Source organism: Macaca nemestrina, chromosome 9 (genome assembly GCF_043159975.1).
Source record: "Macaca nemestrina isolate mMacNem1 chromosome 9, mMacNem.hap1, whole genome shotgun sequence".
Classification (NCBI taxonomy): Eukaryota; Metazoa; Chordata; class Mammalia; order Primates; family Cercopithecidae; genus Macaca; species Macaca nemestrina.
Genome location: NC_092133.1, coordinates 88,237,844 through 88,306,104, shown reverse-complemented (window position 1 = coordinate 88,306,104; position 68,261 = coordinate 88,237,844). Strand labels below are relative to the sequence as shown.

Here is a 68,261-nt window from a genome sequence, read left to right as displayed (position 1 = left end):
CAATAAATCTACATCCTAACTGACAGGAGTTACGTCTGAACATTTCTCTAACATGTGTGAAAATTTCTCTACTGCTACTACACCAACTAACATTCAGGACTTCTAACTATTGCTACTATAAAGGTGTATCCAAAAAGCTCAGCCTTTTCTCCCGAATAACTCGTTGGTAAAACTATTTATTTCTAAATCTCAGAGTGCCCCTGTCTCATAATTTAATGCAGAAGAATTGTATCCTGAATACCTGACTCATGCATGACTTACAACACTGTTATATGTCAAATCTAAGAGCACCCACATTCATTTAGATTTTTGTACCCTTAATCTTCCATGTGAATGATCTTCACATAATATATAAGATCCTGTAGTAGCTAACGGGTAGCACAAATCCACTTCACACTTTTACTTAAATGTTACAAATGAAGAAAAAGCATCAGATAACTCAAGAGTTTAATTATATTAATAAGATTTGCTCAAATAATTTCAAATACTGTCATTACCAAAAAAGTATACACTGAATATATCTATCACTCCATCAATCTCTGGTTTTTGAAACATACAATTAAATTATTTTATTGTTTGGACTTTGGATTATTCTTCATAATAAACACTCTGATTTAGAGTAATGTATGCCACTGTGAGTCTCCTAGTTGTTTCTAGGGTGATTAATCCAATTTTTATTTTTATTTATCAAATTTTCAGAGTTGATTTTTTAAAATTAATTTCCCACATTTATTGTACCTGTAAAGTTTCTTTCCAGTAGAAGCTCTCTGGTGTTTTTTAAGGTATACATTTTGAACAAAGGCTATTCTACAATTATTTCATTTGTAGAGGTTCTCACTCATAGGAATTATCTGTTGAGTAAGATTAAAGTATCAGTTAAAGGTTTTGCTAACTGCTTTATGTTTATAATTTTTTCCAGTGTAATTACTCTGGTGTCCTCTGTGGTGTACAGCATGTACAAAGGTCTTTTCAAAATAATTATGTGTATAAGATTTTTATCCAGTACTTATTTTCTAATGTTGAGGGAGGTGTGAACATGAGTTGAGGGTTTTGCCACATTTTTTCAATTTGCGGTTTTTTCTCTGCTGTGAATTCTTTTGTGTTGAGTAAGGTTTTAGCACCTTTTAAAGGGTTTGCCATATTCTTTATAGTTTTAGTTTTTCTCTGCTATGGATTCTGCAATGTTGTGTAAGGGTTGAGTACTGGTTGAAGGCTTTGCCACATTCATTAAATTTGAGTGGTTTCTCTCCAGTATGAATTAGCTGACGTTTAGTAAGGAATGAGCCCTAGTTAAAAGCTTTGCTACATTCTTTACATTTGTAGGGTTCCTCACCAGTATGGTCCAGGTGAAAGCTGATGGTGGCCTGACTTGGGGAGGCAGAAGGTGGGATTGGCTGACTTACTGACAGATTGGATGGGATGGGAATGAGGATGAAAATGGGGATGGGGATGGGGATGGGGATGGGGATGGGGATGGGGATTGGGTGGGGGCAAAAGACTCCTAGGTTCTGGAAGGATCATGAAATGTTTATTGAATGAAGGATAAATGGATGCTGTTGCTGTTGCCCGGGTACTGATATGTGTCTGAGGCTTTACACACTCTATTTCAGTTACTCCTCACCAGAAGTCTAAGGACTAAGCATGATCTCCACATTGGAGATGAGGATGCTGAGGCTCAGAGAGGTTCCGTGACTTGCCCAGGATAAAAGGAAAAAGGTAAAAGGAAGAGCAGGATTGAAACTCAGGCCTGTTTGACCCCAGGTGCGGGCTCTTCGGAACTCTATCCCACCCAGCCCAGCAGGCATGCACCTAGTGGGGGAGACAAAGCCACTGTAGGGTCACGGCCCAGGAGTATAAAAGGCATATATTTGTTTTTGGTTGAAACCCCACTGGTCTATAGCCCTGGTTTGGGCAAGACGGGAAAGTGGGAACCAGGAGGCAGACACTAGCTCTTAAGGCCTAGTTAAGTTATCAACTGGCCACGTGTGCGCGGAAACATCTCATCACGTTTTAGGGCTTCCATTTCTTTCTTTGGACTGGTTAATTGGCAATGGCATCTCTGAGAAGCTGAAACTCACCTAAAAAAATATAAAAATATTTTAATCTCACCTTAAAATCTATTAAATATTTTAAATCCTACCTAACATTGTTTTGTAACCAAGCGAGTTAGAGAGAAATGCCACACTTTGAGACAAATTAAGGAGTCCTTTATTAGCCGACGACTGAGAGACGGCTAACGCTCAAAATTCTCTCGGCCCCTAAGAAGGGGATAGATTTTCTTTTATAGTTTGTTTTAGCGAGGGGAGGGGGATTCTAGCTGTAGCAATCTTACAGAAGTAAAACAGGCAAAAAAGTTAAAAAGGCAAATGGTTACAGGAAAACAAACAGTTCCAGGTGCAGGGGCTTAAAATCATCACAAGGTGATAGGTGTGGGGCTCTGCGTGTTATCTGCCGGACACAAACGCAGGGGCTTTGTGGTACTATCTCCCGAGCCAATTCCTGGGAACTGCGGACATTGCTTGCCTCAGTACCTTATCAGTTAATTGGGCTCTTTGATATGTTGAGAGTCAGCTTACACGAGTGAAGTCCTTGAGGAAGGGGATGGGTAAGGAGCCCTTGATGTCTTGCAAATGAAGGAGCCAAAAGGAGTCCCTCTAGTTTCCTCAGCTAAGGGAGAGTGTATTTATGTTAAAACAAGGTGAGGTATTATAACATGGCATTTTAATTCAGACACTTCAAGATCCCTCTTGGAAAAACCATCCATAATTTCAGCATGTTTTGGGAGCTGGGGCCTTTGGTCAGAAAGGATGGGAGAATGGAAATTGAGTTGTGATTCAGGATAGGGGTGCCAGGGTGCACCTCAGTGAGCTGAATGAGGCTGGGTCTCAGAACTCTTGAGCCCAGGCCAGGTCTCCAAGGTTGGTGAGGGGAACTTCTTCCAGAACCCCTCCATCCAGCCCTGACTCCTGAGAAGGAGATAGTGTGCTTCAGGTGGCAGAACCCAAGTGCCCAGGTCATAGGCAGGTTTTCTCATGCCTCACTCACCAGAGATTACCCTTATCCTATATCCTGCTAAATCACAGAGGTTTGGGGAGTTTCTTTATGCTCCCAATATAACTTGTTTGTGGAGGTCGGGGGAGTTTCTTCAGACCCCCAATAAAACTTGTTCAATTCTAACCAGGTACTGTTAAGAATTTCTTTGTTATCTTATTATGCTTCAAGGCCAAGGAAAGCTCTAGGCACAACTCTTGGTGGGCTTTTGTTACATTCCAGGCTTTGTGTAAGGACACTGGCTCTATCAGCTTTTAGTATTTAACTTAACCACTCAGTCAGTGCTGGAACAGTTGTCATGGAACCCTGTCTGTTCAGCTGTTAGTGAGACCTGGGCTGCCACAATGAGGTTGTACAACTCCCCAAGAGGAACCAATATAGTGGCGGGTGTGGTGGGTCAGCTGGGGAGACAGACAGCAGGATGCAGGAGTGACAGGTGGTGCAGCTATGCTGAGCCTCCTGTAAAGGCAGCAAAGAAGGCCCTGGCAGGGCAGCATGGCCCAAAGCCTCCCAACCCCTCCCATAGGCCTCGACCCTTCCAGACTCACCAGACCCCAGGCCCAGCCCCCAGTTGAGACTGGGGAAGGCAGAGAAACCAGGGCTAGTCGGGAGAAGTGGATTTCCTGGGTTCTGGGTCTGAGGATGGGGCATCCAGGAGAAAGCCTTCTGCTCCCTAGAGAGCTTCCTCTTTGGTAGCCCTGCTCCTTCTAGGAAAAATGTCCTCTCTTATTCCAACCCCAGGAGACCATAGATTTGGGGTCTGGAGAGATCTTAAAGAGCCCTCCTTCGACAGAAAGGGCAGCAGAGGGGCTGAGAGTGAAATGGCTTGTCAAAGGTCATAGGGCAAATCTGAAGCAGAACCAAGAGGGGAGTCCCAGGGGGCTCTTTCCAGGATCCCATGGATGACAGGTCAAGTGGTGAGGGAAGGAGGGAGCCTCTGCAAATGGGAATGGATGCTAGGGCTCACAAAGGTCTAACAGTTGGGAGCGGGGTTGGAACTATGGCTGCAGCAGTACCTTTGGAGAGCCCAAATCGGCCAGGATTCGGCGGGGCCCAGCCCTGTTCCATGTTTAGAGAGGGATCTTTGAGCATCCCATCTTCATAAATTTGAGAACAGGGTCACTGAGAGGCAGCCTCTGAGGTGGCAGAGTGTATTAGTTTTCACACTGCTCTGAAGAAATACCTAAGTCTGGGTAATTTGTAAAGAAAAGAGGTTTAATTGATTGACAGTTCTGCATGGCTGAAGAGGCCTCAGGAAACTTATAATCATGGTGGAAGGGGAAGCAAACACGTCCTTCTTCACATAGCAACAGGAGAGATAAGTGCAGAACAAAGAGGAAAAGGCCCCTTATAAAACCATCAGATATTGTGAGAACTCACTCACTATCATGAGAATGGCATGGGGGAACCACTCCTATGATCTAATCACCTCCCAGGAGGTCCCTCCCCCAACACATGTGGATTAAAACCAAGATGAGATCTGGGTGGGGACACAGAGCCAGATCATATCACAGAGCCAGAAGAGCTGAGCAGTGGGATCTTAGTAAATGTTCATTAAATCAAACCCTTGCACAAGGCTGGCTTCAGAGGTGCCACCTGTACAGTGGCAGAGGTGCCACACTCAGAAGGGACCTGAACGTGGTTTAATGTTCTGCTATCACTGTCTTGAAATTCTTAACAATTTTTGAACAACGTACTCCACATTTTCAGTTCACACTGGGTCCCATAAATTATGTACCCAGTTTTGCCCCTGAAGCAAAGACATGGTTTGTTCATGAAGGGCCCTCCCTACTCCTCCCTGTCCATCCCACTCCAAGGTACCCTAAGTGAAGGGGAACACACAGCTAGGAGAAGGTGGTGTTTGATGATGATCTTGGAAGTCTCACCTGAGCATGGCTGGTGATGCACGTGTGTGGGTGGGAGAATTTGGCTGCTCTCTATTCTGGCAGCCTCCATCCCATGCACAAGGCCTGCACTTTGCCTCTCTGTCCCCCTGTGTCCCCCTACCTGACTCAGACCAGAAGTGTAGATGGGGGTTGGACACTGAGCCCCAGTGCTCCTGGGCCCAGCTGGAGTTCCCTGTTGATTGGGGAGATTTGGCCCCTCTGACTACTCCTACCCCATCCCCATTATGACAGGAGTTGGTGAAGGGACAGGGTGGGAGGCTTAATAACAGCCAGGCCAGACAGCAGGCAGTGAGGCAAAGCTCGGGCTAACTTTTCCTGCTACAGATCTGCTCTTCAGAGGAGGTATTCATGGACTGGCTTAGGCTGTGGCTTGTCTACTTTAGGAATATTCTTAACCCTTCCTGGGTCACTTGCCATCATCAGACTTCTCTCTTAGAGCACAGAGCACCAGACTGTTGCCCCTCCCTGTCCTCTCCTCCCCAGTCCCTGCTTTCCTCCCTGCAGCTGTGAAGGTTAGAGTTTTCTCAGGGATGGGGCAAGTTGACTTCTGCCAAGGAAAACTCCCAGGCCCGTGGGCCCCATTCTTTGTCCTGCCCTGTGCTTTCTCCCTCTTCACTTCATCACAGCTCTGGACTCAGCAAAGTGGCAGAAGGGGCCTCACCTCAGCCCTTCATCTTATAAAACTGGAACATTAGACTCCCTCATCTGAGAGAAAACAACTAACCTGCATCCTGAGAATAAGATGGGAAGCTGTGGTCCTGGCTTCCAAACTCTGGTAGAGAAGGAGCCCCTGCTTGCCTGGCTTTGAGGCCCCATTAGGGGCAAGTTTCCAGCAGGGTGTCCCATACAGCACCCAGAGCCCCTCAGTATCATGGGGTTCACTCTGCCTGGTTTTTCCTCCACTCCACGTCCTTCCCAGAGTCTGGATTCTTGCAAAAGCCTAGGCCAGGATATAGGCATTACCTGTGTAAGGCCAAGGAGAGTCCCACTGTGGGCCAGGAGGGCTCAACATTAATAAATCTGAAATTCAAGCCAGACAAGGGGATAGATCTTGGCTCGGTGTCAGGGGTTTCTGTGTCATGTTGGGCTTGCCTAAGGTGGGAGGCCCAGGACATCTGGGCCTTGTGGTGCCTTCTGACACAAGGAATTCGAGTTTGCCACCAAGAACTAATAGGAAAGTTTGACTTGGTGATCCAGGCATAAGGCTGATGATGCCACACAAATGCCCAAGGGCCTGTGGTGCACCTGACACTGTCCTGGGCAATGAACGGGTAAAGAGGACCAATAATCAATAATCATTCTCTTCCTGAGAAAGGAAGCTCTATTGGGCTGGTTAACCAGGCATCTGGCCACAAGCCTGGGCCAGTGTTGATGGCTCCAGCAAGTGAGTCATCCCAACTAATTCCCCCTCCTCCAGGTTATCACAATCAGCCCAGCTCCAGAAGTGAAAGAGCTGGCTGCAGATGGGGGTGAGGCCAGATGAAAATGCTTTCGCTCCCCTCAAGAGCTGCAGAGCAGACCCTTGCAAAGGGGTTCACCGAGCTGCAGTGTCTTCAGCCTCCAATCTAGTAAGAGCCTGATGGATTGATCAGGGTGTCCTGGGAAAGATTTTGAGTTCAAAGAGACAATCCCCTCCAGAAACTCCAGGAGAATTGTGTGTGTCATTTAAAGAGTAAGAAGCTGCTGGGTGTCTTGGCTCACACCTGTAATTGCTATGCTTTGGGAGCTCGAGACAGGAGGAGCACGGGAAGCCAGGAATTAGAGACCAGTCTGGGCAACATAGTGAGATGGCCCCTCTACAAAAAAAGGCAACAAGACCTCTCTCTTTACCCGTTTACTTGAAAGATGTGACTAGAAGACGGGAAGCTGGCTGTTGAGGGGGAGTGTCTCTCTTCATCAGGCAGAGGTAGGGGAGCTTCCTGAGGCAGAGGCGTGGACGGTATTTCTGGCTCTGCAGTTCCTGAAGAAATACTGGGGCACCCAGGCTAACCTTTGGCAAAACTACGAGCTGAACTCAGGAGTCCCTGATGCCAGCCTCTCCGATGGGGTCCCCTGCTTCCCTCCCCCATGTGTCTTGCTCTCTAGCTCCCTCCCCACCAACTTCCAGGCCAGGGGCCCCAGCTGGCTGGTGGAGGATGTCTTGCTCCTCAGCAGCTGGGATTTGTAAGTATTTACAGTAACATGTAACAGATTAGGGGCTGACAGGCCCAGTGAGTGGGCAGGCCCCTTCCCAGAGGTCAGCAGCTTCATTCCCCTTTCCCGCTACCATCCTGATTTGAGGGTGTACAGGATGACAAAGAGGGAGTAGTTCAACAAGGTATGGGGTGGCAGCCTCCACAGAACTCAAAGGATGCATTTGTCCATCTGTCCCCGGCTCAGTTTCCACACTCAGAGTCACTCACATTGCTCCACCCTTGCCACAGCTCACCTGTATGTCCACATGATCAAGGTCACACTGACCCCAAACACACACTCTCTCAACTCCCAACACTTCACCATCACACTCACATGTGTACACACATGCTTTTGAAATTCCACAGCCACGTGGATGCACACAGGCTCACATCTTTGCACACACAGAGGCTCACACTCACAGACCCACTGGGGGCCCAGATCCTGGTCATTCCACAGGTCTTAATAAAGGTTCTGGGAGAGAAACTTGTTTCCTGTCGAAGGCAGAGTGGGAGTGTGTTTGTGGGTGGGGCGGGGTGGGGAGGGAGAGTGTCAGAGTGCGTGTATGTTAGAGTGTGTGTGTGTGTGTGTAAGAGAGTATGTGTGTAAGGAGCAGGAGTGACTATGTCCTGAGTTTAGGGAGGGGGGAAGAAAAGGGAGAGATGGAGACAGGTGTGGACCAAGAGCCACTTAGAGCTGAAATCCTGGAAGGAAGCGAAGCTGAGATAATGGCAAGGCAAAGAAATAGACGCCAACAAGGATCAAGCTAGAGGAGGGCATGGACTGGGGACAGAGCCCACCCTCATGAGAAGCTGTCACATTGCTGCTCTGAAGGCCTCTGACACCAGCGCCACCTCCAGCTGGAGCTTCCTCTCTCTGGATCTTGTCACTGTGACTTTGCTTTGCTACTTGGGCAGCTAGGAGCGGTGACAGGCAGGGAAGACGGTGCCCACAGCAGCTGGCCATGCCACTCCAGCCCGGCTACCAACCCACCTGTCATTGCCAATCTTATCACCTGCGGAGTCCCAGATGAAACCAGCAATTGGTCTGGCTGCCTTTGCCTCCTAGTGTCACAGTGAAGGCCAGGGGAGCAACCGGCCTTCCTCCACAAAAGATGCGCAGGTTTAACCAGACCTTGCCCAGGTCCCTGAAGACTACAGCTGAGTCTGGGAAGAACGGGCCGAGTCTCTGCTCCCAGGCACACAGGACCTATTTATTATAAGAAAGAAATAGGAACCAGCATGAGACAGGGGCTTGAGGAGGAGGTTGGAGAAGACATGTTTTTGGCATAAACTTTGGGTCCCTGTCTATGCTCACTGCGCCGGGCTGAGCCTGCCTCTGGCCGCTTCCACCGGCAGCATCTGGTGCTGCGCCTGGGACAGCCCCTGAATGGTGGCCGATCCTGCCTGGACGTCCCGGGCCGGTTCCTAACCCACGTCCGCCGTCCGCCGTCCCCCGCCCCGGTGGGGAGAGGCTTGCGCTGCTCCTCGCCATGCTTGGCAGCGGCTGCTGCGGATCTCTGGGTCAGGGTCGCACACGCCCCGCCAACCCTGGCCACTGCTTAGGAGGGGACGCCCGGGGCTGCAGTTCTAGGCCCCGCAGGCTGTGGCTAGGGAGACGGCTGAGGGCCTGGAGCCAAGAGAAGCAGCAGGTCCCAGGGCCGACTCCGAAGTCGTTATCTCCAGCTTTGTTCCCGGGTCTGGGAACCAGCGGCCGCCGTCGGCCACTGTCGTGGGCGAGAACGCGGGCGCGGGGCGGTCGGGGATTCTGCCGGGCACCTCACGTGCGCGCAGGGCCCAGCTTCACCACCGCAGCTGCAGCCGGGCCGCCTGGGGCCTGCGAGTTTCCCGGGCTGCGGCGCGGTACCGCCGCGAGGAATGAGGGCGCGGCCCCGGTGGGGAAGGGGCAGGTCTGCGGCTCCGGCCACTGGGGGCAGAGAAAAGACCCCGGCGCAGTCTGGGCGCCCAGCTCCGTTCCCGCCGCGGCTAGGAGACTCCCGGGAGCGCCAGCGGCTCGGGGCCCACAGAGTCCTGGAACTCAAGGGCGGCCTTGCGGCGCAGAAGCGGGGGCAGCCTGAGACCGCACTCGGCTAGGCAGCCACGCTCCACCCACCACGCGGCCGCAGGGCTCGGATTTCGCCGCTAGTTTTAAAATTGTACTCGCGTAGCCCGGAACGCTGGGAGGGGGAGTATTCTGCGCCCCTCCGGTTGCGGTCTCCGCCTTAAACCGACTTCCAGAGCTGCCTCTGCTCCCCGTAGGGGCGGGCACCGGCGTCCCACGAGTTCGCCGGTCCTCAGCCTCCGGCCCGCCTGCCTCGCTCCGGATGCGCGAGGGACCCCCGCTTCGCTGCGCTCCCCACTGGCGGCTGAGGCGCGCTGCAGGCGGGAGCTGCGGCTCCGAGATTCTGGGCGTCCCCGCCGTGCCAGCGATGGAGAAGCGCCGAGAGCTTCCAGGTCGCGGCTTCCGGAAATTCGGTTATTGAGCGGAGTTGGGGGTCAGGTTGCAAAAGGAGAGCCCCCCTCCCCCAGGTTGTAATCACCACCCGGCCCGCCGCTTCCGCAGCCGCGAGTCTAGGGCGGAGCTGTTCGGTTGACAGAGCACAGAGCGGGTGGGGCACGGGCGAGCAGTTGCACAGCCTGGGAATCCGCCTCCAACCGGAGCCCAGGGGCCGGCCCCACCTTTCCCTGGGTCAACCCTCAGCCCCATTCCCTCGACCCTCAGCATCCTTCCAGGCCCAGTTCGCTTCAGAGGCGCGAGACCTGTAAGAAGGAAGAAGCGAGCTCAGCCTCAATCACCGTCCCCACCCCACTTTTGGGGCCGCTGAGCTGGAGAATTGAAGGGGGCCGGCGCCGAATTACAGCCGCTCCCTTCCCAGCCTCGCCCGGCTTTCCTTCTGTCCATGATGATTTTCTTATTGTCAGGCGACAGCCAGGCTTCCCGCGCTCCTGGGACGGGGCGGTTGGGAGGGGGCTCTGGAGCCCACGCCTACGGTCGGGCCTGGCAGGGATGACCCCAGCCCCCTGGCTGGTGCAGCGGGAACAGCTGGTTCCTGCCGGGGCGGGGAAGCGTGGACAGCTTGGGCCCGGGCGCCTGAGAGGCACTCGGGGCCTCTAAGGCTTGGCCACTGTCATGGGTCGTGTGGTTGTCGCTTCCGCCCCCGCCACGCCCTCCTCCTTGGACGCCGATTCACTGGCAGATGTCGGGGACCTGGCGCCTTTGCAGGGGAGGCCCCCAGGAGCCTAAGGCGGGGACTTGAGACGCTTGGGGGCCAGGATGGGAATAACTAGCGGAAAATGTAACTGAACTCTCAATGCCAGTCTGTTGTGGAAGCTCCTGGGACAAGCAGTGGAAAGTCCCCGCAGGAGGCTTCCCACGATGTCCTAGGCGGTTGCGGCGCCTCTTCGTGGGGAGCGTAGCCCGGAGCTGCGGGCAGGGCAGCGCTGGGGGTGGCCCGTCAGAGGCTGGGTCTGGGGACCCGAGACCAGGCCGGGACAGGAGGCGGGCTCAGGATTCTCGGGAGCATCCCCCTGAGCTGTCCTGGCGGGAGCAGCCACTGCAAACGCCGCGCTGGCCTCAAACACCGCGTCCTTTGAATGTTTTAATTAAGAATAATGAATAGAGAAGGGCTTGGAGGCTCACGACTGGATCCCAGTACTTGGCGAGGAGGGAGGATTGCTTGAGGCCGGAGGTTGGAGACCAGCCTGGGCAACACAGTCAGACTCCATGCCTACAAAACAAACGAAGGAAAACAAACAGAAAAGAACCAAATTAGCCAGGCATGGTGGTGCAGGCCTGTGGTCCCAGCTCTTCGGGAGGCTGAGGCAGGACGACTGCTTGTGACCGAACCACTGCACTCCAGCCTGGGCGACAGAGCAAGACCATGTCCCAAAAAATGTGTATGTCTGGGTGAATGTATAGATTTTACAACTATTTTGAAGGTGGCCTTTTTAACTTTAAACAGAGCATTCTGGAGGAGACGCCTGACCCAGAGCGCTTTCCCTGAAGTTCGGTGCCCGAAGTGCACCCTTCCCCTGGCTGGGGTCTATCCATTCTACCAAGCCCTGCCTTCTGCAGAGGTTGGCTCCATGGTGTCTCCCGCCGCGTCCCAACTGGAGAACAGTGTAAAGAATCCTCAAATAGAGGGAGCTGAAATTCAGAAGCACGCTTAAGCCAAGTCCTCAAAACTAGAAAGCATAAAGCAGGGTAGGCGTTTTGAAAGCTTAAGGACAAAACACCATGGGCATGGATGGCTGAATCCGGGGATCAGCATCATAATTTGTTGAGAAGGAGGCCGTGCTGTGCTGCCAGTTATTAATGGGTTTAATCGGTTGGTCCACAGCCCTACTGGTGGCCTAACCAGTAGCCCAGGGCCTGGGAGGATTTGCAGGACGTGTCAGAATTTGACTGCAGTTCCTTCCACTTGGCATAAGGAGGCACCATCAGCTTGATTGGGAGGGTCATGTGGGATGGAGCCCTCCGAGGTGGCGGCACTGAGCTGACCATGCCACAGACCATAGAGTGGGAGCCTTTCCTGCCCCCTTTACTGCAGGTAACATCAAAAGCGCTTGTATGGGCTGTCTGTCTGCGCTGGAACCGGAGTTTGTCTTTGTCTGCAATTAAGATTCTTCTGGGTTTATGTTGCCAGTTCATCATCCAGCTCTCTGGAATCAGGCCTCCCAAATTTAGCAGATGTTGGGGAGGACTCCAGGGAGTGGCTTATGAGGGCCGGCTGATGAAACTGCTCTTTCCTTTCTGTTCTGTGAGTATGATGGTGTTTGAGATACATGGGGCTATGGTTCAGGAGCACTTCACATGTGCAAATATGGAGACAGCACTCACCTACACATTTAGGCTCAGAATATTGATTGAAATTAGCATTTATCACACACTGTGGCTGTAACTTTTGCAGTTTGAGGTACAAAAGCAAAACTAGCAAGAATTTATTTTTCCTTTTCCACAATTTTACAAATAAAAGATTAATTCTTACCCTAGATGTAAGCAACCTCAGCACATTTTTTGCCTCATTAAGTGGAAAACTTTAGGCTTTTCAGTTACTGAAAGCATTTTCATGTTTCTCTTTTGCATATCTGAATTGCGAGCATCACTATTCTTGCATATTGGGGCCATTACTTGAACACAAACACCGCAATACCGAGACAATCCATCTGATAACTTAGATGGCTGCAAGTGACTAATGAGCAGGAGGCAGCAAGTGTGGATCTGCTGAGCAAAGGGATATTCACATCCTGAACCCAATACAGCAAAATGGCGGGAGATTGCATCACAATCCTCAGAACAACGCATGACTTAGAACTTATAAACTGTTTATTTCTGGAGTTTTATATTTAATATTTTTTGACTATGGGTGACTGAAAGTGAGGAAAGTGAAGCCACAAATAAGGGGATACTACTATATTATAAATATGCTTAAGGACTGAAATAATAATCATATTGAGTAAACACATGTGAAATCTCAGCAGAGATAACACTTTAAAAATAAAAATTCAAGTACTTAAAAGTACAATATCTTACAGAAAAAATTTCATTAGACTGAGAAGAGGTAGGAGAATAATTCCCCAAATTAATTTTTCAAAAGTCAATCAATTTTAATTTCTTCAAGTGCCTTCTGCGATTTTAGGAAACCAGATTACTACTTAGAAAACTGGTAAATAAAATAGTAACTGATAAATAGAAAATGGTAAATAAAGGAAAATAATCACATATTCTACCTTTGCTCTACAGGCAGTACCTAAGGGTAACCAAAGAGATAATGAAGAAAAACTATCTACAAAAGTTTTATATTTAATATATGAAAGAAGAATAATAGAATTAAAATGGCTCCATTTCTTGACCTCTAATTTAAACAGTTTTGCAAGTTATCATGCCTGCTGCTCTTTCTTTGGTTCAGCCAGGAAAACAGCCAATTAAGTATTATAGAAATAAACATTTTAATGTAAGAATTAGTGCCTACATTCATGTGCATGTAAGCAAAAATAATGAAGGTTTGGCAGGTTTCCTTCAGAAAGTCAGAAACGCAATCACAAATGGCATCAGCTGACAACATTGATATAGGCAGGAAAGCAGCAGCTCATGAAAGAGTCGAGGCAACTTCTGTATTCAGCAGGATTATGAAGTACACGCTCGTGCGAGGTCTATCATGGGGTTACATCTGGATGCTAGAATTGCTGAGAAGAACCGTGTTAAAGGTTCTGAAAGTCTCAGTGCCTGGCTGCCAAAAATTCCTGACAGTGACTTCGGCTTCACTCTTATCTTTGGAACTGTGTGTGAATTTTCTTCATTTGCAAATTTTTTGAGGAATCATTTAGGGAAGAGGGTTCTAGAATATAGAGTTCCTAGTTTTAGAAAAGTGTAGTGGTTGCTGCCAAGTTGACAAAAGAATTCAAAACAGCTGCTAATATCACAAAAAGAAAGACAGCAAGAAATAATGTTTGGGTAGAAAAAATATAACGTCATCTATAAATTATTCTTGAAAAAATCTAAACGGTTCCTTAAACTTTTGTATTTTTTTGTAAAAACACTTATAAATGTAACAGAAGACATCCTAAAACTCTTCACTTGAATTTATAAAATATTTTTGAGAGAATTAAACTGAGAAGCAAATAAATGTTGGTATATACCATGTTCGTGAATAGAAAAGATCAATACTCTTTGGATTCCAGTGTTCTTCAAATTGGTGTATATATTCTCTGCAACACCAATAAAAATTCCAAAATTTATTTTTATGAAATGACCAGCTGATGATAATATTTACATAAGAATGTGAAGGACCTAGCATAGACAAATAATTCTAGAGAAAGGAGAACAAACCTGGAGGGTTTTTACTACTACAAGATTTACAATAAAAGTACAGGAATTCAGAGCGTGTGTTACTGACACAAGAATGAACATATAGATCAGTGGAACGGAATAGAAAGCCCAGACATAGATTCAGCCATAAACAATCAATCTAACAAAAACCAGGGCAAGAAGATAGAGAAATAGAAGTCTTTGCAGAAAATGGTGCTGGAACAACTGAATAAATACACTGAAACTGTGAATATAGACCTCTACCTTATCCCATAGACAAAAGCTAATTTGAGATCATTGTAGATGTAAACATAAAAACTAAAATTAGGCCAGGCGTGGTGACTTATGCGTGTAATCCCCGCACTTTGAGAGGCTAAGGTGGGAGGATCACTTAAGGTCAGGAGTTCAAGACCAGCCTGGGCAACATGGCAAAACCCTGTCTCTACTGAAAATAGAAAAATTAGCTGGGCATGGTGGCACGTGCCTGTATTCCCAGCTCCTTAGAAGGCTGAGACAGGAGAGTTGCTTGGACCCGGGAAACAGGTTGCAGTGAGCTGAGATCGTGCCACTGCACTCCAGCCTGGGCTACAGAGTGAGACTCTGTCTCAAAAGAAAGAAATACATGTTATTTCTAGAAGAAAATATAGGAGAACATCTTCATCAATTCTGGAGAGTCAAAGACTTTTTAGGCAAGACTCAGAAGGCAATAACCATAACCACAGAAATTAAACTTTTGTTTCAAAAAGTTAAATTTAATTAACCATCAAAATTATAACATGCTCATCAAAGTTACTGCTAAGGAAATAAAAAGAGAAGTCATTAACTGGGATATATTCCTTATAGCACAGACATGTGACACAAGGTTTGTACCTGAAAGTTATGCAATGCATCTGTACATCTATAAAGACAATAACCTTTAAAACCATGAGCAAATTATTAGACACTTCACCAGAGAAGATATACAAATATACAATAAATATTTGCAAAGCTGTTGAAACTCATTATTTGTGAGGAATACGAGTATATTATATTTATGAGTAATATACTTTAATATATAGAATTAAAGCCATCATAATTTACCACTTGATGCCCTATCCACAAAAATGGCTAAGACTGTAAAGATTGGCAAAACTACATGTTAATGAACATATGAGATAACTGGAACTTCAACACGTTTCTAGTTGGAAGGTAAAATGACCTAACCACTTTAGAAAATGATGTGGCAGGCCAGGCACGGTGGCTCACTGTAATCCCAGCACTTTGGGAGGCTGAGGTGGATGTATAATGAGGCATGCCACCACCCCCAGCTATTTTTTGTATTGTTAGTAGAGATGGGGTTTCACCATTTTGGCCAGGATGATCTCGATCTCTTGACCTCGTGATCCGCCCACCTCAGTCTCCCAAAGTGCTGGGATTACAGGTGTGAGCCAACGTGCCCGGTGTAGAGCTGTTTTCTTAAAGGTGCTTTGAGGGATTAGAAGCGGAAGAAAATTTCCAAGCATAAGTTTGTAAAATACGCAAGGTAATAAAAAACCCAGAATTGTCTAAGTTGTATACCTTTCATGTATATTTTGCTCTTTTAGTCTTTATTTGTCCCTATCTGTAGACTATGGTGCCATCCAGGATTTTTTACATTTTGAGATGAAAGTGGCTTTTTTTTTTTTTTGAAAGGGAGTCTTGCTCTGTTGCCCTGGCTGGAGTGCAGTGGCATGATCTCAGCTCACTGCAACCTCCACCTCCCAGGTTCAAGCGATTCCCCTGCCTCAGCCTCCCGAGTAGGTGGGACTACAGGCACATGCCACTTTGCCCAGCTAATTTTTTGTATTTTTAGTAGAGATGAGGTTTCGCCATGTTAGCCAGGATGGTCTCGATCTCCTGAGCTCATGCTCTGCCCGCCTCGGCCTCTCAAAGTGCTGGGATTACAGGCGTGAGCCACCATGCCTGACTCAAAAGTGGCATTTTTTAAATTAAAAAATTATGTAAATGTTGCCCTTTAAGGCCCTGCCACCTCTTTGTGGCACTTAGGATTTGCACATTGAAATCCCCTGCAGTCAAACAGTATCAGATTCCACAGATCTCGTAAGTCTGGTTTCCCCGTTTCCCAGGTCCTCATAGAGCTGTTTTATCGCCAAAGCTGAGATAATGAAAAATAAAAAACAAAAGTAAAAATATTTGGTTAGAAAATATTATTTGGAAAGAACAAATAACATTACATTTTTGCCCCACAAGCTGATGATGCATTACATGAGACCAGAGAAGGATTTTAGGAAATTGTAGTTTCTAGCCTAAAGAAAGATAATTTGAAAATTGTGCTTTGCTTATTTCTTTTTGTTACATTATTTGAGAATAAATGTTTGTGTTTTATTCCTAATGCATTGTGGTGGGTACAGTCAATACTGTAGGGTCTAAATTATAACAAAATACAAATAGGCTAACAAATCCATGAAATAATCATAATAATGCAGCAATGTTGCATTCACTAAGTAATCATTTATGAGATCAAGATTTTACTCTTTCATTATAGATAATGGGAATGCAGCATTGTCAGTGGAGATGTATTCCTGTAAGAAATACAAGCCAGAGAATAAAATATATTTGTAGAAATTCTGATATCTTTTATTTTAATTATAGTCACCCATAGTTTTAATCAAGATAAAATAGATGGCAGGATATTATTTAGATTATTTAGCTTTGTCAACACAAATATAAAAGGAAAACTAATTCTCATAATTTTCCTATTTGCTCCATTATATTCGAACATTGGACAATGTTTGATACTCTGTGTCATACTCATTTTTTTAAATTTTATTTAAAACTTTTAAAACTATTAAGTTATTAAATTGGTTTATAAAATATCTCAACACCATAGCAATTTATTAAATGTATCTTATGTTTCAAAATCCTTACTTTAGAAATACATCAAAATTATTTAAAATCTAACTTAATAATATGTTTCCCAAAATATGCCAGCACAAAGTAATGAATGGTTGACTCTGTAGTGAACCTAATAATGAATGATTAAATTACAAAAATTTTATCCCTAACTAGTGTCTTCAAAAGGGGCAATTTCAGTAAAAATTTTAAGTTCAAAAAAATATCTTTAAAAATACAATGAAGACATGAAGCTTGAAACTTCTAAGTTAAAAAAATTGTAGAGACAACTTTTTCAGACCAGAATATATAATTGTTTTTTTTTTCATTTTTATTCTCTCACAATCATAGAGAATCAGGCCAATAATAAAGTTAGAAGTTATTCAAGAATGTCAGATCTGCTTGATTTTTATAAGGTAGATATAAACAAATAAAATCTTTGTTTTTGTAAAGGGGGTTACAAAGGTTTTCTTTAGACCAGGAACCATTTTCCTTTTTTATTTTTTTTCTTCTTCTTTTTTAGACGGAGTTTTGCTCTTGTTGTCAGGCTGGAGTGCAGCAGTGGCAGGATCTAGGCTCACTGCAACCTCTGCCTTCTGGTTTCAAGCCATTCTCCTGCCTCAGCCTCCTGAGTAGCTGGGATTACAGGTGTCCACCACCACACCCGGCTAATTTTTGTATTTTTAGTAGAGACAGGGTTTCACCATGTTGGCCAGGCTGGTCTTGAACTCCTGACCTCGTGATCCACCTGACTTGGCCTCCCAAAGTGTTGGGATTACAGGCGTGAGCCACCGCGCCCGGCCACTGGGAAACATTTTCTATATATGTTCCAAATAAGTGATATTAAATGCTCAATCACTATTTCTTCAATAACAAGCCAGCACTAGTGTCAAGTGTTGGAAATAAAAACATTAAAATTATTTCAATTATTCATCTTGAAATAAAATTTAAAGAGCTATCTTTTTTGTTGTGGTGATTCTTCATCAGGTATGCATGGATGATAGGGCATAAATGTCCAACGTAAAACATTCCAGACTAAAGACGGGGTCCTCATCACACAGTCGTGAAATATTAGGCTCACAGACACTTTGAAGGGTGAGAAAAGTGGAATTTATTAAGCAAAAAGGATAAAGGGGAACCAGGGACCCTCAGCAGTGTGAGAGTCATGCTAGCATCCGCTTCCTGCCTCACAGATTGAATTCCAGGTTCCACCCAGGAAGGAAAGGGGCCAGACTCCCCACTATAAACACAGTGAACTTCCCGGGGCTCCACCCCAGTGCACACTTCTCCCATTGTGCAGGCCAGTTGGAGGTTCTCTGATGACCCCTTTATACTCAGCTGCCTCATTCCTCCCTCTAAAGAAGCACATCTAACTGCCATTAGAATAAGGATACTGCTTCCATCTGTCAGGGGCAGTTTTGGGAAAACAGCACTCAGAGTCCCCTCAGAGGCCTACCTAAGGGTCCCTGGGAGAAGGGGCCATTGTCCAAGGCTCCAGCTGCATGTACATCCAAAGTTTGATGGCTGAAGGTGAGAAAAGACATAGCACGTTATTAGAAAACATGTATCAAAACAAAATGAGCCAAGCACAGTGACTCACACCTGTAATCCCAGCACTTTGGGAGGCTGCAGCAGGTGGATCATGAGGTCAAGAGATTGAGACCATCCTGGCCAACATGGTGAAAACAAACAAAACAAAACAAGAGGAGGGGTAAGGACAGTTCAAAAGTCCCTTTTACCAGTTTGCACAGGGAGAGGGAGGCCAAAAGCTCAACTGGTAAAGAACTTGACCCTTTGGCCAGCATGTTGGGCTTCTGGTTCCCTTCACCTAAGCCCAGTCCTAAGCCAACCAGTTTAAGGTTTGGGAAATTAACTTTTCTCAGTTTGGAGGATGCAACTGAGGAAAATGTTCCACAGTATGGAGACACAATTACCTATCTGTGAAGAGGACAGAGGAGGAGAAAGGAAAAGATGTTTTTTCAAAGGAGTCCCAGGGGTTCAGGATACATTTGAAAGGGATATAGACTGAAGATTGATGGCTACCCATCTAGAAAGAGGGGAGCAGGCACACCTGGTTCCCTTCTTTTCCTAGTAGATATGCCCAGGGTACATGAGGGAGAGAAGGAAGAATGTCCTCTTTCCCTCTTCCGTCCTTGCATCCCTGAGTCCTTGCAACCTTGGCAGGTGCCGCTCATAAGTGCCAAAGCAGCTTGCACTCATGAAGCAGGGAGGGCCTAGAGAATAAGAATTATCCACTCTCATGCATGTCTCTATCCCACTTACTCTCAGTAGCCTTGGAGTTCCCTAGACTGCATTTATGCCAAGGATACTACTCACCCATAAAAAGGAACAAAATAATGGCATTCATAGCAACATGGATGAAACTGGAGACCATTATCCTAAGTGAAGTAACTGAGGAATAGAAAACCAAACATCATGTGCTCTCATTCATAAGTAGGAGCTAAGCTATGAGGATGCAAAGGCATAAGAATGATACAATAGACTTTGGGGATTTGGGGGAAAGGGTAGGAGGTGGGTGAGGGATAAAAGACTACATATTGGGTAGTGCACACTGCTCAGGTGATGGGTGCACCAAAATCTCAGAAATCACCACTAAAGAACATATCCATGTAACCAAATACTACCTGTTCACCAAAAATCTATTTAAATAAAAAACAAAAATAAAAAGAGAAAAAAAAATTAAGTCTCAAATAGGAAAAAAAAAAAGGTCTTATGAATCTATAAGACATACTTCTGTCAGCGTAGCTAATAGGTTTATGTATTTATGTGTTGTGTACACAATGTTTCCCTACTATAAATAGATAGCTCTAATTAATTTGTTTAAAGAAAAATACAAGTACATAAATCAACCATTATATCATAAAAAAGACTAGTCAAATGCTTTTTCAAGTTCATGTGACTTAAGTAAAATCTTTTATAAATAAAGTGGCTTTCAAATTATTGACAAAATAATATTAGAAATGTAAGAATTATTAGCATTTTTTTTTAAGATGGAGTTTCACTCTTGTTGCCCAGACTGGAGTGCAATGGTGCAATCTCAGCTCACCACAACCTCCGCTTCCCAGGTTCAAGTGATTCTCCCGCCTCAGCCTCCCAAGTAGCTGGGATTACAGGCATGTGCCACCACGCCCAGCTAATTTTGTATTTTTAGCAGAGACGGGGTTTCTCCATGTTGGTCAGTCTGGTCTCGAACTCCCGACCTCAGGTGATCTGCCCGCCTTGGCCTCCCAAAGTGCTGGGATTATAGGTGTGAGTCACTGTGCCCGGTCTGTTTGTATGTGTTGATCAAGTGATTTCATGCTTATTCCTGCAGAACATTATAAGGTTTGTCATAAGGGTTATAAAACTATAAAACCCAGCCCAAGACAGAATGATCTTTGCTTGTGTAATTTTTGATAAGACATGGAATATGTTGGTTTAATGAAAACAGCTAAATTCTGAGTTATTAGTAAAAATACTCTTATATTTAGCCTTAAGAAAATTACTTAAATAAACACCTGAAATTCACAGCTATAAAAATAGTTAACAGGGAATTTACCTTAAATAATGACTATCACAGTTTTCATAAATAATCTAGGTAAAATATTAAATAATTTTGTAAATGTAATGGAATAAATACTTGTAAACAGACATGTCATATGATTGGGAATCTAAGGTTATTAATAGATATTAAGTAGCTGAGTAATTTCCAACTTAAAAAATATAGGAAAACATTTTTAAATGTTATTAAAAGGTAAATATTTTTGTCTAATTCAAAGCTTCTATAAAAATTATGTATAAAATGAGGTAAAAGGAACCAAGAAATAAGAGATGTAAAGAAAGTTTAAGATATAAACAGGTATTTTTGATAAAGAAGGTAAAAAAAGCAATTTTATGTAAGAAGGAATTTTGTGTGGTAAATTTTTTTGCCCTAAAATAAAATGACTGGGTTGTCCAAGAAAGAGAAATATTTAGGTGAAACACAAAGTCTAAGCATATTTTGAATCAACTATGTAAACTGTAATCAGATCAGTTAATAGGAACTTTTTTTTCTTTTTAGAAAACAGAGTTGTATAATTTAGTTGGGTATGATTAAGAAGAAAATTACAAAACTTTTTCTAGAGCTGGGTCTTTGATATTAACAAAATTACAAATAATTGATTAAAACAAGATTTTAAAACATGTAAAATGTTTTATTTAATATATTTATTTATTTTTGAGACAGAGTCTCACTCTGTCACCCTGGAGTGCAATGGCGCGATCTTGGCTCACTGCAACCTTTGCTTCCTGGGTTCCAGCGATTCCATCTATACTTCTGAGCTACTGTCCATAAATCATAGGCTTCCATAACCCCCTTGGCTCAAGTTTAATAATCTGATAAAACTACTCACAGAACTTAGCAGAGAAATTTTACCTGTGTTTACCAGGTTATTATATAGGATACAACTCAGAAAAACCAAATCGAAAAAACTGTACAGGAAAAATAAATGATAGGACATCACTTTACTTTGTGAAAAGGAAAGATGTGGTGGGTAGTAAATATTGGTAAACGGCCACGATTAAGAACTCTCCATCCTTTGTGTTTTGCAGGAACAGCTTACTGCAAATAAATACCCTTTTTATTATGACTTTAGATGATGCTTCCTCTTTTAGATATCACAGATGCACAAACTCTAAATTCTCATTTTTCTCTCATAAACAAATAATTTTATCTTTGGTGTTCAGAACAAAATACTTGTTAAACAAAAAAAAAAAAAGAATGCTTGTGATTTTTGCACATTAATTTTGTATCCTGAGACTTTGCTGAAGTTGCTTATCAGCTTAAGGAGATTTTGGGCTGAGACAATGGGGTTTTCTAAATTATACAGTCATGTCATCTGCAAAGAGGGACAATTTGACTTCTTCTTTTCCTAACTGAATACCCTTGATTTCTTTCTCTTGCCTGATTGTCCTAGCCAGAACTTCCAACGCTATGTTGAATAGGAGTGGTGAGAGAGGGCATCCCTGTCTTGTGCCAGTTTTCAAAGGGAATTTTTCCAGTTTTTGCCCATTCAGTATGATATTGGCTGTGGGTTTGTCATAAATAGCTCTCATTATTTTGAGGTACGTTCCATCAATACCGAATTTATTGAGCGTTTCTAGCATGAAGGGCTGTTGAATTTTGTCAAAAACCTTTTCTGCGTATATTGAGATAATCATGTGGTTCTTGTCTTTGGTTCTGTTTATATGCTGGATTATGTTTATTGATTTGCGAATGTTGAACCAGCCTTGCATCCCAGGGATGAAGCCCACTTGATCATGGTGGATAAGCTTTTCGATATGCTGCTGAATCCGGTTTGCCAGTATTTTATTGAGGATTTTTGCATCGATGTTCATCAGGGATATTGGTCTAAAATTCTCTTTTTTGTGTGTGTCTCTGCCAGGCTTTGGCATCAGGATGATGTTGGCCTCATAAAATGAGTTAGGGAGGATTCCCTCTTTTTCTATTGATTGGAATAGTTTCAGAAGGAATGGTACCAGCTCCTCCTTGTACCTCTGGTAGAATTCGGCTATGAATCCATCTGGTCCTGGACTTTTTTTGGTTGGTAGGCTTTTAATTATTGCCTCAATTTCAGAGCCTGCTATTGGTCTATTCAGGGATTCAGCTTCTTCCTGGTTTAGTCTTGGAAGAGTGTAAGTGTCCAGGAAATTATCCATTTCTTCTAGATTTTCTAGTTTATGTGCATAGAGGTGTTTATAGTATTCTCTGATGGTAGTTTGTATTTCTGTGGCATAGGTGGTGATATCCCCTTTATCATTTTTTATTGTGTCTATTTGATTCTTCTCTCTTTTCTTCTTTATTAGTCTTGCTAGCGGTCTGTCAATTTTGTTGATCTTTTCAAAAAACCAACTCCTGGATTCATTGATTATTTGAAGGGTTTTTTGTGTCTCTATCTCCTTCAGTTCTCCTCTGATCTTAGTTATTTCTTGCCTTCTGCTAGCTTTCGAATGTGTTTGCTCTTGCTTCTCTAGTTCTTTTAATTGTGATGTTAGGGTGTCAATTTTAGATCTTTTCAGCTTTCTCTTGTGGGCATTTAGTGCTATAAATTTCCCTCTACACACTGCTTTAAATGTGTCCCAGAGATTCTGGTAGGTTGTATCTTTGTTCTCATTGGTTTCAAAGAACATCTTTATTTCTGTCTTCATTTCGTTATGTACCCAGTAGTCATTCAGGAGCAGGTTGTTCAGTTTCCATGTAGTTGAGCGGTTTTGATTGAGTTTCTTAGTCCTGAGTTCTAGTTTGATTTCACTGTGGTCTGAAAGACAGTTTGTTATAATTTCTGTTCTTGTATATTTGCTGAGGAGTGCTTTACTTCCAATTATGTGGTCTATTTTGGAATAAGTGTGATGTGGTGCTGAGAAGAATGTATATTCTGTTGATTTGGGTTGGAGAGTTCTATAGATGTCTTTTAGGTCTGCTTGCTGCAGAGATGAGTTCAATTCCTGGATATCATTGTTTACTTTCTGTCTCGTTGATCTGTCTAATGTTGACAGTGAGGTGTTGAAGTCTCCCATTATTATTGTATGGGAGTCTAAGTCTCTTTGTAAGTTTCTAAGGACTTGCTTGATGAATCTGGGTGCTCCTGTATTGGGTGCATATATATTTAGGATAGTTAGCTCTTCCTGTTGAATTGATCCCTTTACCATTATGTAATGGCCTTCTTTGTCTCTTTTGATCTTTGATGGTTTAAAGTCTGTTTTATCAGAGACTAGTATTGCAACTCCTGCTTTTTTTTGTTCTCCATTTGCTTGGTAAATCTTCCTCCATCCCTTTATTTTGAGCCTATGTATGTCTCTGCATGTGAGATGGGTCTCCTGAATACAGCAGACTAATGGGTCTTGACTCTTTATCCAGTTTGCCAGTCTGTGTCTTTTAATTGGAGCATTTAGTCCATTTATATTTAAGGTTAATATTGTTATGTGTGAACTTGATCCTGCCATTATGATATTAACTGGTTATTTTGCTCGTTAGTTGATGCAGTTTCTTCCTAGCCTCGATGGCCTTTACATTTTGGCATGTTTTTGCAATGGCTGGTACCGGTTGTTCCTTTCCATGTTTAGTGCTTCATTCAGGGTCTGTTGTAAGGGAGGCCTAGTGGTGACAAAATCTCTAAGCATTTGCTTATCTGGAAAGGATTTTATTTCTCCTTCACTTATGAAACTTAGTTTGGATGGATATGAAATTCTGGATTTAAAATTCTTTTCTTTAAGAATGTTGATTATTGACCCCCACTCTCTTCTTGCTTGGAGAGTTTCAGCCGAGAGATCTGCTGTTAGTCTCATGGGCTTCCCTTTGTGGGTAACCCAACCTTTCTCTCTGGCTGCCCTTAAGATTTTTTCCTTCATTTCAACTTTAGTGAATCTGACAATTATGTGTCTTGGAGTTGCTCTTCTCGAGGAGTATCTTTGTGGCGTTCTCTGTATTTCCTGGATTTGAATGTTCGCCTGCCCGACTAGGTTGGGGAAGTTCTCCTGGATGATATCCTGCAGAGTGTTTTCCAACTTGGTTCCATTTTCCCCCTCACTTTCAGGCACCCCAATCAGATGTAGATTTGGTCTTTTTACATAATCCCATACTTCTTGCAGGCTTTGTTCATTTCTTTTTCTTCTTTTTTCTTTTGGTTTCTCTTCTCGCTTCATTTCGTTCATTTGCTCCTCAATCGCTGATACTGTTTCTTCCAGTTGATCGAGTCGGTTACTGAAGCTTGTGCATTTGTCACGTATTTCTCGTGTCATGGTTTTCATCTCTTTCATTTCGTTTATGACCTTCTCTGCATTAATTACTCTAGCCATCAATTCTTCCACTTTTTTTTCAAGATTTTTAGTTTCTTTGCGCTGGGTACGTAATTCCTCCTTTAGCTCTGAGAAGTTTGATGGACTGAAGCCTTCTTCTCTCATCTCGTCAAAGTCATTCTCCGTCAAGCTTTGATCCATTGCTGGCGATGAGCTGCGCTCCTTTGCCGGGGGAGATGCACTCTTATTTTTCGAATTTCCAGCTTTTCTGCCCTGCTTTTTCCCCATCTTTGTGGTTTTATCTGCCTCTGGTCTTTGATGATGATGGTGACGTACTGATGGGGTTTTGGTGTAGGTGTCCTTCCTGTTTGATAGTTTTCCTCCTAACAGTCAGGACCCTCAGCTGTAGGTCTGTTGGAGATTGCTTGAGGTCCACTCCAGACCGTGTTTGCCTGGGTGTCAGCAGCAGAGGCTGCAGAAGATAGAATATTACTGAACAGGGAGTGTACCTGTCTGATTCTTGCTTTGGAGGCTTTCTCTCAGGGGTGTACTCCACCCTGTGAGGTGTGGGGTGTCAGACTGCCCCTAGTGGGGGATGTCTCCCAGTTAGGCTACTCAGGGGTCAGGGACCCACTCGAGCAGGCAGTCTGTCCCTTCTCAGATCTCAACCTCCGTGTTGGGAGATCCACTGCTCTCTTCAAAGCTGTCAGACAGAGTCGTTTGCATCTGCAGAGGTTTCTGCTGCTTTTGTTGTTGTTTACTGTGCCCTATCCCCAGAGGTGGAGTCTACAGAGACAGGCAGGTTTCCTTGAGCTGCTGTGAGCTCCACCCAGTTCGAGCTTCCCAGCGGCTCAATGTACCTACTTAAGCCTCAGCAATGATGGGCGCCCCTCCCCCAGCCTCGCTGTTGCCTTGCCTCGAGATCGCAGACTGCTGTGCTAGCAATGAAGGAGGCTCCGTGAGCATGGGACCCTCCCGGCTAGGTGTGGGATATAATCTCCTGGTGTGCCTGTTTGCTTAAAGTGCAGTATTGGGGTGGGAGTTACCCGATTTTCCAGGTGTTGTGTGTCTCAGTTCCCCTGGCTAGGAAAAGGGATTCCCTTTCCCCTTGCGCTTCCCAAGTGAGGCGATGCCTCGCCCTGCTTCAGCTCTCGCTGGTTGGGCTGCAGCAGCTGACCAGCACCGATTGTCCAGCACTCCCTAGTGAGATGAACCCAGTACCTCAGTTGAAAATGCAGAAATCACCGGTCTTCTGTGTCGCTCGCACTGGAGGTTGGAGACTGGAGCTGTTCCTATTCAGCCATCTTGCTCCGCCCCCCCGCAAAAATACTTTTTAAACTCTCAAGTTGTTTCTCTGTGTTTTACTGATATTCTTTGGTGTTTTCTTAAAACACATGTTTCAAGGTCTTTGACTATGAGACCACACATCTTCATCACTTTAGTGTCAATCTCTGGTGCTTTAGCTTTCAAGTCATGGTTTTATGAATGTATTTGATGCTTGTGGGCATCAAATAAGCACATTACATGATTAGGTATTTATTACAGCCTCAGCAGTCTGGCTTTGTGCTTATTCTTTCACAGATTCTAAGCAGGTTGGTTCTTGTGTTCTCCTATGGTCACTGCTTCTTTTCAGCATTAGAGGGCGCTCTAAGCCTAGGTTTGCACATGTTCAAAGTTGCTGTGTTGTTCTGGCCGGAAAGGACTAGAAGAGGGCTTGAAGTGGCTACTCCAACCCACTGGCTTTGCAAGTTTCCTGATGGGACTGGGACAGGTCCAGAGATTCTGTTTATGGTCCTCTGGTTGGGGTCAGGCACTTTAGTGCTCTGCCCAGTGTGAGGCCCAGCACTGGGCTTCATGGCAACATGTGCCTGCTTCCCTCTCCTTCCTTTAAGCAGACACTGCCTCTGTCTGTGCTGTGCTTCCTGGGGTAGGGGAATGATGAGACTGGCAGTCTCATGGCTACCACAGCTGCTGTAATGCTGAGTCACACCCAAAGCCCACAGCCAGAGACCAGCACAGCACAGAGTGATGCCCAAGGCCCACACTGCTACAACTGCCTGCCACTGAGGTTTATGTGTGTCTCAAGGCTGCTGCAGAGCGTCAGTGGTGATGTGGGCTGGGAAACAAGACTGTCTTACCGAGGCTGTGGGTCTCTATCTGGCACTGTGGCGGGTCCAGCAGCTCTGTCCACAGGCACCAGCCTGGAGTCAAGGCCACTGGGTTTTGCCTAGTGTTGGATTTCACCATGGCCAGCCTGGCACTGGGTTGCCAGGCAAAGCCTTGAGCTCATGTTCCTCTCCTTTTCCCTAGTAGATAGTCACTTCCAGTATTGTGCTGCTGAGGAATGGTGGGGGCAGTCCCTTGGTCACCAAGGCTTAGCTGGGCAATGCCCAAAGCTCATGGAAATTGGAACCAGAAAAAAACCTGGAGCATGTCCCAGACCAGTGCTGATATGCTCCGCCTGCTGCTCAAGTTTACTCATCGCCCAATGCCACTGGAGAAGGCCAGCAGTGATACAAACCAGAACCTGAGACTGTCCTGTTGGGGCTGCAGTTTTCCACCAGGTGCTGGGGGGAGTCTAGGGACTTTGTCCATGGGTCCTGGTCTGGGGTCAGGACTGTAGGGTTCTCCCTGGCACTGCATTTTACTGTGATGGGCCCAGCACTGGCCTTCAAGTCAAAACTCTTCACTCTCATCACTTTCCTTCCTCAAGTCAGCCATGTCCCTGAGCTGCACTGCTTGGAGTTGGGGAAAGGGGGAGATTAGCAATGGAATATTGTCTTTCCTCCATATTCTAAGCCTCTTTTCTTATTGCTGTGCTAAAATCAGGTACTCTGATCTCTCACCTGGTTGCCTTAGCTCTTGTGAAGGTATTTCTGTGCTTAGTTGTTCAATTTTATTTTTCTGTGGAGGAGATGATTTCTGGAGGGTCCTATTTCACCATCTTGCTTCACTCTTCCCTCAATTAAAGATTATTTCCCAAAGCATCCTTCTGATTTTCCTGGAGCTGACTCTCCTGTCTCCATCTTTAAGGGTTTTTCATATTAAATATTTAGCCTTAAATGGCTTTAAGTTTTGGAAGATAAATTTCTCTTGGGGAAGGGAGCAGAAACAGCCCTTGTATTCATATACAAAAGAGAGGGAGAGGAAAGCCCTGTCCACTTCTTTCCAGGTCTCCAGGGCTGAATTCTCTTGCCATGAGCTTTGCTCACTCCACTTAGACCTGCTGGGAAGTGGGCACAGATGACGGAGCCGGGACTGTTTACCATTTAGGCCTCAAGGTTTGCTGATATCTCCTCTCCATAGTTTTCCTTCTGCCCGTTCTCTCCTTTCATAGGATTTGAGTGATGTAGCTCTGCGTATGGAAACTATCTACCTCCTACCACCTTCTCCATCAAATCTTCTGCGCTCATATTTATTTGTAGTGTGTGCTCCTGGAGTCTCCAAATTGACTGAGGTGGTTCCTCTTGTGCCTATTTGGGATACAGACTGGCTGGAAGTTTCCAAACGCCCTGTGAGAAGCTGCGTCTGTAAGATAGATGTCTTGGTACACCATGGTCTTTCCACAGTCTCTCTTGGTCTCTGTTTTCTTGGCTGGGCACTAAATTTGATAACTAATGATGAGTGAAAAAAGAGTGACAAGGAATTGAAGAATACTTTCTTCACTTTATGTTTTCATGGATCCAAGGCATGCCCCAGCCAACACAGCAGATAAAGCAGGACATTGAGAATTTCAGTGCTTCAGTGGGGGTTCCAGCAGGAGGCACCCAATAATCACTACAGAGTGAGCTCTAACCATCCTGTTCTGGCGGGCAGGAGACTAGGAATCTGCCTTTTCTGCTCTGAATGGCACAGATGCATCTCTGGTGCATCTAGGGGGACAGTTCGAGGAAGGTAAATTTTAGAAAACTGTGGCCATGTTTGAAAGACTGGAGAGAGCTGAACTCACTGAAAGGCTTCTATTACTCTATGAGCAGAGAGACAGGAGGCTATAGAAGAGATAATCATAGTGAAAGTTGTGAGGATCCAGAGTAAACAGGAGGGAAAGGGAGACTTCATCCTATAGGAAGGGCCAGGCCAGGACCATCCTTCAGCACAGCAGTCCCAGGTACCACAGGCTTGTGAAGCTAAACCTGTCTGACCTCACATTTGGTAATGACACCTGATCTCTGGTCAGATGAGAGAGGCAGCAAGTGCTGACTCCAGGTTCTGTATAAAGTCTGATCAGTCATGCAGAACGACGGACATTGCACCAAAGGTCAATAATATTTTAACGAATAATATACCTGTAGCATTTATGTATTGCATTTTGTTATATAAGAAACAATTTCAGGCCAGGTGCAGTGGCTCACGCCTGTAATCCCAATACTTTGGGAGGCCGAGGTGGGTGGATCACGAGGTCACGAGTTCAAGACCAGCCTGGCCAAGATACTGAAACCCCATCTCTACTAAAAATACAAAAAATTAGCTGGGTGTCGTGGCAGGAACCTGTAATCCCAGCTACTCAGGAAACTGAGGCAGGAGGATTGCTTGAACCCAGGAAGTGGAGGTTGCAGTGAGCTGAGATCATGCCACTGCACTTTAGCCTGGGCAACAGAATGAGACTCCGTCTCAAGAACAAAACAAAACAAACAAAACAAAACAAAAGCACTTTCTCTATTGGTTCATTTAAAACATTTAATCACACTAAAATGATTCTTAAATAATTTCGCAGATGAGAATTGTGAGTTTCAGATTGGGGAATCATTTGTCCATAGTCACAATTAATAAGATTCATGACATAATTGCTTGCATGTGGTTAGTTCACAGATTTAATTAAAATACCTTTGATCAGAGTTTACTTATAGATTTTCAAGTATTTTAGAATCAGCAGTCAGTAGTCACCTTTAGCATCTCATTGTAGAATGGTCAGGATATTTACACCACACCTTATGTCATGTCCTCATGGTAAAATTTATCATGTATTTAGAGTGTATTCATCTCTGTGAATGTATCTAAAAGACATATGCCAAGTCAGCCTGGAGAATATTTGACTGGGCCCCAAGCAGATTTTGACCTTTTAATATACACAGCTACCTTTTCCCAGTGGAAAGGGAGATAGTCCTTGACCATTTTCTGTGGACATTGCCAGAGATGGTGCAGGCTGAATAAGAATGCCCACCATCTGTCCAGGAACCAGTGTCCTTCAAGGATGTTGCTGTGGACTTCACCAGGGAGAGTGTGTCCTGCAGAGAAAGCAGCACAGAGGTGCTTTGCTAGAGAGGCATAGCCATCTGTGCATGGGATGTCTGTGGCTGACACTTCCAAACTCGTGTATTTAATACAAAGTCATCCAGAACACTTTCTCCGTATTCCACCCTGCCTGTATCCTGATTCCTAGACTTCCTTACATGTGCATGAAGGAAATTTGTTTATTCACATATTTACTTACTCATTCACTGACTGTGCAATGATGAGGGGGCACTGGCTCTGGGAAGGGAGGTTGGAGAAGGAGGCAGAATGCAGTTTGGGGTTAAGGCTCGGTAATGGAAGAGAGACTGGGAAGCTGAGGACCAGGAGCAAGGAAAAGCTCTACTCAGCCTCCCCTGGTGATGCTACGCTCACCAGGGGCTGGCAGGACCTGCAGGTTTGTGACCTGAAGTGGAGGGTCAGTGCAGCCACATACCCAAGGCAGGCACCTAATGTATGGGCTTCACTAGGAAGGAGGGTGTCCTGAGGACAGCAATAGAAACAGCGCTCCTGTTGTCTTACATTGGAGTTTCTTGTTCCCACATTCTCCTGTCCCAGTGAACAGCATAGGACCATCCTTCCCACATGCTGAGTTCCTTCCCTTTTGGCACAGGAAGGGGTGTGTTGATTTGAAGCCCTAAAATAAATATTCTCAGCACTCAGGACCGATTTGTCAATACTGATTGTACCTAAGAAAGTACCCTGGAGGAAGAGAAAAGGAGGAAGCGTCAGAAATGGCACCTTTCCTTATAGAATCACGGGTCTGTCTCCATCCTGCAGTGCTGTGTTTAGGACTTGCTCATCTTCTCCGACTCTGCAGTGTCCTGCCTCACACATTTGCTCACATTTACCGAGGGCCTGGCTTCAGCCCTCTCCCATCTCCTTGTCACAGCCTCCCAGTGAAATGAAAGCTGTGAAGAGCTTCTGTTTGGGGCATCATCCTTGGCAGGGCTCCACCCCAGACCTACGGTGGCAACGAAGAGCAGATCCTGTGTGGTCAGTGGGGTTGGGCTGCAGCAATTGTTCAGAGTCCACATCTGGATACACTGTCTGCTCTTTGTGGTCCAGGATTAAAGAAACAGCACACATCAGTGCTGTATTAATGGCAGGTAGAGCTGGAAAATTCAGGACAAGGAAGATTTTTGAAAAGGAAACTGCTCTGCCTAATGCTGCAATGAACTTGAAGCTAAACCGAGTGAATCAGTATACTTTTGACTTTAAACTAGTAATTACAATTTTAGAAATACAATGGAAAAGAATATTCAAAACCTGATACTAGTGAAAAATAAAGGTTCCACTACATTTAGGTAATAAAGGGTGTTTTTTTCTATCATTGCTTTAAAAAAGTTGAATCAACCTAAATATCTAATGCTAGCAAGTTGTTTAAATCATTGACAGCACATCCATCTCAATGAAATCTTGTTCATGGAGGTACTCTCATTCATCTTTTGTTATAGGTTAAAGAAATTTAAAATTCTGCTGAGACATTGAAGCAGACAACTTTCTTAGCCATCCAGAGGTTGAAGCAAAATTCTGGTTATTAAATATTATTTTTCTTGTAAATAATATATATATTTATTTTGTGGTAAAATTATTAACAATGACACAGCTTTGATACTAAGGAGTAAAACACCCTTCCTTGTCACATCCTCCACTACCAATCATTGTGTCAACCGGGAGCCACTGTCATCATGGTACTACATATTAAAATATTTGCTTTTAAGCTCTGTCTTGGAGTATTTTCTTAGTTAGGACATATGGGTACTATACAATTTTTACTATTATAAATTATGTGACTGTGGATTCTGTGGGCCGTGATGATGTCATGGCAGACATCAGGTTTTTTCTGGGTTGGGCAACTTGAAGTGTGAGTGTGGGGCCAAATTTTTGATACATTCTGGAAAGATCCCTTTCACAAAGCTGCAAAGATAGTCTCTCCCACCAAAGATGTGTGCTTTCCCTCCTGCTTTAACCGATACCTAGTAAGACACTCTTTTATTTTTATTTTCTTTGTTTTTTGATCTAAGGTCTCACTCTGTTACCCAGGCTGGAGTACAGTGATATCAACATAGTTCACTGTAGCCTCAACCTCTTGGGCTCAAGTGATTCTCCCACCTCAGCATCCTGAGTAGCTGGAACCACAGGCATGTGCCACCATACCAGGATAATTACACACTCTTTTACATACAGGATAATTACGTTTAAGTTGTGAAAATAACATGTTTTCTTTTGGATTCCTACTTATTTGACTATATGTAAGCCTGGCATTCTATGTGTGAAGTTTATTTTCATTTTTGGGTCATTTTTTGAGTCATTGTTTATTTTGTTTTAAGTAGTATTAAGGTCATTTTATTTCAATATTGTTTGGTATGTGTTTTGTATTTGATTCATTTAGAAGTTTAAGAAAATACATCGTATTAGTCTGTTCTCACACTGCTAATAAAGACATATCCGAGAGTGGGTAATTTATCAGGGAAAGAGGTTTAATTGACTCACAGTTTCCCATGACTGGGTGGCCCTGGCAATCATGGCTGAAGGCAAATGAGGAGCAAAGTCATGTCTTATATGATGACAAGCAAGAGAGCTTTTGCAAGGGGAATCCCATTTATAAAAGTGTCAGATCTCATGAGACTTATTCACTCCCACGAGAACAGTATAGGGGAACCACTCCCATGATTTAATTATCTCTACCTAGCCTCGCCCATGACACATGGGGATTATTACAATGCAAGGTGAGATTTGCGTGGGGGCATAGCCAAACTATATTATACATATAAGTTTCTATCAAACTTGACAAGCCCTCCATTTTGTTTCCTTTTACTATAATTTTGTCTCTTGATTAATACATAAGAGACTTTTTTTGAAATATGTTGACTTCAGGTTTAAAGTACACTAAATTTGTGTCGTAAAGATCTTTATTTTACTACCTTTCTGATCCAAGGATTTGATTTGTCTTAAAACATGTTTTTGTGTGTGTGTGTCATTCAGTAAAGTTTTATGAGTTTTTGCAGGCCTAGACATGTCTTGTAAATGTGTACTTTGGTACATTTGATAATCAAGATAGACGTTGATTGTCTGTGTTATGCTGTTGTTATTCCTGTTGTTCATCCATTATTACTACTGAAGAGTAGTATGTTGACCATGCATTTACCCAATTTTCTGGATGTTGTGTTTCTAACAGTTCATGTTCTGAATGTTAAAATAGATTTTCTTCCTTTTCTAGTTTACATCCATGTCATCTGTGAACAGCTACAATTCAGATTCTTTGAATCAGCTTCTTTCCTGTTTTTCTTCTCTTCCTTGTTTTGGTTCCTACTCAGCCATCTCACACAGTGGTGAATTGTGAGAGCTCAGTCCCCTCCATCTTTTAACTTTACCTTTATTGAAATACTTCTAATGTTTTTTCTTGATTAGTATATTTGCAGAATTTTCCTTTTTTACTAAGAACTTTTAAATTATGCTATTTTGCATGTGTAATCATCAAATACTTTATTCTAGGATCTAATGTTGTAATTTTTCCTTCTTTAATTTTTTGACTTAATGCATAAAGTTTGAATTGTAAATTATTGTTTTATTAGCAGGATAAAATTCAATTTATATTAATGGCTAAATTTAAATGGATTACATTGTTTATGTTTTTGTTTGTTTGTCTCTGATGGGGATTAAAGCTAAAATATTCTATATGTTTTATTTTCATTTAATATAGTTTTAAAATGATCAAATTAACAAAATGAACAATCTTACAATATTCACATTGCACAGAAACCCTATCTAATGTAACATTTATGCACACTCATGCTGAAATAAATCAGATCTTATCAGGTTCCCAATAAAGGCCAGGGTAATCTTTAAATTTAAATATAAATATTGGTTAATTATATTTCCTTCTTTTTCTTAATATACTCTGTATTAGAAAACTTTAACATTGACAGCAAAATTAAACAAAAGGTATGTTGCTCTCGTGTACACCTTACCCCTCTGGAAGTTATCAGAATCAAAATGGTCTCACTAAGACTAAGAAAACCTGGGCAGGCCGGGCGCGGTGGCTCAAGCCTGTAATCCCAGCACTTTGAGAGGCCGAGACGGGCGGATCACGAGGTCAGGAGATCGAGACCATCCTGGCTAACACAGTGAAACCCCGTCTCTACTAAAAAAATACAAGAAACTAGCCAGGCGAGGTGGCGGGCGCCTGTAGTCCCAGCTACTCCGGAGGCTGAGGCAGGAGAATGGCGTAAACCCGGGAGGCGGAGCTTGCAGTGAGCGGAGATCCGGCCAGTGCACTCCAGCCTGGGCGACAGAGCGAGACTCCACCTCAAAAAAAAAAAAAAAAGAAAAAAGAAAAAAAAAAGAAAGAAAACCTGGGCAAATAGACCCAAGAAGGCCATCACTAGAGGACTGTCATGTTTATATGTCTGATAACAAAAACTATCAGAAAAGACTTAAAAAACCGCAACCTTGCACAAAGGCCATTGCAGCCTTACACAGAAAAGACACCTGCAGTGACACAGGCCCAGAAACTGCTGGTCTAACCTCAGACTCATCACCCTTGTTACTGATCTTTGCAGCCAAGAATAATTAATTCAAAAACAACTTTGCAATCCTCCACATTAAAAATTTTGTTCTTCTTTACCTCTATTAATATGCACATGGTTTACTATGACATTTACATTCTCATTACAATAATTTATTCCAAGTAAATATTTTTTACTTGAGAGACTCTTTGTTTGCTGTTTAGGTTTACACATATGGTGTCATAAATGGGACCTGCAAAGTTTACAATTGGAAGGAATTGGTGATTCTTGGAGCATGCATGCAGTCTTCACTTTATACCCTTTAGCGCTCTGCTTCTATAAGTCACCCTTTCTGCCCTGGTGAGTCTTTTTTCAGTTTAAACCTCAGTTATTTGATACATGATTTTTGGTATGTTGAGGTCTGGTTTGAATAAGGCTCCTTTAATAAAAGACCATATATCCCTCCTAGAACAATGAAAGCTTTTTTGTCATTTCTGGTAAGTCCTTTCTGCTATAAAGACAAACATCTTTCTGGATTGTGTACTCTTGGTTTCTACAGAACTTACCTTCTGTTTGTGAAGCTTTTATTTTCTAGTTTGCACACATAGTTTTATATTTTGTTTGATTTACACAGCAAGGTTATATTTTATATGAACGTTTTTATCTTGGGCTCCTTTGAATTTGTTTGACGTTTCCCCCTTACTTGTTTCTAAAAAGTGACACTAGCTTAGTTGCCACTATCTAAAACACTGGGCTAGCCTCCTGGCATTTTCTTACAAGATTTATAGAATTTCCTTTGCTCTCTAGATATTAATAAGAAACAGAATAGGATTCTCCAACATTCAGATATGCTAGGTTTCTTGGACTCCTCATGGCTACATAGTATGATGCTTCTTTTGGACATTTTAAAATAAAAAGGCAAAATTACATCAGGAAAATTTAGGGCTTAAATGGTTATTATTTTAAAAACTCACAACTATAGAGTTAACATATGGAGTCCTCTAAATTCTCTATTTTTTTCCTGCTTACTCTGTATCTGCTTGCTTTTCTACTGTTGTTGAGATAAAACTCACTGCTTATGGTATTCCAGCCAAGATGTGTGTTTTTTTTTTTTTTAATTATACTTTATGTTCTAGGATACATGTGCACAACATGTAGGTTTGTTACATATGTATACATGTGCCATGTTGGGGTGCTGCACCCATTAAATAGTCATTTACATTAGGTATGTTTCCTAATGCTATCCCTCTCCCCTCCCCCTACCCCACAATAGGCCCTGGTGTGTGATATTTTCCTTTCTGTGTCCAAGTGATCTCATTGTTCAAGTCCCACCTATGAGTGAGAACACGCAGTGTTTGGTTTTCTGTTCTCGCTATAGTTTGCTGAGAATGATGCTTTCCAGCTGCATCCATGTCCCTACAAAGGACACAAACTCATCCTTTTTTATGGCTGCATAGTATTCCATGGTGTATATGTGCCACATTTTCTTAATCCAGTCTGTCGTTGATGGACATTTGGGTTGGTTCCAAGTCTTTGCTATTGTGAATAGTGCCGTAATAAACATACATGTGCATGTGTCTTTATAGCAGCATGATTTATAATCCTTTGGGTATATACCCAGTAATGGGATGGCTGGGTCAAATGGTATTTCTAGTCCTAGATCCTTGAGGAATTGCCACACTGTCTTCTACAATGGTTGAACCAGTTTACAGTCCCACCAACAGTGTAAAAGTGTTCCTATTTCTCCACACTCTCTCCAACACCTGTTGTTTCCTGACTTTTTAATGATCGCCATTCTAACTGGTGTGAGATGATATCTCATTGTGGTTTTGATTTGCATTTCTCTGATTCAAGTGATGATGAGCATTTTTTCATGTGTCTGTTGGCTGCATAAATGTCTTCTTTTGAGAAGTGTCTGTTCATATCCTTTCTCCACTTTTTGATGGAGTTATTCGTTTTTTCCTGTGCCTCACTCTTCTCAGTATTCTTAGAGTAGGATCGCCACCCCAACTTGAGCTTGGGCCACAGTTATGAGCTCAATACCCCTTAACTGTGCTCAAACTCTGGGAAGCTGGGACAGGTCTTGTAGCTGTATCCTCTTGTACCTCAGGGATAAGCTGTGCTGGAGCAGGAAAACTGCTTTTGGTCCGCCAGAAAAACACTCAGGTGGTACAGTGGAGGCTGTGCTATGTGTACACCCTTGAGGGAGCAACCAGGCATCAACTGGGGAAGGGCCCAGCAGAAAAGGGGCTGTACAGATCAGATGCACTTCAGACCCTCAGGAAAGGCAGCCCTGCTCTCTCCTGGTCCAGCTGTCAGCAGGGACTAGAGTCATGCAGAGAAAGGTGGAGAGCCTTGAGGAATGGGTGCCTATTCCTGTATTTTGCTACAGCTGCCTCATGCATGAAACCTTTTGGGCTCCATGCATGTTTGAGCTCCGCCTCTCCCTACTCTCCTGGCAGTGCCCTCTGCCAGTTCAAATGTCTGTGTGGATCATGGGATCTCTTGTAGCTAGGATCTTAGAGGTCCATGGCAAGCGTGTGTGACCCATAGTTCCTTCACTCTCTCCTTCCTTAGGTCCCGTTCTGGACCAAGAGCTGGTCCTGGTGTCTGGTGACTCCGTCTGGCTTCCTAGCTTCCTCCCTCTTCAAACTCAGTGTCTGTATTGCCGCTCTATTGACTTCATGTGTTTCTTTTTTTCCCAAAGATCTGTTCAAAGTGTGACGATTTACTTAATATTTTGTTTTCTCTCTGTGGAAGAGGTGTTTCCTGACTGCATCTGGTTGACCATCTTGTCCCCCAGCTAAAAGTGTAATTTACATTTTGATATGGTTTGGCTCTGTGTCTGAACTTTATTACAACTAAAAATTACTACTTTTATGTTAGACTATTCTCAGTCTTCCTTCTTCATTACCAAACCTTATTGTTTGATCCTATAGAGGCAGTGGAAATTGCATCTTCAGAACATCGACATGTGGATGGAGAGATTGAAGTTCTTCAACAGGCATTATATATGAAAATGATACAAAATAAATGTGAAACACTACAGATGGATCAGGAGAGGTTGGAAGAAGAACTAGTGAACCTCAAAAGTCACATGGAAATGAATATGTTAGAACGTGGTCTATTGGAACACCATAAACAGGAGGTTGAAGAAGAGCAAGGCAGGAGATAATAGAACAATTAGAAAAAGTCAATCTATTTTTACAGGTTAGTTTATTATCCATAATGTGCCTTCATTCATTTCACTGCAAATTATAGTTTGGATATAAACATTGTATGTGTTTCCTCTACTTCTCTTATAGCAAGTTGTTTGGTAGATTTCTAGAAGGAAGGTGATATCTGTTTCTCTCTCTAAATATTTCACTTGCCACCATTACTGTAACTAAATTGATCTTCCATAATAATGATTCTCATTAGTGAATCATTTGATTACTAAAATCAGTTGGCATAAAACAAGACTAATAGAGAAAGAAAAATGTGATTTAAAAATTATACTACACTCTTAAAATATTCTTAAGTTATATTGTTCAACTTTTTAGAATTTAAATTGATTCTGTTATTCTTTGGAGTGTTACATTTCATGAGTACTACCATAAGTATGATTTCATTTGTTTATAATTCAGATTAAATTATTAACTTAGCTGATACTGACAATAAATATATTAAACTTGAGATTCTTTTTTCATATAGTTAAAAATGCTCTCTAGATCACTGACCCAAAACAAAAAGAAACAAATATACGATAGTTATTCAGGCTATAATTTTTTATGTACCCTTTTAATTTGTTTTAGACACAAGAAACATCTCAAGAAGAGCTACAGTGGTTACCAGAAGAAAACATTGCTTCCATGTAAAGTCAGATGGAACTTATAATTGGAAATCTGGAATTCCAACTCTACAAAGCAAACACTTCACAAGCAGATTATACTACAGCAGAATTGGAACCATATAAGAAACTGCATCTAGAAGAATTAAAAGCTAGAGAATCTCTGTCAGATAAATTAAGCAAGTACGTCAAAGACAGAATCACAGAAAATAAATGAAGATCATTAATTTGTCTCAAAAGCATAATTTTTAGTGAGACAGATTCATAAGATTGGGGGAAGCAAAAGCTAACTAGATTAGACAATTTTGGAAAATGATGTTAGTAAATGAACTTACTTTTAAAATGTTAGTCTAGGACAATTCATACCACTCCCCTGTTTTTTTTGGTGGGGGTTTTTGTTTGTTTGTTTTTCTTTTGTTTTCTGTTTCTTTGAGATGGATTCTCACTTTGTTGCCCAAACTAGAGTGCAGTTAGTGGCATGATCTGGACTCACTGCAACTGTGCCTCCGGAGTTCTAGCAATTCTCCGGCCTCAGACTCCCAACTATGACCTTTCATGATCTCGCCACGCCCAGCTAAGTTTTGTATTTGTAGTAGAGACGGGGTATCACCATGTTGGCCAGGCTGGTCTCAAACTCTTGACCTCAGGTGATCTCCCCACCTTCGCCTCCCACAGTGCTGGGACTACAAGCATGAGCCATCATGCCTGGCCTGATTTTTGGTTTTATATGGTTCCTTTTCCCCTTAATATTCTTATGTAGTTAACCTGATCTATTAATTTTTCTGCCAAGTATCTTGAAGCTTCATAATTTAGACAGTGATAGTGTTATACAATTGTTTGTCAGCATTCCTCTATATAGAAATATTAATTAGTTTAATTATTTTTGATAAGATTACAACTTAAACTGAAAAAAGGGTCAGGTACTTCTACTCCTTTGCACATTCTGGCACTCAGTAAATTAACTTTCCTTGATTGCAATCTTTGGTATTATCCTTAGAGGTCACCTTGGAACAAAGTATTTTGTACATTTTTTCCACTCCACATAAAGGCATAGTTGTGAAATAGGGAATGGTAAACACAGGCTTGAAAGGAAATATAATTCATAAAGTGGTGAAAAATAACACCTTGGTCAGCCTGAAGCGGTGGGTGGAAGACCAAAAGGGCAGGCCCTACTTCTGATGCCTTGGCCACGATTTTAGGAGCAAAATGCCTTTGGAGATGATTAAGTTCTCTTTGATCTCAGCCGTCTCCTTCTCCCCTGAGAGTTGTTGTTCTGAATGATTCCTTGGTACCAAATGCTTAGTTTTTCTCAGATAATGGGTGAAATGTACAAGAGTGTTCAATAGAAATGTTTGAAAATGTCTTTGAGGGCCGGGCGCTGTGGCTCAAGCCTGTAATCCCAGCGCTTTGGGAGGCCGAGACGGGCGGATCACGAGGACAGGAGATCGAGACCATCCTGGCTAGCATGGTGAAACCCCGTCTCTACTAAGAAATACAAAAAAAAACTAGCCGGGCGAGGTGGCGGGCGCCTGTAGTCCCAGCTACTCGGGAGGCTGAGGCAGGAGAATGGCGTGAACCCGGGAGGCGGGGCTTGCAATGAGCGGAGATCTGGCCGCTACACTCCAGCCTGGGCAACAGAGCAAGACTCCATCTCAAAAAAAAAAAAAAAAAGAAAGAAAATGTCTTTGAGAGACAGTGTGTTTTTTTGTTTGCTGTAACTGGTTTACTAAATACAAGCTTCATTTTATTTATTTTACTGTCCATATTTAAGGAGTAAGACATGATGTTTTAATATATTTATACACAGTCCAATGGTTACTCTGGTCCAGCGAATTAGCATCTTTAACATTTCATGTAGTTACTCTTGAAACACAAGTATTTTTTTCTTTTCTTTTCTTTCTTTCTTTGTTTTTTGAGATGGAATCTCCCTATGTCGCCCAGGCTGGAGTGCAATGGTGGGATCTCGGCTCACTCCAAACTTCTCCTCCCAGATTCAAGCAATTCTCTTGCCTCAGCCTCCCAAGTAGTTGGGATTACAAGCGTCCACCACCACGCCCCACTAAGTTTTGTATTTTTAGTGGAGACGGGGTTTCTTGCCATGTGGGTCAGGCTGCTCTCCAATTCCTGAACTCAGCTGATCCGCCGTCCTCAGCCTCCCAAAGTGCTGGGTACAGGGGTGAGCCACCACACCACTACTGCTGGCCTTTTTTTTTTTTTTTTTTTTTTTTTTTTTTTTTTTTTTTGGAGATGGAGTCTTGCTCTGCTCTGTCACCCAGCCTCAAGTGCAGTGGCACAATCTCGGGTCACTGCAACCTCCGCTTCCCAGGTTCAAGCGATTCTCCTGCCTCAACCTCCTGAGTGCTGGAATTACAGGCACCCAGCACCGCGCCCGGCTAATTTTTGTATTTTTAGTAGAGACGGGGTTTCACCATGTTGGGCAGGCTGGTCTCAAACTCCTGATCTCAAATGATCCGCCAGCCTCGGCTTCCCAAAGTGCTAGGATTACAGGTGTGAGCCACCGACCCCGGCCTAAACACAAATATTTCTTTTTGTTTGTTTGTTTGTTTTTGTTTCTGAGGCAGAATGTCGCTCTTGTTCCCCAGGATGTAGTGCAATAGCGCGATTTTGGCGCACCGCATCCTCGGCCTCCAGGGTTCAAGTGTTTCTCCTGCCTCACCCTCCCGAGTAGGTGGCATTACAGGCATGCACCACCAAGTCCAGCAAATTTTTGTATTTTTAGTAGAGACAAGGTTTCTCCGTGTTGATCAAGCTGGTCTCAATCTCCCCACCTCTGGTGATCCTCTGACTCTGCCTCCCAAAGTGCTGGGATTACAGCCATGAGACACTGTGCCTGGGCTAAACACAAATATTTCTAATGGTATCTTTAAGAATCTTATAAGTAGAGCCATTTCAGAAGGCAACAAGTGTGACTTATTAATCCATACATCATTAATAGCTTTTGCTCTTCCCTCCCTACTTTGTTTGAATTACTTATTTGTTGGAAATCCTCGAGAAATATATATACTTCTTTACAACAACTTTAAAATTATAACTGTATACAGCATATAGGCTCTAATACACTTTCAGAGTTAAAACATGGTTTGTTGTATCTTTCATTGACTCATGGTCACTATTTAAACAACGCAAGTCATTTAGACACATTTGTTAAAAAACAAAATACTCAGTATCTGTCTTTTGCAATCTTCACAGACCTAAAGAAATTCTAGCAGATGTCAGTACCAAACTTCTTCAAGAAAATGAGTGGAGCAGATCTTTATTTACTTCTCATACTACAAGGCCACTCCTAGAGTCACCATGCAATGGAAATCTTAATGATAATTTACATCTCAACAGAATACATATCCCAAGAGAAACCTTAATGATTCCTACTTCAAGCTCATTGTCTTCAAATATCAGAATGGAGAACGACTTGTCAAAAGTTAGGTATAGTATTGTTTTTTCTTTGGTTTTCAGACTTCTGATATAGTTCTCTCTATATTTTTGGCAAGATATTGAGTTGTCTAACTGACTCATGCATTTTAAATAAAGGTCATAATTATCTGTGTTTCTAAGGGAAGGAAACAAATCTTACAGCTTTTTTTTTTTTTTAAGTCCCTGGGGTTTTAATTGTCAAAAGATATTCATTTTTTAACTTTACTCAACAAATGTAACTATACCAGCACATTTTAAATTTCTGTAAAAATTGCATTTAAGTTAGATTGTGGAAATGTACTGGTATTGCTTAACAACCAAAGTTATACTTGGAGATGCTTTGGCTTACTTTCTTTTTTTTTTTTTAAGTTCTAGGGTACATGTGCACAACGTGCAGGTTTGTTACATATGCATACATGTGCCTTGTTGGTGTACTACACCCATTAGATCATCATTTACATTGAGTATATCTCCTAATGCTATCCCTCCCCCCACCCCCTACCCCGCAACAGTCCCGGTGTGTGATGTTCCCCTTCCTGTGTCCAAGTGTTCTCATTGTTCAATTCTCACCTGTAAGTGAGAACATGCGGTGTTTGATTTTTTTGTCCTTGTCATAGTTTGCTGAGAATGACGGTTTCCAGCTGCATCCAAGTCCCTAACAAAGGACATGAACTCATTCTTTTTTCTTACATGATTACATCCTTAATTGCTGTTATACTTACAGCATTTCAATTCAATTGTTGCAAAATGTGCCTGTTGCTGTGCAATTGTACAGTGGTTTTTAAATACTTAAAGCAATATTTGAATTCTTAAAGTGAAGTTCACTTATGTCTATCTTACCATCACTCAAATGATTTATGGCTGAGATGGCAATGATATCAGGAGTAGTTAAATAGCAAATGTGACCAAACAGAATACATTCTGTTCTTTCTACTCAGAATTCCATGTAAAACTGCACAGGGTTCCAGGTCCCTAGGACATGACACTTTCAAACTTTCAAGGTTCAACTGAACAAGAACTTTTCAATCCAACTGTTAGGGTAGCCAGTTAGTCAGACATTAACAGGCAGGAGGAAAGGTAGCTATGTAGGAGGAAACACTGCAGAACGACTCTTAAGGTGCTCAGTAATTACTCATTCTATGGTTGAACTGTCAGAATGTGTTAACTACAATCTGATAAAGAAGGGGAAAGGCAAAAGGGGAATTCTTAAGAGCTGTGTGGGCACAATGAGTACAAATTTGAGTGCTATACTACCTTCCTGGGGTGGAGGTAATGAGCAATGCCATCATTGGGTAGAATTTGTCTTGATCACAGGGTTCTGCATATGCACATTAACCAAGAGTAAGGGAGGGTCTACCAGCCTGGGTGTGAACTGGGCAAGAACAAAGGCAGGAACCTAAAGAAGAAAGTGAGAGAAAAGATCAAATGCAGAATGTATTGAGGCTGTTCCCAGCCAAGTCAGCCCACTCTTCTCTTAAAGCATACTGTTACTTGCACAATAAATGTTTTGCTGGATTTACTAACTGGTGTTTTGGTTGAATTCTTTCATGCAAAAAGACAAGAACTGAGGACACTTTCTGGAACTCCAGGCTTGGCCATACCTTTTGGTGCTGTGACTTCCATCCTGTCGTGAGGTAGGGACTGTGCTCGCCACTGTCTCCTCTCACATGTCTGCTCCTATGCAGCATAGACTGTGAGAATGCTGAGCATGCTGAGCAATCTCCCTAGCATCTCCACTTTGTGTGTTCAACTAGAGCACTTTCCCTAATGCCCAACAGAGCTCCCCAAGCACAGAATGCTTTTTTCTTGACAGAGAACCTAAGGCTTCTGATTACTTCCATATTCTCACAACTGACCTCTGGGGACTCACCACCCTGTCTTCACAGTTGCTCCTGCTGCCCATGCCATCATGGCATCTCTCTTGCTAGCCAATGCCACCTCCTTTGCCCTGTCTCTTCCCAGGTAGGCCCCAATAGAATGGCTTTTTGCATGCCCTGTCACCACCTCCTCTGCACTAATTCCACCTCCAGATGGAATGTAGGTAAATTTTAGGTGCTATGGTCTAGGTTTAGGGGTCTCCTTGGATGTATCTAGTACCCAATTTTCTCTCCATGTTCTTACCACTGAATTCTCAGGGATTTAACAATCAACTTCCCTCTTGCTTCTAGCCCTCCCCACTGTCTTTGACATGCTTTGCCTGTATGCAGAGGATTATCACTGAAGGCTACAAAATTATAATTGGGCAGAGTCATCTATAATTAGATGCAAGACCTATGGACCTAGGGGGTCCACAGACCAAATGAGGGGAAGAGGTCACTGCTTGGTTGGGAGCATATAGTAAGGGTGCACAATATCTGAAGCTCTTCACAGACTAGGGATACCTGGTCTAGTGTGGGAAAGGGATGGAAAGGGTGCTCTCTCCCTTTTACAATGGATGAGAATGGACAGAGAGCGAGGATGCTCACATTCCCCTAGTTTTTTCTTCTCTCTGTTTTTCAGATTGCCCATCTCCACACAGTGTGGAGTCCTTCAACACTCCACACTGTAGGATTTTCCCCTTGGATGCATTCTCAAAAGTTAGGACAAGTCTGATCCCCAGACATTGAAGGAAACTATATTAGTTTTCCTTTGCAATGCTTCATAGCCTCAATACAAACTATATGACTAGGAAGACTGGCCAGAAAATGGTAGCCCTAATTTTAACACCATTTTGCAGTTGGACCTACTTTGCAGGTGACAGGGAAAATGGTCAGAGGTGCCCTGTATCCAGGTCATTATGGCTCTAAAAGAAGACCAGGATCTCTGCCAAAAATGCAGATGGGACTCTGCCATCTTGGCTCTCATGAACCCCTCAGCAGATAATTCTCCCATAAATGTCTTAGGAAATTTCCCAGCAGAGCATCCTCAGCTTCCTTTAATCCTCCCACTGAGGATCCAAAGCCATCAGCTCCTTGTTCTCACCAGAGGAATAGGAATGGGCACTGGGACATGAGGCTCTGGAAGCTGGTATCAATTGGGAGAAGTTCTTCATCTACCTTAAAATGTTCAATGGACAGTTAACTATGCTTTGCATGACTCTTGCCACTTTTGCAAGAAACAACTTTCAATAATGTGCAAATGGTTCTTTTGGGAAAAAAAAAATTTCCAAGACTATAGAACAAGTTTGTAGGGCCTGTGCCCTGTGCACATTAAACATTTTGCACATTAAACAAGGAAGCAAACCTCCTTTTCTTTTCCAGCCAGTCCAATGGAGGGTCACTTACCCTGGGGAGGACTGGCCGCTTGACTTCACCCAACTTCTTGCCTGTCAGGGATATAAATATCTTCTGGTCTTTGTAGACATATTTACAGGTTGGATATAAGCTTACTCCTTGTGAATGGAAAAAGCAATGGGGGTAGTATAGGCCCTTCTCAAGGAGGTCATCCCTGGTTTGGCATCCCCAGGTTGCTGCAAAGTAATTATAGTTCATCCTTCACTTCACAGGTTACTCAACTTGTTTCCCAGGCCTTGGGAATCAGTTACTTTCTAAATTCCTCCTGGCACCCACAATACTGCAGAATGGTTGACAGAATTAACAAATCTCTCAAGCAAATCTTGGAAAAATTATGCCAGGAAACTTCAAAGCCATAACCAAAACAACTACCTATTGCTCTACTAAGGGTGAGAAACATACCCATCTCTAGTTTACAACTCAGTTATTTTGAGTTATTATGTGGAAGACCCTTTCTTCAATTTCCTATTGGATACTGACCTTACCAATTCTAATTATGTTAATTCCTTCTCGCAGTTTCAGCTGGTGGCTCAAAAACTAGGCCAAAATATATTTCACACCCTGAAAACTCTGACCAAATTTTAAATCCACCTGTACTCAAGTTCTCATCAAGATTTGGAAGGATGGAACTCCAGACTCTCAACTGAGTCTTATTTGGAGAGGTCTTTACACTGTTTTACTCTCCACTCCTATCACAGTTATGGTGCCAGGGATCACCAAGTGGATCCACTATTCCAAGGTAAAGCTATATGATGCATCTCTGGCAGAGGAAGTCCTAGAGGTGCCATTGGACACCTGGACCACTTGTCCCCTCCAGGGTCTCAAACTCCTCTTCAAGCAAAGCCAAAAGAATAAACATAAGTAAATTAGTAATGCTTTGGCCTGTTATACAATGAGTCATAATACTCCTTGTAGGTTTACTAATATGTCTTTGCTACTGTGAACCAACACACTCTCCAAGAAAAGGTCTGTTCTGTACTACCTGGATTTAAATCTCAAAGCCATAATCTGGGTGGCATTCTCTCTAATACTCACTGAGTTAACAGCTTCTGTTTCCCTAATCAAGAGACATCCTGATTTGACTTTAATCTGTTCTCTTTGGGAACATGCAACCCAGTGCTCTATGCTCACTAATGCTTCTAGCTAAAATCACCCTCATAGGCCCCAGCAGCCCACAACCACAACAAAAGACTCTACGAGTAGCTCAACAACTACTAAAGTTCACCAAATCTTCCTGTGCCTCATCCTGAGGTTATAAATGAATTCTTTCCACCCAGGGCAGGAACAGGCTCCCCAGCCATGATACGAGCATAGGCAACTATTCAAGCCCAATTTAAATTCACCTATCATTGGGACCCCTGTATACAAAGCCTTCCAAGAGATGTTATATGGTACCTAATACAAGTTAAAGTGGACATTCAAGCCTGGATTAAGTCCACTTGCACTGTTTTAGGCCCCCTTATTCTCCCCCATTACCCTCATCAGCCAGGCACCCCTAGGCATCACTACTACCAGAGATTCTGGAACTTTTGTGGGTTCTCTTAACCCTGAACACTTCAACACAGCCATCATCATTATTAATATCTCTCATACTTTTTTTCTCTAAAAACTAAAAACTCCAAATTTCAAGTAAGGTTCTTTACCCTACCAAGCCAGTATTGGGTCATGGAAAAATTTCAAATCTTTAACTCCCTTTGGGAGGTTCTTCTCCTTGACATTACTGGACACATGATCCTTTGGGAAAGAAGAACCATTCTTCTATTCAAATTAGTCACCTATGTCTGGCTCCTTTGGCAGCTGAATCTTTAGTGACAGAATATCGCGTCTCAGGTAGCCAACAAGGATATTGATCAATGTTTGGAATTGACCTGCCTCCTTCAGTATCCATCCTTGTCTACCTATGACATAACTTTATTTTCTATGTGGGACACAGGCCCACCTCTGTCTCCCTGCAAACTGGACTGGAGCATGCTCTCTGGCTTACCTCACTCCTAACACCCCCATTGTGACCAGTGATGCTTCTCGGCCCTTGCCCTTATTTATGACCTCACACTGGGCCCCCCACCAAACAATTCAATTAATTCCCTTTCTCATCAGGCTTGGCATCACCACAGATGCCACGATGGGAAGAGCCAGCATTGGCACAGATTCCTCAACCTACCACAGCCTGTCTCTAGAATTGACTCAAGAGATAGAAACCACTGCTTGACATGTAACAGAGCTGCAGTGGAAAGTCAAGTGTCTCGCAGCTTTAGTTCTCAAAAGTGGCTGAGTTCTTGACATGTTGGCTGAAGTTCAGGGAGGAATTTGTCTGTGCTTGAAGAAAAGTGTCAATCTGGGTTAAGAAACCAGGGCAGACTCAGGAGCACATTCGAGGTCTCATAAACCAGGCCTCTCACCTTTGGGAAAGGATTACTGAGGGTTGGCTCTCCTGGTTCTGACTCTCACAGTTCCTGCCCTTCCTGGGACCCCTGGCCTCTACCTTCCTTCTTCTCCTTTCTGGGCCTTGCTTCTTGAACCTGCTAACTAGGTTTATCAACCTCTTTCCTACCCTCGAGGACAATCAAATCCCTGCATGTCTCCACTGGACACTGTGGTTCAAACTTTTAGAGACACAACAACAATCTCTGAAACCTTGTCACCATGATAGCAAGGAAGGCGGGGACCCTGAAGACCCTCAACACCCCTTTTTAGCAGAAAGTATCTACAGAATGCCCCCCATCTCATTTCCCAAAAGATGTCTGGGTCCCAACTCCTTGAGGAATAAATGTAAGAGGAGGCAGTTGGTCAGATATGAGCAGGCAGGAGGGGAGGTATCCATGTTGGAAGGAACAGCCCAGAACACCTCTTCAGATGACCAGTACTCACTCTATGGTCAAACTCAAAATGTGGTTAACTAGATCCTGAAAAGGAAGGAAAAAGGCAAAAGTAGAATTCCTGAGAGCTGCGCTGGTGCAATGAGTACAAATTTGACTGCTATATGAGCTTTCTGGGTGGCAGTAATGAGCAATGTCACTATTGGGTAGGATTTGTATTGATCCCTAGGTCCTGTACATGTGCATTATGCACAGATAAGGAGAAGCAAGACCAGCCAGGCACGGTGGCTCACACTTGTAATCCCAGCACTTTTGGGGCCGACATAGGTGGATCACCAGAGGTCAGGAGTTCAAAACCAGCCTGGCCAACATGGTGAAACCTAGTCTCTACTAAAATAGAAAAAAATTAGCTAGGCGTAGTGGCACATGCCTGTAATACTAGCTACTTGGGAGACTGAAGCAGGAGACTTGCTTGAACCTAGGAGGCAGAGGTTGCAATGAGCTAAGATTGTGCCACTGCACACCAGCCTGGGCAACAAGAGTGAAACCCCATCTCAAAAAAACTGATTAATTAAGGAGAAGAAGACCACAGAAGATCACAATGCAGAATGTCCTGGGGCTGTTTCCAGCAGGGTCAGTGCACTCTTGTCTTGGAGTTCACTTTTACTTCTCCCAATAAAACTTTTGCCTGCTTTACTAATTGGTCTTTTTGATGAATTCTTTCTCTAAGAAGACAATCAAGAACACTCTGGATCACCGAGATCCATAGTATCAACATGTGATTTCCCTCATGGTAGGAGTCCATTTCTGGGGATCTCAAAATGAATCCAATAATGACAAGGTGTATCAATTACAGAGTTGGTAAAGAAGAAAATAGTACAACTATGCTTGATTAATTTTAAGAATTTTTTCTAAGGTTTGACCATTTTTCAACTAAGGGAAAATTACAAAAGCCAGGTGCAGTGGGACACAAATGAAGTCCCAGCTACTCCAGATGCTGATGCAGGAAGATCACTTGAGCCCAGGACTTCAAGGTTGTAGCATAAAATGCTGGTGCCTGTGAATAGCCACTGCACTCTAGTACTACAGCCTGATCAACACAGTGTGACCCTGTCTCTTGAAAAGATTACAAAAATTATACGGTATTTGTTTCAACAAAAATAAATAAGCAAATTGTAACTAGTTTCCTGTGTCTTATTTTTATTAAAAATTCAGTCAATGCACTTTGGCTTATCGTTTGGATGCTGTTTTTGTGAGCTCCTTAATGCACAGAAAAGTAATAATAAACCCATGATAAATGAAGCCTCAACCTTTTTTCTTTACCTGGGTTCATGTCTTAACCCATAGAAGAGCAAATCTAAAGTTTTCAAGAAATGACTGCAGCCAAATAGCTTAAAAGAGAACAAATTCAATGATTGTTTTAATACATAAATTACAAAATCCTATATACCTGATTTTAAAAATCATATTGTTAGTTTTGTTTTATTTCTCTACAAAAAAAGATGATGAGAGTCTAAGTGCTTCATAGTCATAAAATTGTGCCACTGGGCACAAAAAAATGAAAAATACTTCTGTAAACTGTATAATATGATGAAAATAAAAATGTTCTCATTAGTTTTTACGAGAAAAATCAGGTAATATATCATTTTACAAGAAAATGCAGATGTGATGCCAGGGAAGATTTTTGAGGGAAGGAGTGTTGATTTTTATATTTCTACATAACTTGAAAAATAGTTTATTTTAAATTTAATGTAGTAGTTCCAAGGTAGACTTAGTTCCCTTGTGAGACATTGGTTTGCCAAATCATGTTAGACTTAATAAAAGGGATTTAAAATGATTCCATTAAGATACAAATAATCACTACAAGATGACTTGAAAGAGTTTTAATAGAGTTGTCATCTACAAAAATCTTAAGAAAGTAGATGCGTTCTAGAGTTGCCAGAAAGTATAAGTTGATATCAAACAGTGATGAACTTTCTGAATGCCTCTTCCATATTGGATTTTAATATGATATCATTTTCAAACAGTTAAAAGCCATTTTCTCATTTCACATTGAGCTAAAGGATGGCATAACAACAAGCAAGCTCAATGAAAATATCCAGAGAGTAATGTATAAATATCATACCCATCCAGTGCTGTTAGACTGTTTTTTGCAAATGGCATTTGTCATGGCCAGAAGACTCAGAAAGATAGAAGGAAAAGGTGTTTTTCCACCAAAGATGGGCAAATTGATAGTTTTCAAAAATCTGGAAAGGGAAATGAATATGTCCATAAAGGTAATCAAATCTATTTACAGAAAACCACTTTGAAGTTTATGAGTTCTTTACAAACAAATATGGTTCCATTTTATCAAGACCTGAGCAGTTCATATATAGTAAGCAACCACAATCTAACGATAACTGGCTTCAATAAAACATTTGGAAGCAAATGTTACCATTCAGGTATTTGGAAACCCTAGTGAAGTGCTTCCATGAAAAGTTCTAGGCAACACATCTGAAATAGCTAAATATTTGCCTTATGACTCCAAGTATATTGGGTTTCAGGGATGAGAAACAAGTCCACATTCTCAGATGAGAGTAGGTGATATGATGAAAATGTAAATCAAGGACTTTCCTTATATTCTATTCATGTGGAGAATTCAAAAACTAAATGAAGAGATCCCAGGAACACTTCTTCACGAGACATTTTTCAACTTAGTTTGGCCTTAAAAGACCAAAATGTTGAATATTCTGTGACAGTGCTCACTTACAGAGCAATAAGAAATGTGGATTACCGAGATTCCACCTCTGGGGACAGGGCACAGCTAAACAACAACGACAACAACAAAGCAGCAGAAACCTCTGCAGACGCAAACGACTCTGGCTGACAGTTTTGAAGAGAGCATTGGATCTCCCAACACAGAGGTTGAGATCTGAGAACGGACAGACCATCTGCTCAAGTGGGTCCCTGACCCCTGAGTAGCCTAACTGGGAGACATCCCCTACTAGGGGCAGACTAACACCCCACACCTCACATGGTGGAGTACACCCCTGAGAGGAAGCTTCCAAAGCAAGAATCAGACAGGTACACTCACTGTTCAGCAATATTCTGTCTTCTGCAGCCTCTGCTGCTGATACCCAGGCAAACAGGGTCTGGAGTGGACCTCAAGCAATCTCCAACAGACCTGCAGCTGAGGGTCCTGACTGTTAGAAGGAAAACTAACAAACAGGAAGGACACCCACACCAAAACCCCATCAGTATGTCACCATCATCAAAGACCAGAGGCAGATAAAACCACAAAGATGGGGAAAAAGCAAGGCAGAAAAGCTTTAAATTCAAAAAATAAGAGCACATCTCCGCCTGCAAAGGAACGCAGCTCATCACCAGCAACGGATCAAAGTTGGATGGAGAATGACTTTGATGAGATGAGAGAAGAAGGCTTCAGTCCATCAAACTTCTCAGAGCTAAAGGAGGAATTATGTACCCAGCGAAAGAAACTAAAAATCTTGAAAAAAGAGTGGAAGAATTGATAACTAGAAAAATTATTGCAGAGAAGGCCATAAACGAACTGACAGAGATGAAAACCATGACATGAGAAATATGTGACAAATGCACAAGCTTCAGTAACCGACTCGATCAACTGGAAGAAAGAGTATCAGCTATTGAGGATCAAATGAATGAAATGAAGTGAGAAGAAAAATCAAAAGAAAAAAGAAGAAAAAGAAATGAACAAAGCCTGCAAGAAGCATGGGATTATGTAAAAAGACCAAATCTACATCTGATTGGGGTGCCTGAAAGTGAGGGGGAAAATGGAACCAAGTTGGAAAACACTCTTCAGGATATCATCCAGGAGAACTTCCCCAACCTAGTAGGGCAGGCCAACATTCAAATTCAGGAAATACAGAGAACGCCACAAAGATACTCCTCAAGAAGAGCAACTCCAAGACACATAATTGCCAGACTGACCAAAATTGAAATGAAGGAAAAAATCTTAAGGGCAGCCAGAGAGAAAGGTCAGGTTACCCACAAAGGGAAGCCCATGAGACTAATAGCAGATATCTCGGCAGAAACTCTACAAGCCAGAAGAGAGTGGGGGCCAATATTCAACATTCTTAAAGAAAAGAATTTTAAACCTATAATTTCATATCCAGCCAAACTAAGTTTCATAAGTGAAGGAGAAATAAAATCCTTTACAGATAAGCAAATGCTTAGAGATTTTGTCACCACCAGGCCTGCCTTACAAGGGACCCTGAAGGAAGCACTAAACATGGAAAGGAACAATTGGTACCAGCCATTGCAAAAACATGCCAAAATGTAAAGATCATCGAGGCTAGGAAGAAACTGCATCAACTAACGAGCAAAATAACCAGTTAATATCATAATGGCAGGATCAAATTCACACATAACAATATTAACCTTAAATGTAAATGGACTAAATGATCCAATTAAAAGACACAGACTGGCAAACTGGATAAAGAGTCAAGACCCATCAGTTTGTTGTATTCAGGAGACCCATCTCACATGCAGAGACATACATAGGCTCAAAATAAAGGGATGGAGGAAGATCTACCAAGAAAATGGAGAACAAAAAAAAAAGCAGGAGTTGCAATACTACTCTCTGATAAAACAGACTTTAAACCATCAAAGATTAAAAGAGACAAAGAAGGCCATTACATAATGGCAAAGGGATCAATTCAACAGGAAGAGCTAACTATCCTAAATATATATGCACCCAATACAGGAGCACCCAGATTCATAAAGCAAGTCCTTAGAGACTTACAAAGAGACTTAGTCTCCCGTACAATAACAATGGGAGACTTCAACACCTCACTGTCAACATTAGACAGATCAACGAGACAGAAAGTTAACAAGGATATCCAGGAATTGAACTCATCTCTCCAGCAAGCAGACCTAATAGACATCTACAGAACTCTCCACCCCAAATCAACAGAATATACATTCTTCTCAGCACCACATCACACTTATTCCAAAATAGACCACATAATTGGAAGTAAAGCACTCCTCAGCAAATGTAAAAGAACAGAAATTACAGCAAACTGTCTCTCAGACCGCAGTGTAATCAAACTATAACTCAGGACTAAGAAACTCAATCAAAACCGCTAAACTACATGGAAACTGAACAACCTGCTCCTGAGTGACTACTGGGTACATAACAAAATGAAGGCAGAAATAAAGATTTCTTTGAAACCAATGAGAACAAAGATACAACATACCAGAATCTCTGGGACATATTTAAAGTAGTGTGTAGAGGGAAATTATAGCACTAAATGCCCACAAGAGAAAGCTGGAAAGATCTAAAATTGACACCCTAACATCACAATTAAAAGAACTAGAGAAGCAAGAGCAAACACATTCGAAAGCTAGCAGAAGGCAAGAAATAACTAAGATCAGAGCAGAACTGAAGGAGATAGAGACACAAAAAAACCCTCCAAAACAATCAATGAATCCAGGAGTCAGTTTTTCGAAAAGATCAAAAAAATTTATAGACCTCTAGCAAGGCTAATAAAGAAGAAAAGAGAGAAGAATGAAATAGACTCAAAAAAAAAATGATAAAGGGGATATCACCACCGACCCCACAGAAATACAAACTACCATCAGAGAATACTATAAACACCTCTATGCAAATAAACTAGAAAACCTAGAAGAAATGGATAATTTCCTGGACACTTATACTCTCCCAAGACTAAACCAGGAAGAAGCTGAATTCCTGAATAGACCAATAGCAGGCTGTGAAATTGAGGCAATAATTAATCGCCTACCAACCAAAAAAGTCCAGGACCAGATGAATTCACAGTTGAATTCTACCAGAGGTACAAGGAGGAGCTGGTACCATTCCTTCTGAAACTATTCCAATCAATAGAAAAAGAGGGAATCCTCCCTAATTCATTTTATGAGGCCAACATCATCCTGATACCAAAGTCTGGCAGAGACACAACAAAAAAGGGAATTTTAGACCAATATCCCTGATGAACATCTATGCAAAAATCCTCAATAAAATACTGGCAAACTGGATTCAGCAGCACATCAAAAAGCTTGTCCACCATGATCAAGTGGGCTTCATCCCTGGGATGCAAGGCTGGTTCAACATACGCAAATCAGTAAATGTAATCCAGCATATAAACAGAACCAAAGACAAAAACCACATGATTATCTCAATAGATGCAGAAAAGGCCTTTGACAAAATTCAACAGCCCTTCATGCTAAAAACACTCAATAAATTCAGTATTGATGGAACGTATCTCAACATAATGAGAGCTATTTATGACAAACCCACAGCCAATATCATACTGAATGGGCAAAAACTGGAAAAATTCCCTTTGAAAACTGGCACAAGACAGGGATGCCCTCTCTCACCACTCCTATTCAACATCGTGTTGGAAGTTCTGGCTAGGGCAATCAGGCAAGAGAAAGAAATCAAGGGTATTCAGTTAGGAAAAGAAGAAGTCAAATTGTCCCTGTTTGCAGATGACATGATTGTATATTTAGAAAACCCCATCGTCTCAGCCCAAAATCTCCTTAAGCTGATAAGAAACTTCAGCAAAGTCTCAGGATACAAAATCAATGTGCAAAAATCACAAGCATTCTTATACACCAGTAGTAGACAAACAGAGAGCCAAATCATGAATGAAGTTCCTTTCACAATTGGTTCAAAGAGAATAAAATACCTAGGAATCCAACTTACAAGGGATGTAAAGGACCTCTTCAAGGGGAACTACAAACCACTGCTCAGTGAAATAAAAGAGGACACAAACAAATGGAAGAACATACCATGCTTATGGATAGGAAGAATCAATATCGTGAAAATGACCATACTGCCCAAGGTAATTTATAGATTTAATGCCATCCCCATCAAGCTACCAATGAGTTTCTTCACAGAATTGGAAAAAACTGCTTTAAAGTTCATATGGAACCAAAAAAGAGCCTGCATTGCCAAGACAATCCTAAATCAAAAGAACAAAGCTGGAGGCATCACACTACCTGACTTCAAACTATACTATAAGGCTACAGTATCCAAAACAGCATGGTATTGGTACCAAAACAGAGATATAGACCAATGGAACAGAACCTAGTCCTCAGAAATAATACCACACATCTACAGGCATCTGATCTTTGACAAACCTGACAAAAACAAGAAATGGGGAAAGGATTCCCTATTTAATAAATGGTGCTGGGAAAATTGGCTAGCCATAAGTAGAAAGCTGAAACTGGATCCTTTCCTTACTCCTTATACAAAAATTAATTCAAGATGGATTAGAGACTTAAATGTTAGACCTAATACCATAAAAACCCTAGAAGAAAACCTAGGTAATACCATTCAGGACATAGGCATGGGCAAGGACTTCATGTCTGAAACACCAAAAGCAATGGCAACAAAAGCCAAAATTGACAAATGGGATCTCATTAAACTAAAGAGCTTCTGCACAGCAAAAGAAACTACCATCAGAGTGAACAGGCAACCTATAGAATGGGAGAAAATTTTTGCAATCTACTCATCTGATAAAGGGCTAATATCTAGAACCTACAAAGAACTCAAACAAATTTACAAGAAAAAAACAAACAACCCCATCAAAAAGGGGCAAAGGATATAACAGACATTTCTCAAAAGAAGACATTCATACAGCCAACAGACACATGAAAAAATGCTCATCATCACTGGCCATCAGAGAAATGCAAATCAAAACCACAATGAGATAGCATCTCTCACCCGTTAGAATGGCGATCATTAAAAAGTCAGGAAACAACAGGTGCTGGAGAGGATGTGGAGAAATAGGAACACTTTTACACTGTTGGTGGGACTGTAAACTAGTTCAACCATTATGGAAAAAGGTATGGCGATCCCTCAACGATCTAGAACTAGAAGTACCATATGACCCAGCCATCCCATTACTGGGTATATACCCAAAGGATTACAAGTCATGCTGCTATTAAGACACATGCACACATATGTTTATTGTGGCACTATTCACAATAGCAAAGACTCGGAATCAACCCAAATGTCCATCAGTGACAGACTGAATTAAGAAAATGTGGCACATATACACCATGGAATACTATGCAGTCATAAAAAAGGATGAGTTTGTGTCCTTTGTAGGGACATGGATGCAGCTGGAAACCATTATTCTCAGCAAACTATCGCAAGAACAGAAAACCAAACACTGCATGTTCTCACTCATAGGTGGGAACTGAACAATGAAATCCCTTGGACTCAGAAAGGGGAACATCACACACCGGGGCCTATCATGGGGAGGGGGAGGGGGGAGGGATTGCATTGGAAGTTATACCTGATATAAATGATGAGTTGATGGGTGCTGATGAGTTGATGGGTGTAGGACACTAACATGGCATAGGTATACATATGTAACAAACCTGCACTTATGCACATGTACCGTAGAACTTAAAGTATAGTAATAATAATAAAAAAAAAAAGAAAAAAGAGAAAAGAAAAGAAATGTGGATTACCTCAATCTAGGATTTGTTCTCTCTGGCATGACAAGAGCCATTTTGACGGAAGTACCTTGCATCATATTTCAGATGGTAGATACATGTGATACAATCCCACAGAATGCCGCAAGCTTGGCAGAAGCTATTTTGAAATGTAAAGGGAAGAATGACCCAGAATTCTTTATCGTCAGGGGACAATATTCACTTCTGCAATCAGGCATATCTCCTTTGAAAGGATTTATGACAGCAAACCTCACAAAGGCAACTGGCACTCTGAGGTGTTCACTCCACACACCTCAGACACCTACAGCGTAGTAAAGGTGACAGCCAACATAGAAAGACACAAACTCACACTGCTTAGTGACCAATGTTTGGAAATTAAGACTGATAAGATATGCATTTACCCAAAAGATTATTTTCCTGTTACCACCGCTAGGTGTAATTTAGACAATACTTTGTATTGTTCTATGACAGAATGGGGAAACATAAGTTACTGGCATTAGACTTCAGCAGTACAGGAGCAGCTATGTGCACTGCCATTCAAGAGGTAAAGATGGGCCGGGTGCGGTGGCTGACGCCTGTAATCCCAGCACTTTGGAAGGCCGAGGCCGGCTGATCATGAGGTCAGGAGACCGAGACCATCCTGGCTAATACAGTGAAATCCCATCTCTACTAAAAATACAAAAAATGAGCTGGACATGGTGGCGGGCGCCTGTAGTCCCAACTGCTCGGGAGACTGAGGCAGGAGAATGGTGGGAACCCGGGAGGTGGAGCTTGCAGGGAGCCGAGATTGCACCACTGCTCCCCAGCCTGGGTGACAGAGCGAGACTCCGTCTCAAAAAAAAAAAAAAAAAAAGGGAGGTGAAGACTGGTGATCAGATTATCACATATTTTTCTGCATAGCATCATCAAAGATCTTCACTCTTGAGGTCATGTGCTTTCACAGCAAGATGTCTGTAGCATTTAGAAATGGCCCTTGTGCATCATATACTTCATAACAGCTTGGAAAACTCTCACCCAGGTATTACCAAATGCCAAACATCTCTCCATATTTGCCATGTTCTACCCACAGCGAAAATCTGTCCTAGGTGAGATGCTAGCCTTGGCTGCTAAGGAAGTGATCTGAGAATGCCAGGTGCCTTTTGCTCTCTGTCGGTCTATGACAAAAAGGTGGCACTGAAAGGCAATAAGTTTACTGCCACTTTTAGAAGAACTTGTCAAAGAAATGCTCCTTGACTCTCCTGAGTGTTATATGTGGCCAATACCAACTTGAGTTTTTATAGCAGTTATTATATAATGATCACAATCATATTCAAGTCCACATTCTAAATCTTATCCAGATTTTACAGGAACTCTGTTTGATAATGTCCTATAGGCCCTTCAGTGGCTACAATCAATGAATTTGAAAAATAATTTGAATTTGGTTTACTCACTTTTTCAACAGAATGCACTGGTGAATCCTGTTCTGTCATTATATCTCACGTGTGGCTATCCCTCTTGCTGTGTTGGAAGTCAATAGTCCACAATGTCAGCTTCTACAAATACCTAAGTATAGAGTAAAGGGGAAACTCTTCAAAGCAAATAGAGGATATGCTATGTCGGGGGGCTCTCTAGCCTTGAATTTGAAACTATGATGTTTATTGTACAGAAAGAAGATGGTTCTTTTTTATATTTTACTTTTAATTTTTGTGGTTACATATTATTTATGGGGTACATGAGATGTTTTGATACAGGCATGCAATGTGAAATAAGCACATCACAGAGAATGAGATATCCATTCCCTCAATCCTTTTTTCTTTGAGTTACAAACAATCCAATCACACTATGTTATTTTCAAATATACGATTAAGTTATTATTGACACTAGTCACCCAGTTGTGCTATCAAATAGTAGGTTTTATTCATTTTTGCTATGTTCTGGTAGCCATTTTTCATTCCCACCTCACTCCACCCTCTCAACACACTTCCTAGACTCATAACCATCCTTCTACTCTCTATGTCCATGAGTTCAATTGTTTTGATTTTTAGATTCCAGAAATAAGTGAGAACATGTGATGTTTGACTCTCTGTGCCCAGCTTATTTCACTTACCATAATGATGTTCCTGTCCATCCATGTTGTTGCAAATTACAGGCTCTCATTTTTTAAGGCTGAAGAGTACTTCATTGTATATATGTACATTTTCTTAATCCATTCACCTGTTTATGGACACTTAGGTTGCTTCCAAATTTTAGCTGTTGTAAACAGTGCTGCAACACACATGAGTACAGATATCACTTGGATAAACTGATTTCCTTTCTTTTGGATCCATGTTGGATCACATGGTTGATCAATGTTTAGTTTTTTGAAGAATCTTCAAACCTTTCAAGGAGAAGGATCTGTTGTGATTATTTCGTTGAGCTATCCGACCTATGAGCAATTGAAAGGAATACAAGTTGCTGGAAAATCATAATGAAGAATGCAAAATTATCAGTCTACATTGGAATGTCATTTTTCATTCTAAGGTGAAAAAGGCAGTGCATTTAATAGAAAATACCTTTCCAGAGTAAAATCTTAGGTATATTTCTTTAGTGCCAGTGTCTTGGATGATGGGCCCCTGGAAGTTGTCAACATCTCTTCTTGATTGGAGAAAGTGTTAAGCCCCAAAGTAGCTGGAGCAGTATATTTTCACCTTTTGTCAAGAAGGCAGGAACTTGATTACTTTGAGTGCTATTCAACAGTTTCTGATTCAATTAAAAATGCAACACAAGCCAACTATATTGCTGCTAACTCCTCGCTAGATATCTTCTGCTACTGTCAAAGGAATTGTGGTCTCACTGGACAATCAATTAACTGGGGAGTCTTGAATCTTGGATGACAGCTGAAAAAACATTATCCACCAGAGGAATACCAATTCTTCAAATACCCCATATCCATCAGTATCTTGAATCATGCTTGATTCTGAAGAATTCTCAACAAGTCATGTCAATGGGGCTCTCTGGCCTTGGATTTGAAATGTTGATGTTCATTTTATAGAAAGGAGACTGTTCTGTTGTAATTATTTTATTGAGAAACACAACTTTTGAGCCGTTGGAAAAAAAATACAAGTTGCTGGAAAATCCGAATGAAGAATACAGAATTATCAGACTACAATGTACTGTCAAATTTGATTTCAAGAAATTACAGAAAACCTTTCCTCAAGTTTAATCTCACAGAATTTATTTCTACAAAGAATTCCAAGATAAATTCAGTTTTCTGGAAAATTTTTACATGGCTTTTACTCATTCTTCATATCGACTATCAACAGATGAGTACATCAGTTATTTGGCTAGTGAATTCATGAGTGCAAAACTCAGAGACATTCCAATATTACACTGCTTACATCGTTAGGCATACGCTCAATGCCAGCTCTGGCAATTGAAAATAAGCTCTTTTGTGATCTAAAGGCTTAAATTCCTCCAACCAAACTGCTTGATTCAGATGCAGCTCTGCAAATTTTAAAATTGTTTCTGGAAGAACATGTAAATGAGACTTAAGAGAGAAAAGGGCTTGAAACTGGGAGGCGGAGGTTGCGGTGAGCCCAGATTGCACCATTGCACTATAGCCTGGGGGACAAAAGCAAAACTCTGTCTTAAAAAAAAAAAAAAGAGAGAGAGAGAGAGAGACAGAGATAGAGGAAAGGAATGGTCACAAACCACCTGAAATTAAAAAAAAAAAAATCAATTACGCAGCACGCCAAATTAGAATGAAAACAGAGGTACAAGATTATAAACAGAATGCAATCAAACTTGTCTTGAGCTCACCTAAAGTTTTCTTTCCTGATAATTTTAGGCAACTTTGATTAACATTAAATTAACATTCTAAACTAACAAGTCATATGAGTTTATATATGTTAGTAAACACTCCCTATATTAATTTTATTGTCCAAGGCTAAATCTAAAGAGTTTAAGTATAATTTAAAAATTAGTTTTCATTGATCGAAAAATAAAGTTTGTTAATTTTAGTACTTTCCCGATTAAATTGATCATTGTTAGTTCTTTATTTGAGAAATCTGCAAAATTCCACTGAAAATAAATTAGTAGTAGAAATTATTCCTAAATATCAAAAAATGAATAGGTTAGTCAATTGGTTTCAAAAAGAAATAAAGGAAATTTGCTGAATTAGCAGAATATCATTCCTACTATTTTTATTGTACTTGGATTAGTGTTCTGAGACAGATACAGTGGCAAGTAATTACGTAATTAAAGTAAATATGTACATTTTTTAATTAAATGACAATAAAAATAGGTTATGCAATGCCCTTAAAAACACTGTGGCCTAATTCTAATGTTATTTACTACTATGCTACACCACACCCAACATCACTTAAATGCTCAGTCTGGGATAGGTGCTACATTAAATTTTAGCAAACTTCACAAGACCCTTATGGGATGATATGCTTCAGTGTTGTAAGTTTGTGTGCCTGTACTAGCCTTGAATTTTCTGGGGGTATACTGACCCAGTATTACTCCAGACACCCAAGAATCTGTTTAGACTTCACAGTAGAACTGATATTAATCTTGACCATAGGTGACAGTGTTGTGGCATTTATTTGGAAATTATTTTTCTTTGATTTTTCTTTGCCTTTTAATTGTTTCATGCATTTTTTAATGTACAGAACATTTTAAAATTCTTATCTAGATACACTGTTTAGTCTTCATTTTAAACTCCTGCCTCTGAGATGTTACTTAGGTTTCTCCTACCCATAATATCATACACATATTTGCAATATTTTTCTTGTACTGTTTTTTGACTCACTTTGTTTTTCAACTTTTTTAGAATAACAAAAGTGATATCAATTAATTGTGAAAATACTGAAGTGGCATATAAGCTTCTGAAGTGCATATACGTTTTTATTTATTTATTTTTTAACCGATAGATGGGGGAATGCTGTGTCCTATTTTAATGTACATTTTGGCCATTAACATCTCCTTTGTTAATACATGATGCATACTATTTTTACTGTGCATTTCCTCTTTACATTCTTTGCCTATTTTCCCACTGGGGTGTGCAAGTTCCTAGTTATTTGAATGACCTCTACATATTCTGAATATTCCCTTTTCATTATAAACACCTTGTAAATATTTTCTTCTAGTCTATTATTTGTCTTTTAACATTATGTATCAATAGTTTGCAAAAATGCATCTTTTTAGATAGTAAAATTTGGCTTTTACTTCATGATATTTGTACTTCATGTCATAAGTAAAATATATGACTATTTTAAAATTTTCATTTCTTGTAGTACTGATTTTTTTGTTGTTGTTGAGATGGAGTCTTGCTCTGTCGCCCAGGCTGGAGTGCAGTGGCGCCATCTCTGCTCACTGCAAGCTCCACATCCCAGGTTCAGGCCATTCTCTGTTCTCCGCCTCCTGAGTAGCTAGGACTACAGTCAACCGCCACCACACCCGGCTAATTTTTTTTTGTATTTTTAGTAGAGATGAGGTTTCACCATATTAGCCAGGAGGATCTCGATATCCTGACCTCGTGATCCACCGACCTCGGCCTCCCAACGTGCTGGGATTATAGGCGTGAGCCACCACGCCCGGCCCTGATTTTTTTTATATCAGTCTTTATGTTATTTGAAATTCACTATTTTTTTTTTCAAATTCCAAATATTACCCAACTTTCTCAAAGAAATTCTTTTCTTTACTGATTACAAATGCTACATTTGTCATCTCAGGAATTCTCGTATATTTCCTGCCTGGCTGTCACTCTCCTGCTGTGGATGCGTTTTGTACCAGCACAGTACTGTGGAGTTGCCATATGCTCTGACATCCAGTAAAAGCAGACCTCCGCTCACTGGTGCGTGCTCGCTCGCCTTTCTTTCTTTCTTTCTTTCTTTCTTTCTTTCTTTCTTTCTTTCTTTCTTTCTTTCTTTCTTTCTTTCTTTCTTTCTTTCTTTCTTTCTTTCTTTCTTTCTTTCTTTCTTTTCTTTCTTTCTCTCTCTTTCCTTCCTTCCTTCCTTCCTTTCTTCCTTCCTTCCTTCCTTCCTTCCTTCCTTCTTTCCTTCTTTCCCTCCTTCTTTCTTTCTCTCTCTCTTTCTTTCTTTCCTTCCTTCCTTCCTTCTTCCTTCTTTCTTTCTTGTTTCTCTTTCCTTTCTTTTTATATAGGTTCTCATTTTTGTACAAACTTTGGAGTAGTTCATCAAATCGCATACCAATTACCATCTGATTGAAATTTCAATGTTTTTAGATATAAACTTTGGGACTAAAGCCATCTCACTTTTTTGGCACTGCTGATTTTATTGACTTTCAGTTCAAAATGTATTCTACTTTGTATTTTGATTGTTGTTTGTTTATGAATTATTTAGAAGATTATTGTTTGATTTCCAAACCCTTTTGAGTTTACTAAGTATCTTCTTGATATTGCCTTCCTTTTTCTTTTTCAATTTATATTTTAGGTTCAGGGGTACATGTGCAGCTTTGTTATGTAGGTAAATTACATGTTGCTAGGGTTTGGTGACAAAATGATTTAGTTACTGAATTAGTGAGCATAGTGCCTGATGTACTAGGTATAGGTAGTTTTCCAATCTTCACCCCCTTTCCAGCCTCCCTCCTCAAATAGGACCCCCTGTGTGGCATCTATTGGTCCCCTTTTTTTGCTCATGTGTCATCAAAGTTTACTTCCCACTTATACATGAAAATGAGGGTTTTTTTTGTTTGTTTCTGTTCCCATGTTAATTTCCTTTGTTGATTTGTTGGATGTAGCCTCCAGCTACATACATTTTGCTGCAAAAGACATAATTTCATTCTTTTTCTGTTGTTGTTGCTGCATAGTATTTCATGGAGTATGTACTACATTATCTTTATCAGCCTCTAGGCTGAGTCCCTGTCTTTACTCTTGAGAAGAGTACTGTGATAAACATGTAAGTACATATATAAATTTAGTAGACTGATTCATATTCCTTTGTGTATCTACCCTGTAATGAGATTGCTGGGTCGAATGGTAGTTTGTTTTTTTTTTTTAAAGTTATTTTAGAAATCTTCAAACTTCTTTCTACATAGCTGAATTAATTTACATTCCCACCAGCCATGTATAAATTTTCCCTTTTCTCTGCAACGTTGCCAACGTCTGTTATTTTCTGACTTTTTATTTATAGCCATTCTGATTGGTGTGAAATGGTGTCTCATTGAGGTTTTAATTTGCATTTCTGTAATAATTAGTGATTAAAGAGGTTGAGCATTTATTCATATGCCTGTTGACTGTATGTATGTCTTTGAGAAGTGCCTGTTCTGTCCTCTGCCCATTTTTGAATGGGGTTCTTTGGTTTTTGCTTAAAAATTTGTTTAAGTTCTTTGTAGATTCTGGATATGAGACCTTTGTCAGATGCACAATTTGAAAATATTTTTTCTCATTTTGTAGGTTGTCTGTTTCTTCTGTTGATAGTTTCTTTTGCTGAGGATAGTCTCTTAGGTCCCATGTGTCTATATATGTTTTTGTTGCAATTGCCTTTAGAGACTTGGTCTTGAAATTTTTGCTATGGCCTAGGTCTAGAATAGTATGTCTTATGTTTTTGTCTAGGGTTTGTGTAGTTTTAGGTCTTATATATAGGCCTTTAATCCATCTGAAATTGATTTTTGTATATGGTAAAAGGAGTGGTGCAGTTTTAATCTTCTGCATATAGCTAGCCAGTTATCCTAGTACCGTTTAATGAATAGAAAGTCTGCTCCTCATTGCTTGTTGTTGTAGACTTTGTCAAAGATCAGAGGGTTATAGGGATGCCTTTATTTCTAGATTCTCTAACCTGTTCCATTTGTCTATGTTTTTCTACCAGACCCATGAAGGTTTGGTTAATGAAGTCTTGGAATATAATTTGAAAAGTTAGGTTAATGTGATGCCTCCAACTGTGTTCTTTTAGCTTAGGATTTCTTTGGCTATTCCAACTCTTCCTTGATTTCATATAAATGTTAGGATAGTTATTTTTTTCTAATTTCTGTGCAAAATAACTTTAGTTGTTTGATCAGAATAGCATTGAACTATCAATTGCTTTGGGCAGTAATGCCATTGTAACAATATTGATTCTTCCTATTCATGAGCATAGAATGTTTTTCCATTGGTTTGTATCATGTCTAATTTCTTTCCAACAGTGTTTTATAATCTAATTGTAGAGATCTTTCACATCCTTAGTTAGCTGTATTTCTAGGTACTTTATTTTTCTTATGGCTATTGTGAATGGGATTGCAGTCTTCATATGGCCCTCAGATTGGATGTTGTTGGTGTATAGAAATGCTATGGATTTTTTTGTCCATTGCTTTTGTATCCTGAGACTTGGTAAATAACTGAAGTTCTTTATCATTTCTAGGAGCCTTTGAGCAGGAACTAAATGGATTTCTGGGTATAGAATCATACTATTATAATGTTTGTGAAGAGAGTTATTTCAAATCCTCTCTCCTTCTCGGATGTCTTTTCTTTCTCTTGCTTGCTTGCTCTGGCCAGGACTTACAGCACTATGTTGAATAGGATGATGAGAGTGGACATTCTTCTCTTGTTCTGGTTCTCAGGGGGAATGGTTTAAGTTTTGTCTATTCAGTACAATGGTAGTTATGGGTTTGTTACAGATGGATCTTATTTTGTGATATGTTCTTTCAATGCCTAGTATGTTGAGGATTTTTAACATGATAGATGTTGAATTAAATGAAAAGCATTTTGTGCATCTTTTGAGATAGCATGTGGTTTTTGTTTTTAGTTCTGTTTATGTGATTAATCACATTTACTGATTTGCATATGCTAAACAAACCTTAAAGAAATAAAGCCTACTTGATCATGGTAGATGAACTTTTCCATGTGCTGCTGGATTTGGTTTGTTGGTATTTTGTTGAGATTTTTGCATCTATGTTCATCAGGATATTGGCCTGAAGTTTTCTTTCTTTGTTGAAACTATCAACAGAGTAAATAAACAACCTACAAAATGGGAGAAAAATTTTGCAAAATATTTACCTGGCAAAAGTCTAATATCCTGTATCTATAAGGAACTTACACAAATTTATAAGAAAAAACAAACAAACAAACAATCCCATTAAGAAGTGGACACAGAATATGAACAGACACTTTTTATTATTATTATACTTTAAGTTCTGGGATATATGTGCAGAATGTGCAGGTTTGTTGCATAGGTATACATAGGTGGTTTGCTGCATCCATCAACCCGTCATCTACATTAGGTATTTCTCCTAATGCTATCCCTCCCCGTATCTGCGACTACATGCTGGGAATACAGGTATGTGACAGCATTCCCATCCTGATCTACTGCAGATTCTCTTGATTTCTGGGTAAAGGGACTGACTGCACCATCCTATTCTGTGAAACCTCTCACACAAATACTTCTACTTTAAGAATTCTTCCACTTGGTCCAGAGCCATAATCCATCAATTCCATTATTTTGTCTCTTAAGAGAATACACAAATGACAAGCTGACCGACCCATCAAAACACACACCTTTTTGCCCCAGATAACAAACACTAAAAACCCCAGCTGGTCTTCTTTCACTTCATCCACTTGAGATAGTCACTTTCTCATGAGTGCCTTAAACTCCTTGATTTACTGCTCTCCCTTTCTCTGGCACAATCCTCCACCTGGATGAATCCTGTATTATCTTTGTTCAATGACATCACTCAGCTGAGCCAGAGAGAATGTAGAAAAGTGGCCAGGTGGTGTCAGCACAAATTCAAAACTACCCACACACCAAATTGGCCATAAACATTGTCCAGAAATCATTAAGTTTATGTTTCTCTGAGAAAATCCTTTCTTCAGAATCCCAACATCTCTAATAATCTTCTCCACGTCCTTGTAACATTCACTCACCTGGCATCTTGCCCAGTAATTCATACAAAAATTAGATCCCATGAGGCAAGAACCATCTAATCTTCCCACCACTTCCCAAAGTAATATGCCCAGGTCTGTACCTTTCTTATCCTTCTTTATTTCATCATGTCAGTAAAAAGGCATACCATAGATAAGAGACTGAGATGACATCCAGTCTCATTTGTAAGGTAATCTTGTAAGGATACTGGTAGGCTGAAGTGGAGAATCCCTTGAGGCCAGGAGTTTAAGGCTTTAGTGTGCAGAGATTGTGCCTGTGAATAGCAGCTGCACTCCAACCTGGTCAACATGGTGAAAACCTGACTATAGAAATATGCATACATAGTAGCTCAGACTCAGGCCCCTAAAAACAGATGGAAAAGAGAAGTCCTCACAGCAATTGGTACCTTAGTGGTAACAGAATTTTCTTAGAATAGTGAGTCATCTGTCTTTAGCCCCAGTCAGTGACTATTGTTAGTGGCTGTTGTCTGTCCTGGCATGGTCCCTGCCCCAGCCCAACCCCATACTCCCACCCAAATCTTTTCTGCCCTCAGCCAGAGTCACAGTGGAAAGGCCCATGAGGAGAGGTATATATTAGTGCAGTCCCAGAACAAGTCTTATCTCATCCTAAAATATATTGCTACTGTGTCCACTTTCCCCAAGACATCACTTCAGTGTTACTCATGCATGATTTCCTGGGGACAAGGGGCCTAGCTCAGTTCTTAAGATGAAACCCCTTGCCTTTCTCCCCAAATCCACTGGCCAGCTTGATGCATTCAAATATACTTGATTCAACTGTTTATTCGAATGCAAAAGCTTTGGGGAAGTTGCAACTTTTGATATGGCCTTGAGGTTCTCTTCATTAGATGGTTTTCTTCAATGCCCCCACTCTTAGACTGTGGCTTCCAAACTGAAGAAGCTTGTCTTAGACACCTGCCCATCTGTAGCACAAATACTTCTCTATTTTTTTTAACCAAGAAAACCCCACTAAACCATCTGTCAGTCATCGGCTTGGAGGCTGATGTCTCATTTTATGTCTTCCGTAGGGATGACCAAGTGAAAGGGGGATGCTACACAGGTTATCTTGGTCTCTTTGAGCACATTTTTCAAAATATGGACTGGAGTAAGAGGATCAAGGTCTAGCAGTAGGTGGCTCTGACCCACCTAAGCCCATCCCATCATGCAGGTTTTTATCATTAATCTTTAAGGTTCATTTTCCACCTGTTTTCCAGGGGAAATCTTCAGTCTAATTCCACACATCCATGGCTGCAGCCTGTTGGAGTTGAAACCACCTTTGCAGAATTATAAAGAATGAGATCAATTTAACATGACAGACTCCATCTTACTTTTAATTTCACAAGTTACATTGGTTTTTGCTTAATCTGTCATGGAGGTCAAGGTAACTATGAAAGGAATTTGGTTTATTGTTAAACTTTGAGGCAGAGAAACCTGACCCCCCTCCTTGTTTGGAGATTGAAGCTGCATTCATAAGACAAGATGTGAATTATAGTAGTGGTGTAAACTTTGTTAAGGACAGGGATAGTTACACCATGCCTGCTATTGCTTGGCTTGAGTTCTGTTTTTTTATATATATACTTTATGTTCTAGGGTACATGTGAACAACATGCAGGTTTGTTACATATGTATACATGTGCCATGTTGGTGTGCTGCACCCATTAACTCATCATTTACATTAGGCATATCCCCTAATGCTATCCCTCCCCACTCCCCCAACCCCACCACAGGCCCCAGTGTGTGATGTTCCCCTTCCTGTGCCCAAGTGTTCTCATTGTTCAATTCCCACCTGTGAGTGAGAACATGCAGTGTTTGCTTTTCTATTCTTGTGATAGTTTGCTGAGAGTGATGGTTTCCAGCTGCATCCATGTCCCAACAAAGGACATGAACTCATCCTTTCTTATGGCTGCATGGTATTCCATGGTGTATATGTGCCACATTTTCTTAATCCAATCTGTTATTGATGGACACTTGGGTTGGTTCCAAGTCTTTGCTATTGTGAATAGTGCTGCAATAAACGTACATTTGCATGTGTCTTTATAGCTGCATGATTTATAATCCTTTGGGTATATACCCAGTAATGGGATGGCTGGGTCAGATGGTATTTCTAGTTCTAGATCCTTGAGGAATCGCCATCTGTCTTCCACAATGGTTGAACCAGTTTACAGTCCCACCAACAGTGTAAAAGTGTTCCTATTTCTCCACATCCTCTCCAGCACCTGTTGTTTCCTGACTTTTTAATGATCACCATTCTAACTGGTGTGAGATGGTAACTTATTGTGGTTTTGATTTGCATTTCTTTGATGGCAAGTGATGATGA

The 68,261-nt window shown here is 41.6% G+C and overlaps 2 long non-coding RNA genes across 3 annotated transcripts; one reads left to right on the top strand and one right to left on the bottom strand.

Annotated features, from left to right (window-relative positions):
- Positions 1 to 29,374: 29,374 nt before the first annotated feature.
- On the bottom strand, positions 29,375 to 46,832 carry LOC139356306 (uncharacterized). Of its 2 annotated transcripts, XR_011607948.1 has the most exons (5): positions 46,630 to 46,832; positions 44,846 to 45,030; positions 42,837 to 42,978; positions 30,552 to 30,925; positions 29,375 to 29,806 (listed from the first exon to the last, which is right to left on the bottom strand). It is a non-coding gene; the product is annotated as an uncharacterized lncRNA (long non-coding RNA). The 2 variants fall into 2 exon arrangements; XR_011607947.1 differs by lacking the exon at positions 29,375 to 29,806 and having other exon boundaries at positions 30,382 to 30,925.
- Positions 37,323 to 41,693, top strand: LOC139356307 (uncharacterized). Its single transcript, XR_011607949.1, has 3 exons — positions 37,323 to 37,531; positions 38,116 to 38,333; positions 41,361 to 41,693. It is a non-coding gene; the product is annotated as an uncharacterized lncRNA (long non-coding RNA).
- Positions 46,833 to 68,261: the final 21,429 nt, after the last annotated feature.